The sequence below is a fragment of the Trichoplusia ni genome, chromosome 16 (assembly GCF_003590095.1).
Source record: "Trichoplusia ni isolate ovarian cell line Hi5 chromosome 16, tn1, whole genome shotgun sequence".
NCBI lineage: Eukaryota > Metazoa > Arthropoda > Insecta > Lepidoptera > Noctuidae > Trichoplusia > Trichoplusia ni.
This window is the reverse complement of record NC_039493.1, coordinates 4,432,575-4,503,056: the sequence shown is the minus strand read 5'-3', so window position 1 is coordinate 4,503,056 and position 70,482 is coordinate 4,432,575. Positions and strand designations below refer to the sequence as shown.

Genomic DNA, 70,482 nt, shown 5'->3' with positions numbered 1-70,482 from the left:
TTGTCTAGTTAAAAAATGAGAAATTTAATTTGGCCAAATTCGGTTCGCAATTTCGGTATCTAGGTAGAAATCTCTAACAACCTAAATGACCTATTAATTTTATCCATATTTAATTTAATTGCAAATGACTTGACATTAAGCCTCTTAAACATCCAATTTATTGAAGTCTTATAAAAATCCACTTTACCGAGCATAAGTACTTAGAAGTTATACTTAATAAATATAGGTTTACATTTTTCATAGGTACCCTACGGGAATGAAGTAATGTCGACATTTAGACCTCTATTTTTAATTTGTCTATTTTTGTGAGGATATCTTTCTTTTTGCGATCTGTCTAAGCTAGACCAGTTAAATCACTTTTGTTTACAAAGGTATAAAAACTAAGGTACATCCCTTTACACTTACTTATTTTTGAGATTTTGTTTTGTGTCAGCAAAATTATTTGTCAATTTAACCAAGAGTAACACTCTCTCAGGTTGATGTCATTTAGTTAGACGCAAATTTTTGCCTTTATCTAAACAGTAAAAATTGACAAAGATAAACTGCGTTAGTTTAGAGGGGACTTGTGACGTAACGTCTTAGCAAATCTAAGTTCCATTTGTTCGATTCCATTATTATGTAAACTGAAGCATGGATTTAAAAAAAAATGTCTTCATCTCTATTCTATTAACATTTATATTTGCTCTAACTCATATTTCGAAAAACTATCAAAAAAATAAACGCGAAACAAACGTAGAGTCACGCCCTATTCGTTAAAGATAACCAAACAGTCACAGGTTGGCAAAGATTAACTACGTTTGAAGTTAGAGTTTATTTCTTAGAGTTCTAGTGCACACAAAGAGCTCGGGACAAACTAATCCAAGTCTCAAAGTTGAGAGACCTGTTGGAGTTAGGAAAGCGTTAAAAGACTCCCGTAGTAAGCGGCTGATGGCTATGGATTGTAGGGTTCAAAAAGATCTTCTTCTATCTGAAACGATCTCTTTTCTGAACCAATCAGATAGTTTTGTCATGAGGTTTGTTTAGATAGTCACATTTGGAACTGAAGTTGAAAGGTCTCAAAAATTATGAATGAATCCAACGGTTTACTCTCGCGTGTCAGTTCGACTCTCGACCCCGCCGCTTCAGGTCGGGCAATCTCGATAAATACGAGTGAGTAAACGAAGAAACATCATTTAATATATAATCTGTCTCACGATAGTTACTATAAAAATAAGGTACCAAAAAACAGGTATTTGACTAGTAACGACGGTAAGTAACAAAAGTCTAACAAAAAATTTGGTATTTCATGGCGTTTATTTGAAATAGGATAGGCGGAATTTTCCCAATCATTTTTCAGCTTCAATGACAATATTTTGATCTGCTTTGGTTTATGGTGCGAATGTGTTCAACCCACGCTGAGGGGAATACCGAATACACTATGAACATTAGACTTACAATAAGAAAACGGTGAGGTGCGAGTCGGACACGCGATACTCAGGTTCCTTACCTACATTATAGGCTACAGAAAAAATAATTTGTGTGTTAGAAGCCCTTAAAATCAATTCGTTACCTACCAAACCACGTGACTTTATTTCCATTCATTGATTGAAGCATATTCACTGACAATGATTGTTAAAGGGTCCAATTATCTTATTCTGTTATCTGTACAGGAATGCCAAGACCCCTTGAAATTACGAAGTAAATAATTATAAAAGACTAGCAGTTTCCAGCTGACCCGCCTGAACATAAATTCGAGATAAAATATCTTTCCTATTTAGTGGTTTCTTAGGTTTACGCGAATGTTAGATAGACATTGAAATGAAAGTCTGGATTTTATCGCGGTTTAATTTTAGAGATGGACTGAGAAGTCGTTCGTCTTGACAGACGTCAGTCTGCCCGTGACCATGATACCTTCAAAGGTGTCGAAATGTTGGGAACTAAAATCTAAAATTAAACCGCGATAAAATCCGTAAAAGTAGTTTCACTTCATCTTTCCTATTTGTTAATCCTCGTTACAAACTATATGTGTACCAAGTTTCGTCTTAACCCGTTCATTGGTTTTTGCGTGAAAGAGGAACAAACATCCATACATACAAACTTTCGCGTTTATATAGTAGGACAGGATCTAAAACATTCTGCAGCAATACAAAGTTAATTAAAACTACAGCTTCTTATTGATTACTTTAATCTCTTAAGTACAAGAAAAGCCAAGTTTATAATTGAAAGAAAACCAGTATTAAAATGTAATTTCGATTTCAAAATTGAAACAAAACAGTTTCTTACGTGATTTTAAATCTATACCAATATGTAAAGCTGATAAGTTTGTTTGTTTGAACGCGCTAATCTCAGGAACTACTGGTCCAAATTGAAAAACCATTGGCTATAAACCATTACGCTGCGACTAATAGGAGCGAAGCTACAATGGAAATGTGAAAAAAGAGGGTAGGTGTAAATCATAACTTATATCTTTTACGACGAAGTCGCGGGCAACAGCTAGTTAAGTTATATTAGGTTAGGTATTGACATAATAAATAATGCACTGTTAATTGTGATACAACATTGATTTGTTGTTTTAGCTTCAATTTAATATCATATATACATATTTAAGCTAATTTATTTAATTAATTTGAAATTTTTAAATGTGCAAACTGTAGGTATTATTTTTGAATATATTTTACGTAGAAGTTTACACTTACGAGTAGGTACCTATATGTGGAATTGAAATGTCAAAATGGAAATTGTAATTAAGTACAGGATTTTTGAAAAGTATTTCAAAACTGATATAATGCGTCCGTCTTATTTTCAAAATTATCTTGTTTGTTCCATATACTCATTGCCATCACATGCCAAATCTAACAAGAAAATCTAAGTTTTTCTGTAATATTATTTTCGTTCACCTTAAATCTCAACTTTTACTAATAATAAGGTATTTAAGATCCACATTAGAATCTCAGCAATGAAATACTGCTAAAGCATTTATTACTGCAGAAACACTCTTTGGATTGCCAATTAAGCGGCTGGCAGCTGTTGGCACAAAACTATTTAATTAACAAGGTGTTTGCGAAAGGGTTATAAAAGAGATAAGTTCATTAATACATGAAACATGGAAATTACTCACGGTATGCTTAATGAAAGCTTTTATAAATGGATAATGTCATTAATTTAATTTTTCCACATTTTTATACACTCACTTTTCTTGTTTGTTCGTTGTCGTTGTCGTCGTTCCGATTGGTTTTTGAGGCACTTTCCGATAAGTCAGCAGGCTAAAATTTTCATTTACCTTCAAACCCGATGAAAATGCAATTTGCAACTATAAAAAGGCCTGAACCGATTTTGATAACATTAAAATGGAGTGACATTTAAAAACGTGGGCTTTATAGATTTTTGAAATCTATTCATTAATTTTTGTAATTAGCTTGGTAAATATTTTTAAAGGAATTTATATTTTTTTTCAGACTTAGAACAATCATTTTTGGATAACAATAATACTTGTTATGTACGGGGATTTTACCAGGGCCACATGCTATGCTATTTATTGCGTATTAAACCATAGAACGTTGAAAAACAAAGTTGTCATCCCTATTAGTAAATTAAATAGTAATCGAAATCATGGCAAATGCTATGCTATTTATTTAAATATAGGACGTTGAAAAACAAAGTGTTCATCCCTAAAAGTAGTGGTCATTTATCTGTAGCCCGTAAAAGCTCGTTACAGTTTGTGCATTTTATACCCTTGTCTACTCTATCTAAGATGCTAGCAAGACCACTTTTTTACCTTCTAAATTGTTTTATCCGCAAAAATGAGATTTAAGCGCAAAATATGGAGCGATTTTTTTACTGATCTTTGAGCAAATACCCGAAACATTATGAGTAAATACAATTTTCAATTAACAAAATACTTTAATTCATTATTATGTATAATCGTCTCGTCCGCCCATGTTTTTACAGTTACTTTAAACAATACGAACATTTTTGTATCATTGTTTTAACTGTATAAGTATTCGATTCATTAAAATTGTTTAATGTTTAATTATTTAACATTTCCATGGAATGTATGTATGTTTATTAATGCAATTAAATTACAGAATTGAAATTCAATGTTACCCAGGTATTTCCTACTAGCTCTTGGGCGTTATTTTATCTGCATTTTTAAATAAATCTTTTTGGATTCCGTATTCATAAAGTAACAACAAAACTTTTTAAATAAGGCTCCACCGCGCTGTCTGCTTGTTTGGAAGTTCGTATGTGACCAGGCTGTATCTCATAAACTGTAGACAGACAGGTGTTTTTTTTAGTTAATGAATCTCTGTTGCTGTTATAATGACTTATAACTCTAAACAAAATCGAGGTAAAACGTTGGTTAGAAAAGACTTGATTGAATTTGATTCGTAAGCAAATTTTTTTCTTAACTATTTTTGTTTGACAAACTTGGAACCCAATTACTAAGGCCCGGCTTAGTAATTGGGTTCCATCCCTTATTTTATTTGTATGAAACCCCTAAAAAAATAACATGTAAACATGGTGACGTTGTCCTACTTACAGAATAAATAATTCATAGCATAGAACAAAAACATAACACACCATTTCAATAAAACGTGGCGACTAAAAATATCAACAGCATTGTGAGAATATCTATCAATAAAATCAAAGTTTATTACTCTGTAATAGCTAGTTCCTTTGTTTAATAACATCGGGTTTATATAACATCGCCTCCACGAACCCTAATTATAGCCAAAGGTGCATATTATTGTACAATCAAAATCAGATTTTATTACCAAGTGGTAAAGTTGAATTTCGTAATTATATACGCCTTATGGATGGAATAAACCGATGTGATATTTTCAATAGCACTTGATACGTTAGCTAATGACCGCATTATAAGTATTTGAAAAGAGTGTATTTTTATTTCCTTTTCACTAAAATTGTGTTTTTATTGTTCCCTACACACAGGATGAAAAAAGGAACCCTATTGCCATGGTTTAGCTACCTATGCGTTACTAGGCTGCATCTCATGAACCATGATAACTAAATAGTTATTTTACCGATATGGCAACAGAAAATACTAAACATAAAGATCGAGGCTAAGCAATGGCTGTCAAGGTTACAAATATGTTGGTTAAACACACTCAAATCGTACGTACAAGAACTCCGAAGAACATTCGTAGATCTCAATGTTTGTACTACGCGGGGATCGAACTCGACACATTGCGCACAGTGGGTTTGGCGTGGTGACCTTTACCACTCGGCTATTCATTCAACAATATTCACAGACTGATCACTAACGCATCTATCACCGCATCATCGTCTATTATTTAACACGCAACAATTACCATTACAGAAAACCACATTTACACCTTCATTTTGTCAGCCGTACATCAATACAAAACAGGGTTGTTACTCTCCAGAATTATTCAGATCATCCTTTGGGACCCACCCGAATCAGACCGCTTTATTATTTAATATACAGGGTGGTTAATCCTACCCTTTGGGACGGGAGGTGTCAGTTTTGTGACCCTAAATTCTAACTTCCCGTTGTTCATTTTTGGGTGACATTATGTACCTGATTTTTAACTTTTAGATGTGGATTTGGGTTCGGATGAATGTCAGGCTGTAGTGCTTAGGCTTTTATCGGTCTCCACATTGACAGCAAAACTTTTAAAAAGTTTATATATATATTCTGTATCATGGTTCAATTGAATGAATTTTGACTGTTTATTCTCGTCTTTTTGATTTTGATAAAATCTGCATTGCAAAGGAACATTTTTTTATAAAAAAAAATCAAAATTTCATAAACATTTATTTCGCTAATCACAATCAACAATAAAGACACTCAAATGTGTAAATATGACAGGTCAAGTCACGTGACCTATCGAAACAAAATGTCATCTGCTACCACGGTTTATGAGATACAGCCTTGTAACAGACATAAAGAAAAACTAAAAAAATACCAATGAATTTGAATTATTTGAATGAAATGAAAAACGCATTGTGTCCTAACAAGAGAACGTGATGGATAGATGTTCAATATGTTAATGGTTATGCAAATGACTCGTCCAAGTATTTACATAGTTTTCGGTCCATTACACAGAGTTGTACCTACCCTAATCGTTCATATCATAATACCTCCGAAACTATTATACAGCCCTATTACCAAATGTACAAAATGACGGTGCTGAAGCTGACGCGGCGGGTCGCGAGTTGAACGAGTCGCGGTTCGACTAGTGACCCGCCGCGTCAGCTACTGATTAAGGACTCGGTTGGGTCCGAAACTAGTCGGGCAATCCCGATAATACACGTGAGTAAACCATTACATCATTCAGTAATGAACCAAGTTACTTTAAAAATTAAATCTGTTTAAAAGTAATAAATTCTCATGGGAGAAATCCAATATCACTATCTTGTATACGGCAGTAGATACCTTCTTCTCTCTTACATTAGTTTAAGACTATTAAGCATTTTTATATTTTCAATAGATCAAGGTTAAATAGGGGAGTCGTACCGACGCTACCTGATGGGCTGAGATCATCTCCCACCGGATTCGGCAGGAAGAACATGAGACATCATCCCCTCAGAAGGTGGTGTGACGATCTTATAGGGTTTTTTGCAATAGGGATGATGACTGGGTATAAAAAGAAAAAATCTCATTAGTCCCTCAGTTAGATAATTGAAGACACGTATTTTTTCCTTTTTCAGAAAAACTAGAATTGACAAAGTTTAACTGCTTTAAAGTTTAGCAGAGGGGGCTTGTGACGTAACGATATGGTTAAATTTATACTCAATCATGACGTCACGCGTAAGTTTCATTCACTGTTATTTGGTCAATATATGTTAGCGGGACAAATAAAAAAAAATACGTATCCATTATTATACAAAAAAACTACAAAACGGACACTGCAAAAAAAAAATTGTCGTCATCCCTATTCTGTAAAAATGGTTCGCATGTTTCCAGAATTGCAAAGATTGTACGAAGTTGGTCGACACCTTTGCTCTGAACTCCGATGTTGCACAGACTAATAAAAAAGTATATCTTCATCTAGGTAATTTACATTAAAAAGTATAAACATAAAGTTCGATTTCAAGACGTACAGGTTACAGCTGAGGAGTGGAATTTCTACCACGAATTGAATATTAGAAATCCGTCCATTAACGACTATGAAAAAAAAGGCCTTGAATAAGGTGATCAACAGTAGCAGGTTTTTTAAAACCACAGCTTAGTATAAGACTCCTCCCTCTCCGCCATTTTTCTATGGTTATATTTTGTATGCTGTGTATTTATTACCCACTAGCCGTTGCCCGCGACTTCGTACGGGTGGTTAGAAGATATAAGTTATGATTCATACCTGCCCTGTTTTTTCCATATTTTCCTTTGTATCTCGCTCCTATTAGTCGCAGTGTGATGGTATATAGCCTAAAACCTTTCTCGATGAATGGTCTATTCAACACAAAAAGAATTTTTCAATTTGAACCAGTAGTTACTGAGATTAGCGCGTTCAAACAAACAAACTCTTCATCTTTATATATTAGTATAGATAGGGAAAATAACCAGACAATAACTCGTTATCCTTTCTCCATAATAAACATAAATAATAAAGAAAATAAGTAATTTCCAATCAAACGTTACATAAAGACCATATTCGGGTCAGCAACTACCCATTTCCTCTTCTACTTATTCCTGGTAATTTCACAAATACAGCTCTATTTATCTAACTCGACGATAAACAATATATTAACAAAATACCAGTCCAATAAGATAATATTTGCCCCAAATAAAAGATTTATAATAAATACATAAATATATTTGTACCAGTTAAGCGAAAAATTGGCCTTTTCTATTTCCTCATTATTGGATTTATAAAAACATTATCTTTCATACGAAATTTGACCTTATTGCTTGCTATTAACGTATGGATTGGTATGTAAGTGGGTGGGTAAGGAATCGGTTTAATGTTTATTAACGCGTATTAAGTAAAGGTTTTTTCTGAAGTTAGCTCATAAGGGTATGTTTGAAGAGTTTATTTAGAGAACTTTGTTGATTTTTCGTTTTGTTATGGAGTTTCTATTGTACAGTTAATAGGTCACGAATTAGACCAGGTACTGAATGAAACTTCAGGGAGTTTAATCCCTTAACAGCCGGGAAGTGTCACAAACATTTAATTATTCAAACAACAGCTTTTGCAACAGATTTTAATAGTAGGTACACATATTTTTATTTTAGTGTATGTCCCATCCGGGGCTCGCATACAACAAAACATGCACTTTTTTCTGTGTATAGTTTTAATCGATATTTTTGGGGTTCCTTAAAAACGGAATCATATTACTGGGGTTCCGCTGTCCATCCGTCTGTTCATCTGTGTCCCCGTCATTAAAGACAGTGTGTGACTTAATTTTGTAGCGTCTATAAACTATTTAAAGATTTGTATTTCGATGAATGTATTAACGATAGCTGTAATAGGGGTAATGGGGACGTGAGTTAATTGGGTAGTTTGTTACACTTTTACGGCTAAACTGAAAAATTGTTGAAGAGCGAGCTTAGAATCCAAGAAAGGACATTGATTGAGTGCTATTTATGTGGTCACAGTCACACACGAGGAGCCTGACGCTCTTTACCCGTCAGCCTCCAAACAACGCAAAAGTGATCCACCGGCCTCCAGTATTGACCGGCGGAAGCCCAGCATCGGTATATATGAAGAATTGCAACGTATTGCCATGCACTGGAACAAAAACGCTGGTGAGGTACCTACCACAGCGGTTTAAGTTTAGCTACTAAGAGACACTTCTTATCTTGCTTCCTGCTTCCACGAGGATTGCGTCACCACACCAAAAAAAAACATTTGTTAGTTCTGCCGGCAAAATCTTTACCGTACAGGCAAAACCGCTGGCACAGACTTATAATACAATTAAAAAGAAATTGTTTAATATCAGCAGTCTCAGTAAGTGGATAAGTATTTGAATTAAATAACTAATCTAGACAAAATGTTATTGCATTTTCTTTAGGAATTGAAGTTGTTATCCCGAGTTTGGAAGTTTGCCTAATTGTAATTGGGACTGTAATCCCTGTTGCTGTAGACATTGTAGACAATATGGACTATTAGGCCAATCTCAGTACTGGATGTGATTTTTTTTCTAGATAGTTTGAACACCGCAGCAGCACATACTCACTCATGAATAAATAATAAAAATATATTTGCATTCACATAAAAATACCTACAAGATAATCCCTGGAAACAATAGTACCACTGCTGGTGATTTATAAATATAAAAAATATTGTTTATGGAATCGCTTTCAAAATTTATATAGAGCCAGATATCTTTAATATTTTCCGCAAATGATTATTAATCTTATGAATAACTAGCTGCTACCCGCGACTTCGTCCCCGTGGGTAGAAGATATGAGTTTTGATTTATACCTGCTCTGTTTTTTCCATATTTTCCATTGTATCTTCGCTCCTATTAGTCGTAGCGTGATGGTTTATAGCCTAAAGCCTTACTCGATGGTCTATTCAACACAAAAATAATTTTTCAATTTGGACCAGTAGTTCCTGAGATTAGCGCGTTCAAACAAACGAACAAACTCTTCAGCTTTATATATTAGTATAGATAATTAGATATGTGTACCTCGTCACATTCGGTTCAACGGGAAATCATTTCCTAGAAAACTTTATAGATTTCATAATTATATGTGTTCGAAAACACCGAAACTATTGAGTTAATTATATGTCACTAGAAATATACTCGTAATTACCCTTTCAAAATTATACTGAATGCCATTTCACCCGCACTCACTACCTATTTTTATTATCGAACACATGTTTGTATTATGTACTTATGTAGTATTTAAGGCACTTAGATAGAACTCCTACGCGATAGTAGATGATCTATAGATCTTTTATATACGCCTACGACACAGACCTTTATAGAAGAGCAAACTCAGCTTGTAAACTTAAAGACTGACATTTTTAAGACAATTGGCTTCTATTCATATCCTTTCATATGTTCTTCCACTGAAGGATTGAAGTATTTAAAAGTTTACTTCGCCAACTAAGCATTTACGTCAATTTCCTAGCATTGACTTCAATGCCACTTCAGATCACCGCGATGAAGACATATGGATGTTCAGCTTATGTGGAGTCAACCTCCACACTATACTCCTTCGTGCTCTCTCGGCGATCCTCATGACAATGACACTCGGGCACTTCCTCCTACATGACTCTGTGCAGATTCCTTCCGCAACAGCCGTGAGGAATTGTGTCTGATTGAAGGTAAAAACAAATAAGCGCCTTGTTAGACACTCCTCAAAAAGGAGCCCTACCGCCAATATCATGATGTTCCCTAAGTTTATCTGTCTATTGAGATAATTAATATAAATCATCAAATGAAAAAGTAAAAAGCTCAAAATTAGTTAAACAAAGAGCAACATCATCATATACAACAATAACTCTAAAACAACGATGAGACAAAACATCTTTGTTAAACAGAATTATGTCGAATTTCCATGCATCGCTCGCCGCAGCCCAGACAATACGTACCTATCCCGAAATCATAACAAACCAGTAACAGTATCTTCGTGATCCAGCTACATGTCACTCATACAGAGCTTGTTAAAACTAAGGCTACGTCAGCATGTCTGTCCGGTATTACAATTTTATGTAACGATCTGACACACTGACGATATATGAGTATATCTCCACATTGTTTGATTTGTGAATTTGTATTTGTTTGATTTAAATGGGCTTTAGATTCGGTTTAGTTGTCAATTGTATTTCTGTAATTTGCTTTACATCTGAATGATGAAGAGTTTGGATTATTTATTAATCTATACTCTATCTATACTAATATATAATCTATACTAATATATAAAGCTGAAGAGTTTGTTTGTATGAACGCGCTAATCTCAGGAACTACTGATTCAAATTGAAAAATAGTTTTTGTATTGAATAGACCATTCATCGAGGAAGGTTTTAGGCTATATACCATCACGCTGCGACTAATAGGAGCGAAGATACAATGAAAAATGTGTAAAAAAACAGGGCGGGTATAAATCATAACTTATATCTTCTAACCACTCGGACGCAGTCGCGGGCAACAGCTAGTAAGCCAATAAAACTTCCGAATATTAGTTTATTCTGTGATAAAAGTTATGCCAAAATACAATAAGTCATAAAGTGGTTTGGTTCCTGGTAAAACTCAAAGATAAACAGATCTCCAGACAAAAATCTTCAAATACAACTTTCAGCATCGAATGAGGAACTCATTCGAACTCATACTTAAAACATATTTTAAGACAACATCTGCTATGTCTCATTTCATCATGCAATTTTTCCTACTAATTAGTTTCTACTTAGCATATTTTCTAATTAAACCTCTCCTGATCCTTGTACAGTGGGACTGTGGGACAGGAGACATAATTACCCACATGTCAATATATCCGCCGCGGCTACAAATCGTGCGAGACACCGCCCGTGACATCCCTCAATACGTCACTGTACATTGTGCCCGGGATTTGGGTATGCTAAACAGGGATAAACAGAAGGTTGTATGGGATATTAAAGTTTCCATAAAATTTTATATTTATACTAGCTGACCCAGCAAACGTTGTTTTGCCTAATAAATTATTTCTAGTCGTATGTATTTTTTAATGTCACATTATAAAAAATTTCGTCCACAAAATAAAATATATTTTTTTAGTGTGAAAAATAGATTTTGTTCTATTCTCAGACCTACCCAACATATATACAAAATTTCATAAAAATCGGTTGAGCCGTTTCGGAGGAGTAGGTACGGTAACTAACATCGTGACACGGGAATTTTATATATTAGAAGATAAAACAAAAATATGCACTTAATAAACAAAAAAGGTATTCATCTGGCATCGGGAATAGGGGACCCTGTTCCCGTTTAAGCAGCGTTTAGTAAGGGCTCCAGGGAGAGGTAAATCTCATTCTTGCAGCGTCAAGAACTACCGATGTCCCGCCGAAACAAGTCCTTAACGTGTGCCATCGCAGAATTTTTTTAGTTATTATTATAAAACTTTTTATATTATAAATGTCATCTCCTTCGCGATTTCTTACGTGTGGATATCGACTATCCCTGCAAAGAGTAGCCTGTGATTTGTTAGCAAGGTCCAAAAACAATTCGATTTGATACATTTTTTTTGTGAAAAAGTAATTGTGACACCAGTTAATGTTCAAACATTGTTGACAACAATTTCTAAGTTCTTTTTTTACTGAGAGGAAGATTATTTTCCTACAACTAATTGCTTTAACTTCTGGACACTTACGTAGACATCAACTTACAACATGACACTTCAAAACGGCATCTAAACCAAAATTAAAACGACTGGAACTTCTGTCACCAATTCACAACTGATTTTCAATATTGGAATATTCAGCACAAGGGGACATGTTGGAACATGTTATAGCTTTGGTCAAGCTATGTCAATTTACAGAGGCTTACCTAAAAACTATCCGTGACCTAATTCATATCATGCATGTAGTATCGCTGGTATCGAGTTCTTTAGATCCGATTTGTCGTGTCACTTTTGTTTTGTATTGCAATATTTTTTTCCCTGAAAGCTTGGACATTTTTTTTAAACAGGTCCCGCACTATGGATTTGAATCCTTGTGTCGAAGGTGGTTTTGCAAACATACAATTCACATGCACAAAGACACCCAGACTCAGAACAAGCATTTGTGGATCACACAAAGGTTCACACAAATGACGCGCACAGTGGGTTTGGCCTGGTAACCTCAACCAATCGGCTATCCTCGCAGTCAGTTTTTATTATTACGGGATATTGTAAGTCGAGAATAGTAGCGAACTAATTTTGTGCCAAAAGCATTTTTTATAAAGTAACGAGAAATCTCTGATGTTTTTTGTCCAAATCGATTTTTTTTTCAATAAAATATCGCAAAACCGTTTCCGAGAATTCATTCCCAGTTTCACGGGAGACAAAAATATATATGAAAACGTTTTTTGAAACATATTAAACATAATTTAAGTTGTATTTTACATAGTTCCTTATTCTATTTAGTTGTCGAACTACTTCTTGTATACCTAACGTCTATTTGCATCTTGTAATAGTATTAAGTTGTAGTTTATAGTTAACTAGCTGTTGCCCGCGACTTCGTCCGCGTGGTTAGAAGATATAAGTTATAATTTATCCTCCTATCCTAATTTAGCCTTCTATCTATCTTATAGGATTCAGTCAGCGTTTGCAATGTAAGCGCAAAAAATGTGTTTTTTTACGACCTCACATTAGAAACCTCAAAAATTGTAGCCTATGTGTTATTCTGATGTATAAGCTATATTGTGGTAAAGTTTCATTCAAATCCATTCAGTAGTTTTTACGTGAAAGAGTAACAAACATCCATACATCCATACTTACAAACTTTCGCCTTTATAATAGTAGTAGGATTTAAATCATTCTGAAAATGTCATGCATGCCTATAATCTGTGCCATTACCGACTCTACTACACTTTAAAAAAATAAATGTAAATGTTAAGTTTTAAGGTACTTGTATTGTTGGTGTGCTAAATAAATAAAATAAAATATATGTTCCCACAACAGATAAACTAGTAACAGAGTTAAAAAAATTGTATTGATGTAACTCAAATACTACAGAGATATTCTTTGCCCTTTTTCCGTCCTTGTTGTTGCGTCTACAAACAATCAAGTCACACGCACACCTACACTTAAAATAAGAATTCGTACATCAGACAAATCATTGTTCTACTTGGGAATCGAATTCGCGACACCTCGCCCACGGTGAGTTTCAGGTTTAAGTGACCTTTACCCCTCGTCTAGGAAAAGTATTCTAATACAAAAGTGCTATATCCGAAAATAGAACCAACATATTCATACATACTCGGATAATACAAAAAGGACCTATTTATATACCTAATCATCTCAACTATCAACAACCCAAGACCTTTTTAATCTAGGTTTAGAATTTCGAAAGGATCAAAGCCTTTAATGAGTTGACATATGGACGTAATCATTTTATGGGTGACCGTTATAAATGTACGAACACGCTAAAATTATAGTAAATAACATTTTCCATTTTTTATCGTAAAAACCGTACAGGTTTTTACGATAAAAAATGTTTTGTTTGAGTTGTTTTGTTTTGAGTTAAGGGATCAAATCTTATTTACAAAATAGGATTCGTACATTTTTCTGAAACAATTTTTTAAGCTCAAAAACTTGTTTGTTTAATGCTCACTGTACTTTATGAAAACCACTTAACCAGTTTAAAACTACTTAAATCAATACTACTTAAACCTCTTACATTCTATCCAGCTTTGAAACTGTAGCAGTTAATACACGCAACCAGCTCTAATACAATATTATTATAAGTTTCAGGTACTTTACTAGCTTCAAACTTAGCCCCATAATATTCCGGTCCATTCTCCATCAAAATCAAAGATCCGACCTAACCTCTTTTTAAACCATAGTTGCAACTCTTTCTAAGTTCAGCTTCAGCTTATAGCTTCAGCTTTAGAAGACGCGGTGTACCAAACTCCACAGAACAGTACGCGATCACGTCTTTTGTAATATATCTAAAAGGTATTGATCAAAACATCCTGTTCAATTTTATCATGAAACCAGATCAAATGCTCCCAATATTGGTAAATACCCTTCAAATCGCCCCGAGACAATTGGTTAACACAGGGGACGTCCACCAACCGGGCGTGAAGCTGTGATCCGCCAGTATCCGGTTCGAGCGACCTTTACTTAAGTTCCAGAAAGCACTGAACAGGAAAATCAATAGTGGAAATTGTAGAAACTCGTTATTTCACGTCATTTCCTTTTGCGAAGCACTTGAAGTGGTATTTAATGGGTTAACTAGGTGTGGGGCTCGTTAATCTTTGGTTAATGGCTGAAATTATTGGGGGTAAGTGAGGCTAGTATTTACAATTCCTAGATTAACCTACTTGTTTGATTTAAATATTGCATGTCTGAAAAGTACCTATATATGGGTACTAACATTTTTTGCAAACAACTTTTTCATCTACGAAAGAAATACTAATGAAAGAACGTGCATGAAGTATTTTGCAAAAATAAACCTTTACCAAACCCTCAATTGTTAGTGCATATTTACTTTATTTTGCGTTCAAAAATCTATAATTGTAGAATTGGGCTTTTAGGCTTCCCATACACGAGGCAACATAAATCTTCGATACCTTTTTGATCGGGTGAAAGCTTCAATAACTTAAATAGTCTTATAAAAACCAAAATTATTTAGTGTTTGAGATCATTGCCTTGTGTACGAATAGCCTTACTGCACCCCACATTCAGACCGTACGGACAAAGTAAAGAAAATCGAACTATGCAAATATCCTATGCGCAAAAAAGTTAATCCAAAGGAACGGAGGAAAGCTAATTCCAATATTGAAACTCGAGCATTTAAGTTTAGCCAGCTCGCTAAATCGATTCCACAGATATTCCTTCTATCCTACCAAATATCCAGGAATTAAAAATGGTCCACATTCCTTAGGTATTCTTCCTTATTTTCAGGTTATCTGCATTAGAGGTGTGGTTACATTGCTGGTTTTCTGCGCTTTGGTTAGATTTTCTGAACTAAAGCGGCAATGTATGCATAATTTTGACTTACATTTGTGCACACACTGGGAGATTTATGTGTCTGCATACATACTTGAAATAAACAGATGTTTTGGTTTGGTTATTCGCTTCAGATGATATATAAGGTACTTAGCGAAATGTTATACAAGATTATTTGATAGTTTCGTAATGATAACAGATAAAATAATATTTACAACATACCGGCCAGCTGCAAGGTTATTCACTGCCCTGAGGGCTTTGTAAAAACAGAATAAAAAACCAGATCCGAAAAAAATTACATCCATCAAACTAATTGTTACCACCGTAACTTAACCTCGATTTTCGTTTTTATTTGCCTTTAATAGCAGAAACAAATATAAGTACATCTTTGACTGCATGGTCAGTCGAGTGGTTGAGGTCACCACGCCAAATAATGGGCGCGACGTGTCGCGGGTTCGTTCTGCTTTTGTGTGGTCCACGAAGGCTTGCCTTGAGTCTAAATGTCACTGTGCATGAGACTTAAATATTTGCCATCTTTTTTTAAAAAAAAACTTCATTTGTGAGAATTCCAGCTGGTCATCTCGGTCCATCTCGTGACGGACAAACAAACAGTGCAGCCTTGGGTCCTGATTTTACCTCATTATTTTTGGTAGTAAAAAATATATTGATCATTAAATACCCAGAATATAAAACAGCTTTCAAAAAATAACTATGTCGTACGGTCAATGTATGTAGTTAAAAACATTATTAAGCTTGACAAAATAGGTCATGATAATCATAAAGTTTAGAATGTGTCTGCCAAAGGAGATTGTGAATAACACGTTTTTCCCAAGCTATGTTTGTCGGCTTCCATTTTGAAACAATACCACTGTATGTTAAACTTGATAAGTATTTCTGTTACATTAACTATTACTAAACATTAAACAGCTCACACAGATTTTAATCTGTAAATAATTTTTTCAGGAAGCTGTCATATCGTTTATATTTTCCACGTTTTTATACACTCACATTTCTTGTTTGTTTGTTTGTCGTTCAACTCAATTTGAGGCCCTTCCCAATAAGCTAGCATATTGAAATTTTCAGAGAAGCTTCAAACCCGATGACAATGCAATATACAACTATAAAAACGGCTGGCCTGATTTTGATAAAATTTGAATGGAGTGACATTTAAACAAGTGGGTTTTTAGTTTATTTTTAAATCTATTAATTATTTGTTTGTGATTATGTTTTGTATTTTTCATTGGTTTTATTTACATTTCACTATTTTGATTGAACAATTCTCTTTTTCTGTCTAAGAAGCAATACTCAAAACATTTACAACCAACTACAGTTCTCTCGCAGAGTAACACATACGTGGATATAATTTCGCCTTCACTTATAAATATTTACATCGCCCAAAAAATTAAATCAGAAAGTTTATGCTGCGAGTTGAAACAGAACTCTTGAATATGAAGCGTGGAGCGTATGATACGTGAGTAGATAAAACAACTGCCGGTGTGTGCTACTCGCAATTATTTATTTGTAAACCTCGGTTTAATTTGGGAGAGGTAGCGGTATTCAAACAAAAGGAACCTAAGCAACCATACGTGATAAAATATCAATAAGAGGGAAAGAACAACTTATGAATTATTTCGCCGGTTCTTCCAAATGGGAATATCATTTTTGAATCATGCAATTAAGAGTCACTTGTCGTTTAATCTAACGATTTACGTTTGAAAATGCGAATACTAGAAATAAAACATTTTGATTTTGAAATCCATTATTCGAAGACCTAAAAACGGTTTAAAATCTGACACCAGTTTGTATATTACCCAAATGATAAAGAAAAATAAAAAAGAACCCAAAGAAAAAGACAAAAGATGGTCGAAATACAAAAATACAAAATTTTGGGATCTTGACAAAAGAAAATCGAATCAATAACCTCTCTTCTTTAATTGCAACAGTCCTAGTGAAGGATGCTTGGGTGGGCCTCTTGTTTTCTGAATTCAGATGAAAATGTGCTATCGGGAGTACAGATAAAGTTAATGTTCAAATTTTCAAGGTTATGGGAAATTAAAGGTGACAAGGGAGTGATACCATTGCCTGGCTCTGGAATTGGTGCGCTGTGGCGTAGGACAGTCTGAATCCAAAAAAATAACCCTTTCCCAGCAGTGGTATAAACAGACAATTAAAATCTAAACGCTTGAGTTTTCTCGTTGGTACGGTGCGTGTATTGCGAATGTTCCCATTGAACGTCCTTGCCTCATTAAGATAATGAAGTAAGGCCTTCAAAACGCATAATTCGCTGTCACACGAATTCATGTTTACTTTGTTAATTCACTTAATTTTGTTCCGGGAAAAGGGTCATATGGATGTTCCTGGTTCTAACGATGTTTAGTATATTTGAGATATGCAACATTGTGTTCATTCATGACAATTATTTTCTTCCCATTTTCAAAATTAGAACTTAGTACCATAAGATCTGCATAGTTCTAGTAAATGCCTCACTACTATTAACCACCTGCTATATTTAAGTTAAACACGAGACAAAGGGTTTTAACAACAACATTTTAATTAAGACGTGCCTAACAAATACGTATAAATTGTTATCTTGTCTCTATATATTTCTTAAATTATATCATCTTCTGCTTTCGTCTAATATTACATGCTTGAAATATCCCTCTGCTGGGAAAAGGCTGCCTTACTCTTCTTTCACCTGTCTTCTTTTCTCTTCTTGACCAGTTTGGTAAGAACGAATTCAGGTTTCATTCAATTTCTTAGTCGTTGAATGCAAGAACTCTAAAAAACAATATTTATAAAAAGAAAATGCCGAGGTTTAAAAATATCTCGAAAAACGAACATCAATCGCTTTATATTTTGGACTCGCGCCGACTCCACCAGCGGAAAAAGGCAAGCTCTGAATTTGAGGTCATAAATTATGGCCGCATCCTTATCTGCGACACGTATTGTTTACTTGCACAGACCCCTTGATTTACACTTGTTAAAAATGTAATATCACGAACAGTATTTTTGGGTTTATCAGCCGGAATAATGTACAAAAACAACTGGTTTATCAACCATTTTTGCGAAAATTTCAGCTAATTTTTGATGATCATATGATGGTATTTGTAATTTTTGACGAAATACATTCAAACAAATTGTGCTTATAAATGGGATTTTTTAAATCTTACAATTTCCTGGTAATTTCTTATTATACTCGACATCATTCAAGTGCCCTTAGAAGCTTTATAATACAAAACACGTGTCAAATATTTCTATAATTGCCCGGAAGTTTTGTAAACACCCCCGTTTTATGGATTCCAAGTCCAGTTTCCGTAGTCGAGTAATGCTTGTAAACATTGACGCTATGTCGTGCTCGTCGTGTGATTAAATTAGCTTTGTGGATTTGAATGAACGCAGATTCAACTTAAGGCAGACTGGTACTATGTAATTTTCATTTTTTTTTGCATGTAAATGGGAAAAGATAAGAGAATACATCTGTCTGTCAGCCTAGAATCACCAACACACATGTGGTCAAGCACTGAAATTGTCCTTACTTCCGGATTAGGATTTAGGATTCCGTACAGGGTAAAAGAAGAATATTAGTAAGGCTCCACCACCCGTCCGTCTTCCACGAGCTGAATCTCATGAACCATGATAGTTTGACAGCTTTAATTTTAAGAAGAAGATACTAAAAATACGGATCGAACTTAAGCAACGATTGTTACGAGCAAACATATGACAAACATATTTCGATTTTTTTATTTTGTCACCCATGTCCCTAACTTGCACTTAACTGGATTTATTATTATGTGACGTGACTGAAAATTGTTACTTCAAGTCACTTTCAAGTATAGGTAGTGACAATTATCACTTAAAACACAAAACTAAATTATAACATCAACACTTGCCTAACATCACTGCACAAGTTAATCATTGTCTATTTGGTCATTAGAACCGAGATCAACTTTAACTCCAACTAGCTTCTATTGAAACCCGGTAACTCCAGTAACTGCGCTTTTAACTACTTCGGTATTGTTAATGTTTTGTTGAACCACGTGACCTGGTTCATGGTGAAAATAAAAGTTAACTGTGATAGTTTCAGAGATACGTAAACCTAGATTTAGTTGCTGATAGCTTGTTAACTTGGCTTACTTTTATTTTGTTCGTACGAGCTGTACATTACTACGGGGATCGAAAGATTAGTTGCTTCGTAACACTGCTTTGGGATTTGATTCGGAGTGAAACGTGTATTTATTTGTGCAGAAGGATTTTTTAAGTAGGATTTACTTGAGCTTTTCTTGTGTGATATTTAGTGGGCATCGTTGATTAGAATAAGATAATAAATAACAGCTGAAAATTAATCAAATCGTTCTAGTGTCAATCGGACTCGCGTTTAAAGATAAACAAATCATAATTTTGAGTACTTGTTGTTATAGCGGAAACAGAAATACATAATCTGTAAAGAAATTAAATACATCGTCTAACAATATCGGTTTGTGAGATGCAGCTTGGTAACGGGTGGATGGACGAACCCTCAATAATAGGGTTCCGTGTTTATCCTTTGGTAACCCAAAAAAATAAATGTAATGTAATGTTGTGTAAATGTCAATGTCAATAACCAAAATCAAACTGATAACCAAAATAATATGAAATAAATAATAAAAATAATAGTACAAAATGCATCTAATTCAATGGACTTAAAGTTATAGATGATACAAATCAATCAAAGATTTTAAAAGTCTTGGAGACTTATTCAGAGAACTCCAAGAAATGGCGGAATGACAGAAATTTGAAACTTGGAAATCGTAAATAGTAAGGATTTCATATCTAGGAGAAAAGTGGATGAAGCAACAAATAATTCCAGGAGGGCAATGATGGGCATGTGTATCAGGCTAACTTATTGCCTATGCATATCAGAATTATCAGAAAATTACATATTAAAACAGTTGCTGGAATTTAGACCTGCAACTATGTGCATAATAATTCAATCTTTGAAACCCTAGTTCACATAAATACTTATACCTTTGATTAGTCCTAGCTACCGTATTAGGTTAGGTAACCTGTAATGGTAGATTAGTGTGATAAATAAATGACTAAAAGCTTCAATTCATAAAAAAATAACTGAGAAAGCCTTTTTTTAATTATGCTATTTGTTTTTTACGGTATATGTAAATAATTTACGACTATAATATCAGTCACTGACAGCATACTATTATTTATATGCTATTATCATCATCATCTCAGCCTATCGCCGTCCACTGCTGAACGTAGGCCTCCCCCAAAGAGCGCCAACCATCCCGGTCCCGGGCAGCCCGCGTCCATCCGTCGATCTATCCATCTTATATGCTATGATCAAAACTAAATTATACGAAAACAATTTTGCTAAAAATCATAAAGAAATTGCTAGAAGGCAATTTTCCCTGCAAAATTGCCGAAAAACATTACACTCGTATATTTTATGGCAAATCCTAAATATATATCCTAAAAATAAGGCAAAAACAAGTTAGGGACCACATACCATCAGTATTCCGTTCAGATAGACAGCTAAGCAACGACTGCTGGAACCGAATTGGGTTATTTATTTTATTAGCTTGTCTTATTGGTGCGAGAAACGAATTTCGACCAACTCGCATTCCAAGTTTCGCAAACACTAATTTTATTTTGTACATAGTTATCGAGTACTATTTTGAGGTGTAATGATGTTTTTTGCACACTAGCTGTTGCGCGTGACTTTGTCTGCGTGGTTAAGAAGTATGAAGATATACCTTATGTTTATTTTTAATCTTAGTAACCATGGAATAGATATTACTGTACAGAATACAATTATAATTGAATACAAATAATACAGTGCATTTTTTTAAACCTCAAACGGGATTCTATCTTGCGATTCCTAGCGAACCAGTCGTTTTACCAACCAAGGTCAAGGTGATTGACAATGAGCTAAATTTTTGTCCATTGTATTGGGTCACGTTACATGGTATGTGTTATCCAGTCAGATCAGGTCAGCCAGTCTGGAAAACGGCCTACTTGAGATAGACAGTGGTTCCTTGTAAATATGGTGTTGCGTCGATGCCAGTACAACACCGTTCAAGAAAATCTAGATAAGCTTTTACTTGGTAGTCATTTATGCCTAAAAGGGTTAAGGCAGTTTCGAAAACAACAACATCAAAAATCATTTATTCATTTTCTGTTTTCGAAATTGAAAAACTTACAATCTTCACTATAACAAGAAGTAATCTATTAAAACGAAATAATAGTTTACGTCAACCTTAATTAGTTCTCGGATTAGGCTTGGCCTTAATAATTAAAATGTTATAGTTAATCTGCACTTAAGTTGTAAATTATTAACGAGCTAGGTAAGATAATTGTGAGCATTAAACCCTCCTTATGACGCCAGCATCTGGCTGTAGCTTCAGCTGATAAATTTATTATTAGATGAGTAAACGTGTATTTGTATTTCTGGTCAGTCACGTTAAGTAATTAAGATTGGTATTATTAATGGGTCTAAAAAATTAAAAATGTTACAGCGATAGTTCTCACACTGAAATCTTAAAAATGAACTATGGATACCTTTCATTTCAAGGTTCAGAAGATGACTCTCTGGGAAATGAATAAGCATGTTCTTTTTTTTTTAAACGACTCCCGCAGTAAGCAGTCATCCCTTGTGTCGTGGGGACCTCGCCTGCTGTTGTTCATGCGATTCTTTTAAGGGACTGACTCGTACAACAGATAAACTCGTAACTTTTGTGTGAAACAGATTCAATCAGTTCGAAGGCCCTAATCCCAAATAAATACGAAAAAAAGTCAATAAACCATGAGACAATGCATAAAACAGAAGACAGCTGAGAAAGAACTTTTAAATTCACAAATAAAGCTTTTAAAGTATCCAGCCAAATCTGGTTTTAATTGCCTCAGGCTGTAATTATCAGCGTCTAGACCAAATGAAACTCTATAATCGCCTTTTTAGGAAAAAAAATGGCGAACTTTTTACGCACACAAGACTTAGGAACTTGGTTTTATATTGGAGTTTAGTTTCGGCCTTTTTTCGGAATTGGTGCATGATCGGGGATTTAATAAAAGTTTTATTGAAAATGTGATTTTTTTATTTTATGTTTGTAATATTTAAGTGTATTTTTTGTGATAATATTTTAGTTTAGGTAAGTAGTGTTAATACAAAAAAAAAAACAGCAACTTTTTAATTTAGCATTCATTATTTGTTATATAACTTTCTTTTTTATAGTTTTTTTTCTTTAAAAAAACGACTCCCGCACTAAGGAATTTAATCCTTGTGTCGAGGGACGTTTCACAAACATACAATTCACATATACAAAGACTAGGCTCTTTTTAAAATACAAAATGATCACGGGCTGTACGTGTTCTGTACTAGGTAAGGCTTTTGAAATAAATAAATACCATCTTAAATTAGCATTACTTAACACCTCGGTAAACACAATCCTGCTCACCCCTTCTGCAAACAGAAGCGTAATGATATACCACGTGAAATATTGAATTACGTATTTTATATGATTCGTATTACCATACGCAAACATACGAGATATTCCATGTGTAATAAATGTAAAATGCATGCAGTGGAATGAAAATCGGGAGCTTTACAATGACAAGCCTTGACCTGTAGGTTTAACAGTTTAAATCTGCAGAACAGGAGAAAAAAATACTAGTTTTTTTCAGCTTATTTTGGATTTTGTAAGGCTTTGTCTTATCGGATTCAGAGAAATATTGGAATTTATATCTGTCTTCCACAGCCAACCCGTTTTATTGAACATGTATACTTGGTCCAAGTCATAGAATTGTTTTGACTATTTGGGCTACAGCAGCTGATAAAAGACACCAGCTATACTACACACGGTACATTGTGCATAAGCGTCTGCACGAACACGGATACATTATTTAGTCTTTTACTCTCATAGCCCGATGGGACGGCAGGTCAAAACGAAAGGAGGAGATCAGGTGCAAGACACAATTCTTTACGCATCTCTCGAAACACGGAAGCTGTGATATTAAAAAAAAACTCAGATCATTCGAACAGTCGGTGCGTGACTGGAGATAGACCTCAGGATCTTTCACTTGACTGTCCCATGGTTTTGACACTAGTCTATAATATTATTTTACACACACAGCTCTAAAATTATTATATTTCTATCGCTGTAGGTTTTCCGTAGAGAGTCAGTTTGCCAGAGTTGTTAACTAAAGGATCCTTAAAGGCCAAAGTAATATTATCGGGTCCATCGGCTAAATATACTTACTATATTTCTGTCAAATGGTAGAGACAGATCGGGACACATAAAAACATATCCTATTCATGCCTGATAACGTACAAAATTACTCCTACATCCAAATATCATATCATATTACATCCTACACAAATTATAACATATTTCTGTTCAATATTTAAGGAGATAAAACCTACGCTTATAACATTGAATCCAATTTATATCGAGAAAAATATAAACAAGTATATTTCTTTGCCCGACAAAAAATGCTTTCTCAACAAAAATTCGTCTTTATCAGTACAAATTTCCCAGTTCACTAGCTCAGAAATCATTTTCGAATAGAATCAAAAGATTGCTTTCCGAAACTTGTTTTAGCTTAGAAAATCGAAGGATTCCATCACATAAATATATCCTGTGTATTTTACCCATTTTCATGTTATATGTATCCAAGCGGTTTTCTATATTAAAATAATATAATATTCCACAGCTTTCTAAATACACAAATAATATAGATAAAATTACATAAAATCATACAAAAAATTAACCTGGATAAGAATAGAACGCACGACCTCTGGAATCAGGGTCAGTAGTCACTAGCCCAACAGGCCAGTCAACAGCAAACATTAAAGAACAATAAGAACATTAGGACGGAGAAAAAAACTAAAGTCGAAATTTGAATTGGAAATAAGACTAATAATATGGATAAAAGATATCGCTTTCCATTAATTGCTGGAATTGGTTTTTCACCGTTGTAATTAAATAAATAAATAAATAAATTCCATACCAAATTATTTTTAAGCTCTCAGAAGTCGACATTCCAGAAACAAACTCATGGGTCATAGCTTCTTTTATCTTATTTCTTTGAAATCTTTGTAGTTCCAAAAAAGAGGAAGGGAAGAGTGCAGAAATTTCCAGGGAAACTTCTGAACATCACAAATAGGATTAAAAGCAGCCTTAATCAGTCGCATAGAGGAAGGACTGAAACAAAAATCAAGAATACATTTTGGACCTAAATAAATACCACTAGGTATATAACCATGTGAATAAGCTGTCTATTAGACCGCGTAGGACAAATCGTTTTAGCCTTGAATTTAAACAAGCACTTACAAGTGAAGATACTATAGAATATCTTCAAACATTTTATGTAATACCGAAACAGCGAACTTTATCCTAGATCGACGTGTAGGTAGTAATCTTGAAGGTGGACTTGGTGTACTGAGTACGGAGCCTTTTAGTGAGTGGTTTCCACAGAAAATGTATTTGAAGTAGTTTCAACGGATATTTGGATCTTGGCGCGACTTATATTGGTTTCGGCCTTTCGGCAATATTAATTTGGTCTCGATGATTAAATGTGTGTAATATCGTAATTTGAAAGTCTTTACTAGATTTCTTTTTTGGAAAATTCTGTGAAGATACGAGCTGTGATGTAATTTGAATATTTAGGTGTTATAGTCTGACGTTTCAAATATGCTGGTTGTTAAATTATTGTGACTCTCGTGAAGTGGATTTGTAATTATTTATTTATTAACGTAAGGAAATCTTAGTTTCAGAATACAAGAAAGCGAGTTTCAATATCTGCATCCAGTGGGATCTGTTCGATTCGATATTTATAAAAGCCAGTTAAAAATATAATTCAACGATATTATTTGCGTCAAAGATCACAAGACCATGCTCCGGATAACGAGAAATATCTTTGTATTCACTTCTGACAAATCTACTCTAACGTTTATTGAGAAAAATATTTTTCTTCGTTTCGGTTTTATATGGTTTAATATAAAACCCGACCTCACTTCTCCGAATAAAGGCGTTCTCTGATGCGATCGAGGACTCAAAAGAAAAACTAACTACAATAAATTCAAACGATACCAAAAACTGGTTTCGGCCGAAACCGAAACCAATAGGGATGATGACATTTTTTTTCAGAGTCGCTTTTGTAGTTTTATGTAACAATCGTTTTTTTTTATAATTTGCCCGCAAACATGAATTGGTCAAATAATAGTGAATAAAACTTACGCGTGACGTCACAATCATGTGATGATGTATAGGCCCCTTCTCCTGAACTTTAACACAGTTAATCTATGTCAATTTTAGTTTTTCAGAAAGAAGAAGAAAAAATAAGATTGATTTTTGCTTTTTATATCCAGTCGTCATCCTTAATCTATGTAAGCGACATCATTGACCGTTTCCTGCTTTGAAAAAGTGAGAAAATAGACTTTGAACTGAAATGATCCCCGTGGCATGTAAATATAGAGTTTCTTCTATCGCTTCCGTTGCGAAAACAAAATTGGTTATAAACCTACACCCCTTTGTGTGTTGTAAAACTATGTTCAGTGGTTTGGTATTCGTGGAGACCCTCGTTTTTATTTAGACGATTTCAGTTGGGTAAACGTGAAATCATTAGGGTGGAAGAATTTTACTGTTTTTTTTTTTGGAAAAACGAAATTTGGTTCTGAAATTTCGTGTATTGAAAGCTTTAAGCCAAGCTGAACGTATATGGGTTCCCAAATTAATGGTTTTGCTTTGACAAAAAAAAATGTATTCTGGTTTGTACTTTCAATCCCTGATGCAAATAGTGTTGTAATTTTTTCGCTTACGTGTATTTGTATATGATGACATCTTAACTTAGAAATAAATAGATGTAATATGTTGATATACATATTAACGGTTGACTTGGTGAATGGCGCTGTCCAATATAATCTGACCTACAAGAAGTGATACTTAGTAGCCTTATTTTAATAAATGAGTTTCAATTTTGATTTTGGTTTTTTGGTCAACGTGACATGATAAAGATTCTTCATGATAATTCTATTTTAAATTACATGTAACTGCAGGTGTTAGTTGCATTTTTAATCTAGTCTTTTTATTATTTTAGTGGAATTGCAACTACAAAACTAGACCTTAAGTAGTACATAACAAATGCGTTTTTACTCACCATCAGACGTGGCGCTGCCCTTTTTTTCTGAAATAAGAGAGAAAATATCATCATTAAGTCGCACCCACAAAAAACACAACTTATTTTTTTCTATTAAATACTTTAAGAAAAGAAAAATCTTTTCCCCTGGTAAAACAAGGATAGTATTATTGTAACAAGCGGTGTTATGGAGATTCGTAGTCGTAACCAAAACTATCGGATATCCGAGACAAAAATCTACCCGAAACCATAACCGTAACCGATGTGAACGTTTCGGATATTTTCCGATAGGAGCGCGATTTTAATAATGCCAAGCAGATATAAACATTTGAGCACAATGTGGTAACTTGTCATTGTTACATTTTCTAAATATTAATAACGGGTGTAGAGTCAAATTGGAGAGACTTGCCAAACAGTCAAACACCAAAAAGGTTTATAAAACTAAAATAAAAATCATCCTTAGAACAGATGAAAATCCAGGCGGATTTTCCGTTGGAGCATTCTTGACTATTAGTTAGTTATCAAAAAATACATATTGCTATCCAAAACTAAGCGAAATCTTCAGCTAATCTAAAATATTCCTGACATTCATTGAAATCCGTCAAAAAATACATGCGTAGTAGATAGTTAGCATCAAGATCTAAAATTTAATTTCCATATATCTTAAGTTTAGTACTTAAGCTGATTACGTCACCTACACGTCCCTACAGTCAAAGGTGCATAAACAAGCTCTCTCAAACATGCTTTATCATCGGATATCACCATCAAACAAAACAGCAAATCCTTTAGGTAACAGAAATTTATGCAAACTCAGCCCCCAACAGCACGGCATGGAGATAATATTCGGGTCTGTCCGCCGACGGACGAAGCCCGATTTGCATAATACCGCCTTTCAAACCGTTGGTAAAACCTAACTGCTAGACACATACTTGACAGCTCATTAAAGTACGTTGCTTGGGTAATATGAGTTTGGAGATTCAAACGTTTTGAATTTCGTATGAATTTTCTGTCAGTTCCAAACGTGTATGTGCAAGAACAAAAGAGGAAATAAGGATAGAATGATGAAATTAAATTTCTGGCTAACAACATACAACCGAATTCAAATAAAAACTACTAAACCGAACATTATGAAATGGTACCAAATGACAGCTATTTCAGGTTAAATAAAAAACAAACCAACAAAATCGGTTCATTCAGTCCAAAATTCAGAGGTAAAAAACATAAAAAAAACTGAAATTGAGAACCTCCTCCTTTTAAAAGTCGGTTGAAAAAGGTTTTACTCCATGGACATTGATTGGAGGTTTTCCCCTTTCCAGAGAAAGCAGAGCGTTCAAATCAGAGTGTTCAGAGCTTCATAATACAGGTCCATCAATTTTTGCAATATCTACGACTCGGCAATTTCAGATATGCGATAGTAAGCGTTCACGCATCAAATTTGAAACTAGATTTGCAATTTTGCTAAAACGATCGAGTTGGTACTTGTGTGATATATGTTTTTTTAGAATGGGCGTATAAATTGCTTCTATTCTATATACATTGGTGTTCTAACCCAAATTAAATACTGAAAAACAACACGACGGGAATTTCGTAATATTTTTCGGGTTGAATCGATTATTTATAGTGCTTCTTAGATATAATAAGTTTGAAGAAGCCGGTCTGGACACAAGTCTTTGTAAACTGGATATTAATTGTTAATTAAATTTTCATATTCAATCGATAACATTTTCAAACAAGAAAATGATGGTCCATTAGTAAACATTTCAGCAAAACAGTAGCCCAAAAAATATACTCCAAGAAAAAGCGACTTTTTAATAGGTATTCGTTGGAAGTCCATATGAACACGGCAAAGCTGCTGTTAAGAGCACTTACAGAGTAGTTTATCGACAAATCCTTCGAAGGGAGGCGCCCCGACTTTGAATACCAATGAAATAATTCATCGGCATCCAGCGAGCTGTAAATTACCCGTACATCCTCGCATGAGGTCTGAACAGACGAGGTACATGTATTAACACTGGTCTTCAGTTTGTAAGCAGTTATTTTTTGTTTTTGGGGATACGTACGTATAGAGTTATGTAGGCACCGTATTAATAAGGCTCCGCTTTCTGCCTGTCGGTCAACAGGCTGTATCAAATGAATGATGATATATAGATAAAATTTTTAAATATAATGTGTTTTATAGCCGACGCTACATCGAATTTATGCAATTATTGGTGCAGTCAGAATATTAACGGGTGAACAAATTGTTAAAAAATTGATGGTTTAGTATATAAGTCTGGGCTGATTAATTTTGATAGTAATTATCGTGAGAATGTTTAATTATTAAATGATGCAACAGTTTCGGGATCGGGATTGCCTCGTCAGCTTATGATTAAGGACTACGGTTGCGTCCGAAACTAGTCGGGCAATCCCGATAAATACGCGTGAGAAAACCCCTGCATCATTTAATAATAAGCTGATGAATTTCGCTAGTTTTCAGCGGCTTTATAATCACATCACATCACACGTCACTCCGCTATTTCTACATAAAATTGCGCTGTATAGGTGTATCTATTTTACCCATACTTTATCGAAGCCTAATAAAACCCATTTATAAATTGTAACACAATTTCTCACTAATTAATTTAAAGCAATATAAATCATGGTACATGCAACTTTGTTCGCGAGTACATTCGATACTGGGACATAACAACTTTGGAACACTGAATATTAAATTAAATACGCGACAGTTTATGAATAAAATACTGCACATTCAAAACTTTAGTTTGGTATATTTGTGAATTTAATTAATCAGTCTCTGTATTTATTTTATTTAGGCACATTTATTTGGTTTTAAATATATATTAAACTGTGTTTACCGCTGCTTTCTTCTCGATTGTGAAAAATGCGATCTATCAAAATTTAGTTTTGTTTCTATAGTCCTTATTTTAAGGGTTTAAAAGTTAATGAATAAAGAACCTTAATACTATGGCACCACTGTTTGTCGGTCTAGCACAAGGCTGTATCTCAAGAACTGTGATAGATGGACGGTAAAAATGTTCATGCATTATGTAAGCACGTCTATTGCCGCTATAATAAAAAATACATTTTTTTATTTAGTATATAACAAAAAATATTTGTGACATTTTCCCGATTGTCGCAGACTCCATCTCTTTAAGATCTACCTCACGTATTTTGACTTGAAACTCAAAATGCTCAAATTATCAACTCGGTGAGTGTTTGTCGAAGTTGTCCAATGTCCAAAAGAAGTCCAATCATTCCGAGTGTTCGATCTAGTGCACTTAATCTTACAGCACAAGACTGCAGCGAGCTAAGTAACTGCTAGTATTAGTAAAAAGCTGAATTTGTTAGATCTTCTACCTAATCTTTCTCTATTTGACAGAATGGTATTATATGGTACAAGTACAGCATTTTAATAGTGTTTAGAAAGGTTTCTTTAATTCAAAGTTACGTCATTGTCAAAGAAGTTTTTATTATTTCATTAGAAATTTTAGTTTTGTTTCAATAAATGTCCTTCATAAACAGGCAAAGAATAAATCAAAAATCTTAAGCTGTGGAAGGCAAGACGAAACAGACAATCGAATTGAGTGATTCCTTGCGTTGTGTGCAGATAAGTCATAAGACTAAATAACTTAATATGCTATAGCAGCTTGGCGAAAATTGCTAATAACTTTCTCATAAATCATTCTTCACATAAAACATTATTTCGTCTTCATAATCCAGCATACAATTAAAACATCATCAGTATTCTCCAAAAATCTCTTCAACCACTCAAGAATTCAACGGGAGATGAATCCAAAAAAATAAATAAGTAAGCAGCAACTTTTTCATCGCTCTTGTCGTTCCCGAGTGGGTCGTCTGCTCGCTGGGGGCCGTTAGAAATTCGCAGTATGTTCTCGCTGCCCGCAATGAATACTAACGCGGCCTTTGAAAGAATACCGATACAGATTAAGAGTATGTCTGCACGTCTTGTATTGATATATCAACGGCCAAGTTTTCGGGCGCACGTGCCGATGGGCCCACCGCATTCATTATCGATATAACAATATTCGCATTATTTGTAATACAATTTCTTTGTGAAGTTTCGGCTGTTGATTATGTGTCTTCGTTACAATTCAATTGTTAGATACTGTATAAGTACAAGGCTTCGTTGTCTCATAATATTTTTTTGTAGGGAGTTTTCGTAGGATAATTTCCTTAGGGTCTGTATTTTTGTGGCTTAGAGATATTTTTTGTTCAAGATTAATGTTGGCGCGATTAAATTCGTATTTCTGACGTGATTCCTCTTGAAGGGAAGTCTGGAGTGTGCTTCGTCACGACTATATTTTGTCTAAAAGTAAAAACAAAATCCTTCAGACAGGTTAAGTCAAACAAAGAGGTTATATAATAAAAATTGACAGAATGCAAACGGCCTGCGTAACAAATCATAAACTAACACAATTGACCTGAATAAATATACAGTAGGAAACAATTAAATTGATGTAGTCACTATTCCACACACTTTAAGACCAGTTTAACGACCTCTTTAGTCAAAATCCATTAAGTCGTTTCACAGAAATAACCACAGACAGATGCACTCAAAATATAGCTCAGTCTGGCAAAGTCAACTAGAAAGCACAATAGTATGTGAATTGTATATTAAACAGGAACTACGACATCCTAAAAGGGGAATATTAGTTTACTATATGTAGCCCGCGGATCCGCTCGCTTCAAATCGAAAATATTAACATCAAATCGGGAAAAAAGATCCTATGTGTCAATCCTGCTTATCTTCTATCTATAAAATTCCCGTGTCACGATGTTATTTACCGTACTCCTCCAAAACGGCTTTACTAAATATTACCAAATTTTATACGCGTATTCAGTAGGTCTGAGAATTGGCTACTATCTATTTTTCATAACCCTAAATGATAATAGTTGTCCACCCTTAATATTTTGTCTCCACAGTGATCATAGACTGTTAGGCGGTACGTAGTTCGTCGGCCAGCTAGTAAACTATATGTGTACCAAGTCGCGTCTAAATCCATGCAGTGCTTTTCACGTGAAAGAGGAAAAAACATCCATACATACAAACTTTCGCGTTTATAATATTATTATGACATTAAATACCTAACAATAAATCACAAAACAATTAACATATTATCTTAACAAAACAACACCAAATACGAATGCTAAATGAATCCAAATGGCCCACAAATTCAACCCGCGAAGTTAAAATAATCCGCGATACTTTACGATATTAACCTGGCGGGAACAATATTTTGTTGTAATTGGCAGTCGCCATTTTGCAAACAGTTTATGTATAAACTGCAGAAATGGCGGGCGATTAGGATGTTACATATTGTAATTAGAATCGGTTTATTAAGATCGGTTTTACGGGATTTTATTTAGATTGGGAGATTAAGTCAAGATGAATGGTTTTAAAGGTATTTGCATAACATTTGTCTGATCATATACAATATCAACCTAGATGTGGTTGAAATAAAGACCTACTCAAAATATTTTTTATATAAAATGTTACGCAAGAATAGAGAATAGAGTTTCTGGATTCATTTATGATGTAATGTGTTTCTGTATTTTTGCAATTTGTATCTAAAATATTGATCCTGTACATCTTTGGAATGCTTTCATTATTACGACTGATGGAAATCGTGTTTTTAATTTTTATCTTTTCTAAAGACATGTTATAAAAAGGGATATTTGTAGACACCCAACTTTCAGGTGTTAATTATTTTTGTTGACGCTCATTTTATAAATGCAAAAGTTTAAGAGTGTTTGTATGTGTGTGTATGTTTGTTACCTCATCACACCATAACGGCTCGACCGATTTCGGTATGGACGGTATGGATTTGCTGACATCTTGATTTAGCACAGGCTATTTTATCCGACTAAATAAAGGAATTCAATGTTTTGCAGTTAAACCATCCAGGCGGCAAAGCTACAAGCAACAGCTGTATATAATTGTCTTGTTTTAGAATCCCTTTGTTATAATTCCTCAGCTATCTATTAGTGATATTACGCACTGGCAGCCACATTGAGCAGAGAGTAAAGACCAATGGAGCATAAACGCAGAGCTTCAGCACAATGCACTCGCATCAATGGGATATCAGCATTCAATTAAGCGAAACGGTTATATGAAGACAATTCTCTGAATATTGGAAGTGTTGCCTCGATGATTTTTACTATTAAGTTATGGAATTTTAAACCTTAATCAAATTATATGACAGTTTGAATTTAATTTAGCAAAGAAAGTGAAATTTAGACAAGCAATACTTTCAGAACGGGCGTCTGAAACCAGATGTCTAGAATTCAGACTTTTGCGGCTTTTAAAAAGAGTTGAGAACGGACAAATTATGTAATATACTCGTAAATTAGCGAAAACCCCAAATTAATACTGTTAACTTTGAAGAAAGCAATTTTTAAACAGATTTTAAGGCTTTTTTTACGCCAATTTTTTCTTCCCCAGTGCCCAAAACATAACATTACAGGATGATGCAACTGGAAATTCTTAAATTTCTTCAAAAGCAGCAGGAACACGTCTTATTTGTCCCATCTATAATTTTCCCCACCCTACCATCAACACTCAAAAAAGACCGTAATACCACTTTCTGACTTCCGAACTAAAACCTTCTTAGTACACTTAAGCACTTCGCCCACTTCCTTACCCTGCATCTAACATACGCGCAAGAAAATAAACGTAAATAACATTTTATCCCGTCACTCTATTCCCCGTCTGATATTTACATCCTAAATAAACATCCTTAATATAATTTGGAGCTTTCTCCTTTCACAGATGCGAGCAATCTATTAAAGTTTATACCGTAGAGGTAATTCAGAAGGACCAAACTTAGAGGACAGACGCCAATAAACGTGAATTAGATACTATTTGAAAGTCTTAATGTATGTGATCTGAAAATGACGTATGTCATCAAAATCTTCCCAATGTTTGTAGGTGTATTAAGCTATGTTCGGGTATTTTAGGATTGGCTGGTAATCGTTACCGAATACTGTTTTTTAATCCATCGACTGTCTATGTAACCTATATAGCGGATTTTACTGAGTACTTAATATTTAGATTGGTAGTCTAGTAGATATGTAACGGCTGTTATAGATAAAAAGACGTCAAAACCACCAAACAACTGGGTATTTGAAGTGATCAAACATTTTTTATTTAACTTTAATCTTACTGGTCTGTTATATTGTTTCAATAGATGGAAATAAAATAAGACTTTGAATAATGAGTCTGACCACAAATACACATATTTCAATATAGATTTTTGTGACATTTGTTTTACGTCTCCCGCTCAATAATTTAATATTCATTTTAGGTATGCGTACATCCATACTATTGTAAACAAGTCTTTTGACTTTATTTTCCAGTCCTCTGAGGTTTGCATAGGGAAGGGTCAGACTATATAAAATGGCGACGACGATTTGAGTCCATTAGGAAAGGTTCCGAAGGCATCCTGGTACCGTTTCCGTTTAACGTAAGTCAACGCTCAAAGTTAGCAAGATGGTCATTAAAATGGTTCGTTGGTGAACGTTTAGCAATGTGGCTGCAAGTGGACTATTTTTTTAAAAAACGACTCCTGAACCTAAGGAAGCCGAAGGCGAGGGCGTTGAGCATGGATGTGGATGGATATAGGGGAAGAGGACGACCAAAGAAACGATGGATGGATTGTGTCAAAAACGATATAGCTGCAAAGAATGTTCCTTGTGGGATGAAGTCCGATAGAAAGGTATGGAAGAAGAAGACATGTTGCGCCGACCCCAAATAAAAATAATTAGGATAAGGGCAGGGGAATGTTGATATGACTCCTGAACTGAGGAATTTAATCGTTCTGTCGCAGGGTGTTTTACAAACATTCAAGGCATATGCACAAAGAATAAGGGTTCATGGATCTCACAGATCGGTGTGGGGAGCGTCGTGATCAGTGAATTTTGCATGGTGACTTATGGCACTCTGTTATCCGAGCAGTCAAATTGTACAATTAGGTACTAAATTGGCAGTAACTTAATATAGCCACATCTTTGTCCTGTAAAGTTATTTGGTGCCTCACTGCCAAACAAAGGTCTCCTCCATTTGACAAAAGGCTGTTCTGTCCTACGACACTTCAAATTTCCAAGGCTCTTATCAAACAATAAGAGTATTGAGTAATTAAACACACTGCATGATTAAAATAGCTGTAACTTCCAAATAATATAATTTCAAGATAAAAAAAAGCTAATAAAATAAATCCAGTCAACCTTCTAAGCTGTTTTTTGTTTCGTTCCCCAACAAATCGTACATTTACAAAAATTAAATAAAGAACAATTTTGTACGTCAAAAGGAACATAAAATTTAAATGGGAGAAACCTTTTTCATACGAATTAGTATGCAAGTGACGTGTACGGTATTTGTTGTATGAAACGAAAGGATTAAAACCTTTTGATTAACTTTTTTCATGAAATTTACTCTTAAAACGTTTAACAACAGTATTTAACCAGACGTAGGTCGTATTTAACTTGTGCATGAGAACGAAAAAATATAAAATCTCTTTAAAATCAAATCTTAAAAACGGTCCAGTCTGAGGGGAATCGCGAAACTGCGGGACCGTATAAATAGGCTAATGATAGAAATGAGAGAAAAAATTTAATCAAAATTACCCATCATATTTATGACCGTACTGAACCTTGCTTGACCTCGTTTAAGAAACTTCATCTATGAAAATTTGTTTTCTATCCGTCCGTCACCGCTATATTTAATTAGACGTAAATGATGATGATGAAGATAATGTATTTCTGCTGCAACCATAACAACAAATACCATAAATAAAGATCGAGGTTAAGCAACGATTAGTACGGCCAAATATTTGATGAACGAAAATTTTCGCTGTCATTGTCGCTCAAAAATAATGTATTTTATTAATCTATGTTACGTCTAACACCTCTAATAATATATTTACGAAGTTTTATAATGATCGATAAAGTATTTTTCGCTAAGAACAATCACAAAAAAACTTACATTCGCATTCATATTGAATGTCATTGGTACAAGCAATATTTTATCTATAACCTTTACAGTCATTACTTTCGGCACATCCCTTGTTCAAAAATAAACTTAAATGAAAGTCCGTATGTACTCATATTCTCACTTTCCATATCACTGTCAGGGTCACCCCTTCACGTCATAAATGTCACATAATTTTTAATATCAACCCGTTAATGTTCAGCCCAAACATGGACCCTCTAATCGGCGTCACGATAACCACGAAATTTTAGGGTAAGGGTCGTGTTACTATGACACAATTATTCTAATGTCTGTTATTTTGCTTTGTTATAGACAGTCGCGAATTTGTTTATTTGCCTTTGTAAATTATAGGTTGTATTTTGCTGTTGGGTTTTAGGTGAAGTTGTGATTGTGGATGGTTTTATCAAAATCTGTTGAGTTGTTTTTTAGATTGACTCACAAAAATTAACTTTTCTTATATAATAATCTTATATATAAATTACGTACTTCAAACATTTTTAAATTTGGTAGAAATTATAGTTTTTCAAATACGCTTTTCATAATAAAATATACATAAAATGTATAATGAGTGTCTAATATAAATTTGCCATCCTGTATTTTAAACTTAGCTCTCAAAACACACAATGTGTAGCATTTTTTTAAATTCATCCCATTTGAGCAGGGGGATGAAAAGGGGTTTAGTGATTAGAGGGTTGTACCCCTAGGGATCAACTTCATACAACTCCAACACGTGCAACTTATAACAAATTCAATTTTAAACTCATACCGGATATTATGAAGCTATTGTTTAATATAATTTAAAACATTATGTTTAATAATCCCTGAGTTGCAATATGTACGGAATTGTAATATAATTAAACCTTTTTTGGGAACTCGTTACGTGAATGGAAATTTAAATGACTTTGACAATAGGTTGTTATGTAATTAATGAATGAATTTACAAACCACTTGTATAAAATGATGGAAACTTTTAACTTAAGGTTTCATTTTCTATGGTAAAAAATGATCATCGATAAAAACATACTTAACCGACTTATAATGAAAAAAGTAGTGCGCCAAATGTTTATGTATAATTAGGACCAAATTACAGATATTTAACGTTAAATGAAAAAAGAATCAACAAAATCGGTTCATCGAGACCGAAGTTCTGAGATACCAAACACGAAAAAGATACAAACAAATGAAGAACCTTGTCCTTTGGAAGTCGGTTGAAAATCAGCTATGTTGCACCATATATCTAGTGAAGACTTCTAGAAGCCCATATACAAGACACATCATCATTATCACCCATTAGTGTCCCACTGCAAGGCAGAGGTTTCTCTTCTCTCTAGCAGAGGCCAGTATCTTGCGAAAGAGTCAAGCTCATCTCGCCATTTTCTTCTAGGTCTACAGGACGACATAGGACTGCTGTTCTAGAATATAAGACACTTAAAAATACAATATCTTTACTCTACGCTAAATAGTTTACATATTAACAGCATAAACCGAAAGTTTAGATCAGCGTTCTAAAAAGAAAAAAGATAACAATATATTTTGTAACGGTAAGCAGTATTGTAAATACAAAAACGTTCTCACTAGGAGTAAATTACAGTAATAAAAATGTTTTATAGCTCCTTTCTTTTTTCTTTTAGCAAAAATATAAAGTTACAGCGCATAGTTTGAAACTTCAAAACTCTACGCCAAGGGATTTGGGATAATGTGGAGTTCTCGCATGTTTATAGAGAAACAGGCTTCGAAAATATGAAAATATTTCTTTATACTTAGAGATATAAACCTAACCAATCTCATTTTAAAGAATCCGTACCGAAAAAGATGGAATCCTAGATAGGGAATAGAAGAAGGACAAAAATATTGGAAAATCAATGGGATAAGACAATTTTCTTAAAAAGAGGTTCAGCCTCTGAGAAAGGGAAGACCTTAACGGTTTAAAAAATCACACATGACTAAAAATTGGCATTAATAAATGTCGCCCATACGACCGCATCAACTGCTGAAATACAATTTGTAATATTAGTCGATACAGATGCAACGGAAACGCATGTCCAAAAATTCAACAGTCTAGCTGTCACTGTTCATGAGATACAGCCTAGTGACAGACGGATAGCGAAGATCTAGTAAGAGATTTGCGCTCTTAATTTAAGGGTACCTAACCCTAAAAAGTAATATAATCAGCCATGTTCAATGCCCGTCCTTCCAACGTCTGAGGCTAAAGCTAAATCACGGTAACGTGTGCTAATTGAATTATTCGTGGAGAGGGACAGTCCTGCCCTGCTTCCAGTAGTTTGTACAGCCAGCAACAAAAGTGTATAGTAATCATACATTCACGAAGAATGTTCTTTATCTGTCTCTTGTTTTTTTTTATCTTCTTTTGGAACTTTTTTGGATCTCGACAGTCGTTACGGGTAGTCAGAAACTGGAAAGTCTGTCAACCAGCTGACTAGAGGGTGTCGTGTTGACCAAGTGGGTTGAGGAGATCAGATAGATGGGCAGTCGCTGAGTCTTGAACTCTACTTAACTGCACCCGGTTAGACTGAAAGCTGACCCCAACATAGCAAGGAAAATGCTAGGGGATGGTCCAGACTATGCAACAGACTGGTTTTTTGTTTCTAATGTAATCTTTTTACTTGAAAGATATTTTTCTTTGTGAAATTCATGGTTCAAGACCATTGTCATCAACGGATCAACCCTTTTATAGCAGAACCAATATTTTCCTGCCATTTATAATGTTCTAGTAATTTGTAAATCTCATAGCTTTTTCTGACCAATATTTGATGCTGACAGTACTTTGAACATGTTCTGAGAAAGCTGTGTAAGGGACCTATGAGGACGAGGACAAGGATATAGGAATACATATAAACAGGAATTTGTTGTACACCTAATACTAGATATACAACATGCAAGATGGGTCGACGATATAGTTAAAGTCTCGGGTCGAGTGATCGGGTGTGGACGCGGCTGGCACAGGATCGTAGAAATTGGCACGAAAAAGGGGAGGCCTAAGGTTGACTCACCATAACAATTTTTTTAGGTACTATTGTTGTGGAATAACATTAGTAGTTGTTAAATTTCGATGCAGCGATGATATGATGTTATCAAAATAAAAAACTTTAAAGAAATTCTGTAGAGTATATTAGCATTGCTCCCATGCGAAGCCGGGGCGGGTCGCTAGTATATTATAATATACGAAAGTGAGTGAGTGGTTTTGTTTGTCTACTTGTTACCTCATCATCATTGGCCTAGCCTTTTCCCAACTATGTTGGGGTCGGCTACCAGTCAAACCGGTTTCAGCTAAGTACCAGTGTTTTACAAGGAGCCTATCTGACTGCCTATCTGACCTCCTCAACCCAGTTACCTGGGCAACACGATACGCCTTGGTAAGACAGGCCGTCAGACTTTTCAAGCTTCTGACTACCTGTAACGACTGTCAAAGATGTAGGAATAACAGCCGGGACCCACAATTTAACGTGCCTTCCGAAACACGGAGGAACTCGTTATGACAAAGATGGTCACCCATCTACGGACCAACCGCGTCCAACATAGCTTAACCTGTGATCGAATCACTTATGCGGTTATAGCTTAGCCACGAGTCTATTTGTTACCTCTTCACAGATAAAAGGCTAGAAAGACTGATTTCGATGAATCTTGGTATGGAGGTAGCTGACACTTTGGATTAATATTTGAGCTACTTTTTTCGACTTTATTAATGGAAGGTTACGTTATTGCAGCTATAACCAACGTCCAAGTAAGCGAAGAGGCTAGCTAGTATGAATCTTTGTTATTCAATTATAAACATGGTTATTATACGGCAGGCGCATACAACCTTAGACACAAACCGCTATTGTTTCATATTCTATATGGTATCCGTTTCCGTATTAAATACATAATTCTCTTGTTCTTTGGCCAATTGAAGATATTTCATTATATTTGGTTATGAATTATGTACAAATTAGTTAAAGTATTCCTAGCAATGTGTCCCTGTAGTTTCGATTAGGACAGTTTTTTTGCCTGGCCAGTTCTATCCTCTGACCAAGTTTCAAGCCTACAGGGTGGTTAAGGAATCCTATAAGTAAGACCCCCGCTATCTGTCTGTCTATCACCACTTCATGTACTGTGATGGTGTGACGGTTAACATTTTCTTAGATAATGTTTTATTGTTTCTGCTACGGTTCGTACAGTCATAAATTTAATAGAATTTGCAAATTCGTTGTAGAGGGCTTTTTAAAGCATACCTGAATATAGGCCTTGTTTTTCTACCGATGAAATCTTTATGGACTTCCCCACCCATGGAAAAGTGGGTGTCTTTTACCGGCTAAAACCACCAGACTGCTTCACTCTACGATCAAAACTACAGCGAAATTGTACTTAGGGCTCAAGATTTAGCCCTGAGCATCATGAGTACATTCATGAAACTAGGAAAAAAACTCTGTATTGAAAGCAAACCTATTGATAAACCAAAGCTTGAAAGCTCAGCGTCCATCGCAGACCTAATATTGGACCACCTCATTTGGCTCCATATAACATTGTAAACCTAGTTATAAATAGACCCACCCCACAGGGAGCGACTGAATTTAATTTAGATTTTATCAAGATTAGAACCTCTTTGACTTCGTGATCTAATATTTGAATCGAAAGTTTGTAACTGTTTAAACATTGAGGATGGTTGTAACGGCAATATGAATTTGTGTACGGATTTGCTCATGACCGTATTTCCCGGTCTTCAAACTTTTGTTGGCTTGACTACATAAAGCAATTATTTTTTATACACATTTAGGAAATGTTGAAAGTTGTTATTTTTACTGAATGACAGACAAAGTATGGGTGACGTCTTTATCCTAAACTAGCTATTGCCCGCGACTTCGTCCGCGTGATTAGAAGATATAAGTTAGGAATTTTTGAACGGAAGCCCTGGAAGATAAATAATTTTTCGTTTTTTTCCACATTTTCCATTGTATCTTCGCTCCTTTTAGTCGCAACCTGATGGTTTATAGCCTTAAACCTTCCTCGATGAATGGTCTATTCAACACAAAAAGAATGTTTCAATTTGAACCAGTAGTTCCTGAGATTAGCGCGTTCAAACAAACAAACAAACTCTTCAGCTTTATATATTAGTATAGAAGTATAGATAAGAAAAACAGTAAATTGATGACTAACTATTGACAGTAAATTGCTCAAGTAAAAAAGGAAAAGTACAGTTTGCTATATTTAAATGAATCCGGTCAAGTGCAAGTCGGTTTTGTGGCACTGGGGGTTCCAAACAAATAAGACAAAGATAATGAAATACGTAGAAAATAATGGTCGGCTATATTTTTTTAAAGTATAAAACCGCGATTTTTATTTGCAATACTAGCTGTTGCCCGCGACTTCGTCCCCGTGGGTAGAAGATATAAGTTATGATTTATACCTGCCCTGTTTTTTTTCACATTTTCCATTGTATCTTCGCTCCTATTATTCGCAGCATGATGGTTTATAGCCTAAAGCCTTCCTCGATGAATGGTCTATTCCACACAAAAATATTTATAGTTATATATATAGTAGTTCCTGAGATTAACGCGTTCAAACAAACTCTCCAGCTTTATATTTTAGTATTTAGTATAGATTATGTGTTATGACAGCGGAGCGAATTTACCTTTCGGGTACGGAAATTAACAAAAATGGCAATAAAATAATACATAAATTTAGCCCATGCAGGCATTACCAGGAAAAAATCCCCAACAATTTCCTAAATCGATATTAGTTAATTTAACCTACCTTATTATTGGTTTTATTATCTACATTAAAATTTTCATAAACGAGATTCACGATTTTCACTGTTTTTTAAGAAATAAACATGAATTGCTTTAGAAAGAACCATATAATAAATTCGACCTTGAATCACTACCATGAGGACTTTAAGCAAGGTATTAATCGTTGCGAAAAAGAGACAGCGCTATTCATTGCGGATAGCGGCGTCCTGCTTCCACACCGCGCAGACTCTTTCTGTACAGCTCGTGGTAGGCGTGTAGATATTTAATTTATCTTGTTATAAGTGCGTGAGATTTATATCATAACGTAATAAACTAGCTAGCTTTGCAAAGTAATAAACATTCAATCAGGCCGTTGAGAATTCAGGTATTTTATTTTAGACGAAAAAAAAACAGGTCAGTCGCTTAAAATTTAATATTTCACTTTTATTCTTCTTTTCGACTTGAAGGTATCAAAATGTTTCGATTAAGGAGAAACATAATTGATACATTTACAAGAATTTCTCTCCATAGTACTTTGACTGGACTCTCCTTTCTTTGAAGCAATTTTAAATAACGTCGGCGACACCTTGAACGGCCCAGCGTGGCCCATATCTCCACAGCGTGGAGATATGTTGGACTCCCGCCGATTAAAAAGACCTCAAGCCCCTATAAATACCTGACCACGTCACATAGTAAGACTTGACACAACACTACTGCCATTGCAATTATCATGGCTCACTATAAATCAATAAACAAATTTAATAGTGGATTTGTTACTTTAATTTGTTAAATTATTTTCTCGCTACTTCGAAGAAATATTACGACTCCAAACCATTCTCAATACTTTATATTCTATCCAAAACTGCAATTGCTAGTGTAATAAAATATACCAACATAATCGAAAAAAAACGACAAAATAATTTTATTTGTACTAGGCCTAAACATTTGCTTTACAACCGTACACATCTTGTAACAAGATGCATAGTTCCAAAAATCCCATCCCTTGGAGAAAACCGACATAAGTTACATAAAGTAATCAGTCAAGAATACTTCAAAAATAAATTCATTCAAAGCTTTAAAGATTTATCTACGGAACCCTTGGTTAGGCGTCACAATCTGCAATCGTCGATCAGAACCCTACGGGCGGCCGTATGACGGAACACGTTCAATCTCGCCTTATGTGTGAATAAACAAAGTCTTCGGACCTTTATCTCGAGAGCGTTCCATCCTGCTTTATGGTAACAACAGTTGTTTCACTATGATTTGTTTTGTTTTTATCTGTATGGAAGGTTTTTTTTGTCTTGGGTTTACTTTTCTTGTGATGAGGATGTTTATAAGCTGTGCCAAACGTTTGCGTTGATAATTGTAGCATATTCAGACAGCTCCTGTCAGGGATCTTTATTAAAATTTTACCACGATCAATTTACTTTTGTTAATGACAATTTTTTTATGTAATCACAAGCATCATTGGAAGCTGCATCTAGTCGTAAAAGGTTGTATTTATAATAAACCAATGCAACGGTTTACTCACGAGTATTCATTGGGATTTTCCGACTAGTTTCGGACCCAACGGGAGTCCTAAGTCATCATTTGATTGGATTCGTGAATAACATTTACATTCGAAGTAAATGTTATGTTTTTGCCGGTATCTTGATAGCATGCATAAAAGTGAATTTCCGTAACTATTTTGCAATTTCCAGTTATCAATATAATCGGATGATGTTTTAATTATACTAACAGTGTCAGGTAACTGTTTCTGCAGATTAGCATATTAATTAAACTATTAAGGATAACACGAGTATTCTTCGTAAATTGTAGAACATTTAGGATAGTAATAGCAATATTTAGGAGAATTGTTACTTGCTTAAATAGCTATGTTGCATTTATGCAGAATTTTCTTCTTTAGCTGTTTCAATTTATAAAGGAAAAGACTTTTGCTCAAAAGGTGGGGATTTGATGATAAGCTTTTTTTCTCTTTACGAAACCTAAGTGCAGGAGTCCTTAATTAAAAATTATTGGCTCCGGACTGCCCCAATACCATGACTAACTATTGATAATAGCTTTTCGAAAATTAGAAAATACAGAGATACCTCATAGAGATGTACCTACCCTTCAAAAAAAGTCACAAAGCTTACCTCTTTATCTATACTAATATATAAAGCTGAAGAGTTTGTTTGTTTGAACGCGCTAATCTCAGGAACTACTGGTTCGATTTGAAAAATTATTTTTGTGTTGAATCGACTATTTATCACGGAAGGCTATAGGCTATATAACATCACGCTGCGACTAATAGGAGCGAAGATACAATGGAAAATGTAGAAAAAACGGGAAAAATTCTAACCACGTGGACGAAGTCGCGGGCAACAGCTAGTAATACATAATAGTATAAATGAGGAACTTCACCATATTTCTACTGAACTCGCTTTTCAATCCTTACTTCAAATATTTGCACTACACTAGTACAATACTAATTAACCACCAATTAAATTAAATCTATTTACAAAACAATACCACTAACACTCGCGCCAAATAATATGAGTATTCCATTAAATATTACTAAAGTGACTTCACACGTTGAAAATGAAATTCACAAGTTTTGTTAATTACAATCGGGCAATACCCAATATGGCGGCCGTTACATAGCCAGCATCAATAAATTAGTATTTCCATCGGATCCCATTAACAAACTATGTTCAATAATATAATTTAATCATGATTTGGAAATAACAAAATTTACGATATAAAATAATAAATTTGCGGACTTGTAAATGATAAATGATTTACAATTGAGCCCTATTAGCTGTGGTCGGTCGCAAACGAGAGTATGGTTAGTAAATTATTTTGCTATACTTTATATTGAAATTGGGACGGAAATCTGTGGTCAAATTGAAACATAACATTATTTATTGTAGGACTAAATATGAGAGTCAAAGAAGCTATATTCTATTAACAAACAACTTGTCTAACGCGAGTGGGAATCGCGACTGGGTTTAAAAAGCTAACCTCAACTAAACTAAAAACTCTTAATTTTCGCAATTATATTTGAACTTCCAATGAACTTTATCCCAGCCCATACTTTATTGTAAACATCCCTACTAATATTATAAATGCGAAAGTAACTCTGTCTATCTGTCTGTCTGTTACGCTTTCACGTCGAAACCACTGAACGGATTTTAATGAAATTTGGTACATAGATAGAGTTGACCTTAAGAAAGAACATAGGATAGTTTTTATCACGGACTTTTGAAAAGTTCTCTTGGAAACGCGATACAACCGACCTCGACGCGGGCGAAGCCGCGGGCGAAAAGCTAGTAACAATATAATTCCATGGCCTATATCCCATACTTTAACATAAATATATAATATATTCAAAAGCTTAATGCTCACACAATAGCCCTTTTATTCAAAAGCAGCTACAATGAAGGTCAGGCAAGGATTAAATACACTAAATATTAATAAAAGTGACCTTTAGTTAATAAATATTGTGAGTTACAACACTTGTCTTAGGCTGGGTTTCATTAAAATTAATTAGATAACACGTTTCTAACTTAATTTGGTTAAACTTGGATGTTAGAATGTCGAGCTTATTTCGTTTACTATTTTGTTATTATTCTCTATTTAGATAATTCTTGATAAGATTTGAACTATAATATTTTGCAAGCAAATAGTTTTTCCATGAATATAGTACCAGCCTACGTCACATTACTTAACACAAGCCGTGGGATGGCATGTCCAATTGTGCTGAGCAAAAAACGTATTAAAATGACGCAACTGCTTACTTACGCATATTTATCGGGATCACCCGACTAGTTTCAGACGACAACTGGAGATAAATACGCCTGAGTAAACAGTTTCATGATTTAAATTTGAATCAAGGCAATCCTTATGGAAGTCACTGTAAACATTTTGCAAATAAAACATTTAATAATGTTTCAAAAGAAACTTACCTAAATCTTCATTCGTTTCTGTCCAGCCCACTTGACAGATTACATTATCTAACAGCACTGCAAACAGCAGCGCACGCCACGCCATTTTCCCGCCGAAATCACCAGCCATCTTGATTTTAATAGTGAACTGTCATTTTGACATAACTCACTACATTGTCTTTTGGCGTACTATGAAGGTTTTTACCTGAAACAAAAGAAAATTACATTAAAAACCGGGCAAGTGTTACCCAGAATATCAATTGCGTGAAAACGTCAGAAAGTACCTATTATGGGTGTCCAATTGGTACTTTCTTCAAACTTATGAAAAATGTGATGAATTTGCTTAACCGCGATTTTAATTTTTGACAGCGTCTCGGTGACTTAGTAATAGAAATCTTTTGTACTCTTTAAGTACAAATATTTCAGACAGTAGGGACACATTTATGATAAAAAAAATAAGATTCAATCGAGACGGATTTTAGTTAAAATCTAACTTTACCTAATCAGCCTTCGAACAATAAAACTTATTAAATGTCTCAGATATTATGCTAATTGTCAACTCTAACACAACTCCACAATAGCTAACAATATAATATGTACATGTAAGTAGTTGAAACCTGAAATCACTAAAACAAAAAAACATAAACACGTCTAAGAGCACTGTTAGAAATACACCTAAATAAAACTCCATTTCGCAAAAGACAAAACGGTCAAACTTGTATCAAGTTTTTTACATAAAGGTTAAAACATTTCGTATTTATCTCCTTGCCGGCTCTTGAACCCAATACCTATTAAAAAATAATGAGCGATGAACTATAAAATATTACTAAACTCTAGCTTTTGAGCGTCGATAAATCATTTATGTGAAATTAAACTTGTTACTGCCTTTAAAACAAATAAGTACAAAACTATTCAGTTAAGGCGCAACTTCAATAACGTTAACTTAAGTTTGAGTGCACTTCAATTATGATATTAGCTTAATAAATAGTGTAACGACTTGAAAACATTGTTTCAGATAAATTTATGAGTAAGAGGTGAAGACAAACAAACAGATTCATTTTTGGTTTGTTAGTTGGTGGTTTAAATTGGTATCTGATGAATTTACGTAGTTTTTGAAAAGATTATATATAATGTATTCAACTTTTTTTAACGCCAATGTAACTCGAATACAGCCTGAGCGATGAGCAAAGATCGTCACTCACTGGACGCCAGAGAAAGGACATCGGTGGTGTTATGATCTTGTTAGATATGCGAGGCACATGTGGCCAGAAATCGCGTATTGTGGTAGAGGTTTGGAAGAGAAAAAAGGTGACTTTTGCCCAGCTGTGAGCAGTACAGGCTCTACAAAAAAATAATTAACACACCTCACATTACATTGACAGTCTCAATTGTTTTTTGATAGAGCAATGCCCCGATAATAAAATTAAAATCTAAAAAAAACTTAAATCAGCGACACAAATCTTATTCATATCTACCAATTAAAAAAACCACACACCCTTTAACTAAAAACTTTACGATTAAAAACTTAACACGAGTTAACATATTAACCACGATTTTAACTGGAAGCCAGTGAACTTGAAACATAAATGCCGCCGAACATGCAGCATTACAACCTTCAACAAAGGTTAACTTTGCCATAAAATTAAAAATAGCGCTTTCCATGTCGCGTAAAGGTGATGTAACACTAGAGTGTTTACTTGTAACATAACAACGAACCGCTCTCTTAAATACTTTAGAGTACCAAGCACCCTTTTATGAACCAAGCCTAATTTTACGAATCAACGATCATATTTCTGTTACATTTTATGATTTCAGCGCTGTTCTGTTTGCAAATTGATATTAATACAATCTTTAACAATAAGTAACGAGTGTCGTAACACGTGTCACGTCACTTTGAACTGCTATTTAAGTACTTTAAAGTATTTTATAATGACACTAGCTGTTGCCCGCGACTTCGTCTGCGTGGTTAGTAGATATAAGTTGTGATTTATATCTGCCCTGTTTTTTCCACATTTTCCATTGTATCTTCGCTCCTATTAGTCGCAGCGTGATGGTTTATAGCCTAAAACCTTCCTCGATGAATGGTCTATTCAACACAAAAAGATATTTTCAATTTGAACCAGTAGTTCCTGAGATTAGCGCGTTCAAACAAACAAACTATTCAGCTTTATATATTAGTATAGAAGTATAGAATAGTTTGTAAAAATGACACTTTCCTAGAGAAGCACGTTAATGCTGAAGGGAGCGCTGGTGAAATTAAACGGTTTTTGAGGAAAACTGGCATGTAGGTAGCAGACACCCTGGAGTAACACGTAGGCTATTCTATCCGACTTGGCTAAAGGGGGGTAACGTGTTAGCAGCTGTAAACGATATCCGGGCTAAAACCTTTGGAAGGCCCCATTGGCGCGAATGTTACATTACAAGGGCACGCTCTAGTGTATCCCGATCTTAATAATTTGTGTAAGCGAGGGTATAAACTCGTATTTCGACTTATTGTTCGGGACTTAAGAATAATCCTTGACAAGCAAAATCCTTTATTAACTAAAGGGTGGATTGAAAAAGGCGTGCGCAAGACACCGGCATGTAACTTTCCATATCGTTCATGTGTATAGGACGGAATAACTTGCTTCAAAACAATTATAATGATACATAACAGTTAATTGACTAATAAATAATCGTAGGCAAATTATCGCTTTCTTGAGAACATATATTTACTATATTTTTATAATAACTATCGTGAGACTGATTCATTATTAAATGATGTAACGGTTTACTCACGCGTATGTATCGGGGTAGCCCGACTAGTTTCGGACCCTGGACGGAACTGACGGAACAGTTCGACTCGCGATCCCGCCGCGTCTGCTCATGATTAAGGACTCCGGTTGGGTCCGAAACTAGTCGGGCTACCCCGATAAATACGCGTGAGTAAACCGTTACATCATTTGATCATATATTTACTTATAATTTCTGTCACAGTTCTAAGGTAGCTGTGCAAAAGGTTTTTTTAGGAAACATATCCGTACGGAAGCCCGGTACTGAGGTACAGTATTCCGTCTTACCGTCCGTCACCAGGCTCTATCTTAAAACTACTATATCTAGAAAGTTTTTCGTGCATTGAAATGAAACTACTTTTACGGATTTTATCGCGGTTTAATTTAAGATTTTAGTTAAATTAAACCGCGATAAAATCCGTTAAAGTAGTTTCATTTCAATGTCTAACATTCGCGTAAATCTAAGAAACCATTAGTTTTTCGTGCATTTCTGCCGCAGCTATTACAACAAAATTAAATACTAAAAGTGAAAGTTGGGGCTCACAATTGGGAGTCACGACACTGTTTTTTAATGTTACAATATGTCTTTAAAATCAATGTGCTTTTCAGTGTGCAAATTATCTGAATCCAGTCTATAAAATAGGTCGCTCAAAAACAGGCTGTGAGTAAATTACACGCATGAATTTATCTCACAATAAAAAAAAAACACTAGAGAAAATAAAACAGTTTTGAAACTAGTTTTTTGGTGGAAGTTGTGGGTAAACCCGTCCCTTTCCTACTTAATATACTAGAGGGAGAAAGAACTAAGTTTATAGTAACATTAACAGTGGTTTACAACTGGGATTAGCTTAGTTGGCAAGCGACACGGGTGAGGAAATTTAAATTTATGGGTCCAAGGCTCTAGGTATTAGGAGGTATATTAGTAAGTATGTGTCTGTATATACTATAGTATTGTTTGATAAGCCAAAGCGTAGGTATAGGTTGTATACAGCGAGGTATTGAAGTTGTAATTATAGAAATAATAAAAAAAATATGTATTGAATTGTTGTTGATTGGACGTATAGCCGAGTGTTGTAGGTCACCACTGCGCGACGTTTCGCAAGTTCAATCCCTGCTTAGAACAAGAATAATATAAAATTCACATTTCAATTAAATTCCTTAGTGCGCAGCTTTATAATTGTTCAAGAACTTTTTATCAGAATTAGTAGGTACCTATTCTCTACTTTATATATTAGTATAGATATAGATTAGAAAGCACGTTATCCCTTAGAAAAACTTCATCAAAATCGGTTTAGTAGTTGATCAGCTACAACGTAACAGACAGACACAGCTCGACTTTTCGGTACAAACGCAGACAAAGCAGCCAAACAAAGCTAGTACGCTCACATATTACCAAAACACTGTTAAATAATATTTGCGAACGCAAATCACTCATCAAGGAACTTTGTGAGGTAAGCATCGAAACATTTAATTAATTCCACACAAGCTATTTATTCTTGTGTATGTATTAAATACAGTTACTGTTGGTTTATCATTTTCTCAGAAGTAAAATAGGCCTTGTAACCTTCAATTTGATACCGAGTAATCAAATAAGCGTCGCAAAATAGACGCCGTGATGGTCTAGCGGTTCTATGCCTAGATTTGAATGCACGAGATGCAATGTCGATAACAAAGCAGTCAAAGCACCAATGTGATTTTAGCAAAGAAATATATGTTTTCTTAATTAATATATGATACCTCTGACAATCTTTGAAGCAGAACATTGCGAGGAAACCTGGATTCCAAATATTGGAATCTGAAATCACCAACCCGCAGTGAGCTAGCATGGTTATTCATGCTTAATACGCTTCCTTATAAGGCAAGAGGCCTGTGCCCAGCGGTGTGATGTATATAGGCTGTTATTACAATGAAATTAAACCAAATTAAGGGCCTGTAGACAAGTCTGTTTCAGACCTGACCAGGCTCAGGCCTGTTTGATCCAAAAAGGTTATCTCTTAAATAACGCTTGAGTAAACCATCGCAATAAATAATTTATAGCTTGTAATTTTTTTGGGCGAGGAAATACATGCATGCATACGCAAATGCGCATTCATAGGTCGTGCAAAATTCATGGTGGCTTCAATAAAAAAACAGCATATCGCGGGCCAATACTGACAATTGAGCTTTCTCATTCTGCAGAATAGACAACCCGTTTATAACATTGCGGTTTGTTAACTTAGAAGCATCAAAAGCAACTGTTTTTATTTGAACAGAAAAAACAAGCACCAATTTAGTCCGCCAGTAAAAATAAAAAGCAAAGAGAAACCACCGACCGCCAGTTACGAAAGAAAATGTTAGCATTTACCATTGACAGCTAAATAAACTCTCTTTCCATTAGCCAAGTCTAACAGCCTTAAAAGGCTTCACAAATGAAACCATTACAATGACTTGCATAAAAACGTACAAACATGAAGTGAGCTGTAAAAACAGTTGACCCGTTTCCGTAGATTTTTGCGGAGGCCCATTCACGGTCAGATTAACTAGGGAATACAGGCCGCAATGTATGTTAATACCCCCTATCACTGCCCGACAGAGAACTGCTATTTGCATTGTATCGAAAACGCTCGGACAGGGTGCGGCCACACTGATAGCTGAATCAACGGAATAAGCGGTTTAGTTTCATTTTTTTTTGTTTGAATAAATATGGATGAGTTTTTATTCAGCGTTTGTTATTTGAAGGACGTATTTTGGTATGGAAATTGGTATTTTTTTAATTGGTGAATGGAGAGTAAGACTATTGGCAATGGAAAACTATTATCGTGTGTTTTTGTTGCGAATCATTGATTTATCAATCGCTTTGCAAGCTGGTTGTAGGTATGGGTTTGTAGGCTATTGATAAAACATGGTTTTGTAAAGTGATTTGTGCTTGTTAGAACTGCAGCATCTGGGTTAGTTTCATCATCGTCCTAGCCTTTTCCCAACTATGTTGGGGTCGGCTATCAGTCAAACTGGTTTCAGCTAAGTACCAGTGTTTTACAAAAAGCGACTACCTATCTGACCTCCTCAACCCAGTTATATGGGCAACGCGATACCCCTTAGAGTAGTTGACAGAATTTTCAAGCTTCCGAGTATCTATAACGACTGTCAAAGATTTAGAAATAACAGCCGGGACCCACAATTTAACAAGCCTTCCGAAACACGGGTTAGTTTATGTCATGAAAATAACACTATTATCGTGTTGCCCAGGTAACTGGTTGAGGAATTCAGACAAATCGCCCCTTTTAAAAACTGGTTAGTAGCTGCATCCGGTAAGATTGGAAGTTGACCCCAGCCTGGGCTAGGATGATGATGATGAGGAAAAATGCTTGCACGGAGTCTGAGTGTCTTTGCGTATGTGACTTGAAAGTTTGTAAGACTCCCGCGACCCAAGGATGAAATTTTTTCGAGCGGGTGACGTTTAAAAATAATACAATAAAGATTAGGAAAGTAATTGGGAGGTTAAATGGTTTTAACTTAAAGGAAAGAAATTCCGATAGTCTTATACAATAGCCCTAGTCGGTAGGTGACGCGGATGATGTGGATTTACTTTCACTTATCTTATTTGAAGTATATAATTAAATAGATTACATAGTTTGTAAATATTATAGCCATACTTCTCTATTGTAAGTGAATAATTTTCGTCAAACAAAAAATTCCAGTGATTTATGTGAAATTTAAAAAAACAGCATCAACATAGCGTTATTTTTCGCAGCTTTCGTTACAATTATTTGTTTGAATCATAACTTACATTCAATGATGTAGATTTAGATTAAAAATTCTTTAACAACAGACACTACATTTGTGCGTTAAAATAACGTTACGAGGGAACTAACGAACAATAAAATCCGATCAAAACAGTTTCGTGTCAATGCTGCAACATTTACTTTTATGTCATGACTATCGCTGCCCGCTCGCAGTGGGACCACACACTTATCAAGCGACCCTTTATGAGTCCATTCGTCGGGGTTAGTTCTGGTTTTGCATTTTAGCGGTTTTTTTTTCGTATTTATGGTCATCAGAAGTTTGTACGTGACAGTACCTTGTTTGTCTGCGCTCTTTTAGTTTGTAGGTCGAATTAGAGCAGTTTTTAATGTGGTGATACACACACTGTAGTAGAGTGTTTATTATAACGTTGTATGTTTAGATGAGTACGTGTATATGTGTGAATTTATGATTTTGTGATTATATTGATTTTGGTCAATGTATTTGTTCCTGATAAAAAATAGTTTGTGATTTTAGACTTGCTTGTGGCGTTTTCAATCCCAATACTTGTCCTGAGTCTGGGTGTCATTGTGCATGTTACTTGAATGTTTGTGAAGACCCCCTCGCCTCAAAGATTAAATTCCTTTGAGCCGGAGTTCTTTATTTTTTAAACCGAAACGTCACTTTACCCTTATTCCAGTAGTTCCACAACTATGTATAACCATAATTTAAGAGCTGTTGATATCGTGCTAGGCTTTTCCCTACAAGTTACGGGATAATCTAGCAATCCCTTAAATACATCAATTATCATTCCAAATCAGTGTTACCAAACAAAAATAATCCACAAACTCCAACATGGAATATCCAACGAAATGTTTGCTTTCATTTCTCCACATGGTAATACGAAAGTTATCTAAATTGCCGTTTTCAAGATGCAATTTTTACTGAAAGCGGGTGTTATTTGGCAACAGACTGTTGTAATAATACAGTTGTGAGCCAAATGGAGCAGTAGCGGCCTTGCAGATGATTTTACTACGACATGTATAAGTTATTAGGTAATAAATATTAAATTAAGGTACAGTTCTGCAATGTACAGATAATGTATGCGGACTTATTACCTATGAGGTAGTTACGGGTACTGCGGTATAATTCTTGACCGACTTCAAAAAGTTGGAGGTTGGCAATTTGTTAATTTATTTAAATTTGTAAATGGGTGATTAACAAATCAGTCACAAATAAAAAAAGCTACGAAATTGTGTCCATTTGCCAACAACAATTTCTACGAAAAAATGACAAAAATGAATTAACGGTAATTAAAACTCAATTTTGATTTATAGTATTCAATTATGAGTAAGCTTTCCCGAAATTCTTACAAAAATACATATACCCAATTATTTTTTCATAAGGAAACAAGTTAAGATAAAAGCTCCCAACGCTTAAACCTCAAATTTATATAAGTACCCTGCATGACGCATTGCTGTATTCTCGTTACTTTAAATATGTACCCAACTATAAAACTCAACCAAAGGTTATATACAATATTGTCACTTTGATATACCTAAATCATTTCTTATCAAATTCAAGTTAAATAGAGTTGGTATAAGTCTATAAGAAATGATAACCAAGATACAGGCATACCCTCGAACATTTAATCCTTGTGTCGCGGGGGGTTTCACAAACATTACAAGTCACATGCACAAAGAAACCCAGACCCAGGACAAGCATTCGCGAATCACACCAACGTTTGTCTGTTAAACTAGTTATCAAATATGTAGTTATAATTTAGCATAATATTTGAAGTTACACCAAGTGATAATGAGATGTCATTTTTCTTAGTAAATATTTGTATGGGGCAAAATATTATCTTCTACGTTATTACACACATCTTCATGAGGTTGAATACATTAATATATCCACAGACATAGTTTCTACTCTGTCTCCTAAGGCAGGAGTTTCGACACGGCTCCCAAGGGATACAGAATGACAGCTTAATGTTAGTTATTCTGGATCTACAACTCCAAGATAATGTATTAGAAATTATAATGCAACATAACATTTGAGAATTATCTGTTAAAGTGTCGGAGAGTTAAAAAATAATTGTTTAATTTTTGTTATGGCTTTTGGCTGGCCGAGAGAATATTTGTAAATTAAATTAGATCATAGTTATAATTAAATTAAACGTTGTTTTACATTGGTTTTTAGTTGTGTTTTATTTTCAGATTTTTATGAAACTATACATTCATATTTTTAACAATATATAAACAAAAATACATATATAAATATGTGGTAATTACAATACAAAGAATCATCCCTATCAAAGTGCTCAGAAGGCTTAGGCTAAGACTAAATATTCTAGATACTTCATTAAACGAAGAATATTCTACTTAATTCTCAGTGAAAACTAAACCAAAACATTCACTAATTAATAAAGTTTCACTAAATTCTGCCACACAATATCTCAATAATATTCAACATGTCTTGAATTCTAAATTACATAGTCTTAACGAATAAACGTTAGTCTGAATAGAACTTAGAGGCATCAAAACTAACTTAGAACATCAAAAACAATGAAAATTTTGTCAGACATTTAGGCGTCCTGTCTAATTTTTAGCAAGTCTGTGGAAGTTTCATTATAATTACATAATAGTTTTTAAGGTTATACAAGTCTTGATTATATTTTTAATGTCAACAACAGCGTTAGACGCTAAAATGGCAATGTGAACGTAGCTTTTATTACAAAGGGTTAAGGTTCATTTTAAATCTATTAAAACGTTATAACAAAATTAGGTCGGCTGATGGGATTTTTGAGCACATGGTTCGAAACTAATGCAGATAAGTTCCACTTTTTGAAGATGTAGATCATACTTGTAATTTTGCGTAAAAAACGTAATCTATGCGGCAAACATTATTATAAAACCTGATTCCCCGAAATCATTCCGATTCTTTCCTTCGACTGTGGGATATTTTCAGTTCAGTAGTATTCTATATTTGTATATTTTAGCGGCCCTGACTGCTACACCAGAGGTCGTGAGTTCGATTCCCACCCAGGAAAAATGTTTGTGTGATGAGCACGATCATATATTCTGTGTCTGGATGTAGTTATTTAGAAATATTTAAGTATGTTCATCGGTTGTCTAGTACCCATAATACAAGCTTTGTGTGAAATTTGTAGAATATTATAAGATTTCATATTACATTATATTTTAAACTAGCTGTTGCCCGCGACTTCGTCCGCGTGGTTAGAAGATATAAGTTATGATTTATCTACCCTATTTTTTCCACATTTTCCATTGTATCTTCCCTCCTATTAGTCGCAGCGTGATGGTTTATAGCCTCAAACCTTCCTCGATGAATGATCTATTGAACACAAAAATATTTTTTCAATTTGAACCAGTAGTTCCTGAGATTAGTACGTTCAAACAAACAAACTCTTCAGCTTTATATATTAAGTATAGATATATTATTTCAGCGACTTAGCCGACTGCCTACATAAATGTTTTACCCAAACTATCTTATATATATTCTACTATTGTTCTACGTAGGCATGTACATATATGTTAAAGGGTCTTCATTGTTAAATGCTGCTTAAGAATTTGCAATAAGAGCCAGCTCTAGGGAACAACTACATAAGTACTGTACGGTAATACATGCAAATTTCATTCGCAGTTCCGGCGACGTGGGTTCGCTTGTATGGTCCTTGGTCCTTACTCTGACTTTACAGAATACTGCTATATGCTCCGAGGAGAACTTGAATTTATAGTTTCTAATGTTTCATAGCTTTATTTTGGTTGCTTGGTAAAATTTTAGGATTGTTTATCGAAGATGGATTTATTATTATTTTTTGGGCGGATTGTACTCGATAAATTGTCGAAAATGGATGAAAATTTTACACTTTTCAAGCGGCAGAAGTGCTTTCGATGGTCAGTAAAAAAACGATTCGTTGAAAAGAATAATTTTGTTACTAAGACAAGCCTTAACATAACCGCCATTACACTTCATCCTTATTTTGTGACTTAGAGAAAACAACTGAGAAGAAAACCAAGTAAAATTTATCAAATACAAAAATTAACATAACATGAAGTTTCACACCTTTCACACAGCGCCATCTACTTGTATTACAAGTACTAGACAACTTTAAAACCTACTTATATTTTTCTTCATGACAATAGAAAGATTACACCCAGATCCAGAAAAAAATATCTTGCACATAACACAAATAGGCCAGGACAATCCTGGCTGAGAATCGAACTCAAGACCTTCAGCATACCAATCAGGACCACTAACCACTGGACCAACCGATCAACAATACAAATAAACGTATAGTTTCACATCCAAGTACCAACACAACAAAACCTCACTAATCTACAATATGATCTACAACCATTGCTTATCAACACTCAAGAGACCAGTATCATTATCCAACCCTTGTCAACTACAAAAAGAGGTTCGTTGAACCCAGTGTACGGAATTGCCAGCTGATGGATGCTAGCTATTAGTCCGAGAGATCGCCAAACATACTCGTAGGGCCAAGCATTCTTACATTTGTATAACCTGCGCTGAATAATAGACGGTGTTCCTTTGGTGAATGCTTCTAGGCATTTAGGGATGGATTTGGGCTCCTTAGTGTAAATGAGGTCGATGTCTTTTCTAAATGATGGTTGATTAATAATATGTAATGAATATTTTTAGGAGATTTATTGAGTTGCCGTGCCCATAGTTTTGAACCAGGTCTTACTTTCACCAGGCTCTATCACATAAACCATTATAGCTAGACAGTTAACATATCTCACTATGCATATTTTATTAAAATTCTTAATCGTGGTTAATCTTCGGTTGGTGCAGTTTAATATTTAATGGGTATCATAAGAATATTTGTAGAAAGCTCTCAGAGTCAAGAGCCCAATCCAAACTTTTTTTTTATTTTTAAGGGTCTGACGGCACCTCTCAAAGAAATTACACTACTGCAATAATATTACTTTGAGGTGTCAGGATGGCATGACACACTTCCTATACACACTACATACACATATTTATCTCTTTGCCCTTACATCTGTACCAGAAAAACCCACATGAAAGCTCCCGACAATATGATTAATGTACAAATTTTATTCCAACCATTTTTAATTGCTTTCCTCTCAATAGATAGCCTAACATACTTAAACAAAACTCATTAAAATAATCCGATATTGAAGAATGCTTGTAAAAATGGAAGTAACTAATCTACTGACATAAAAACTGAGGATCAAAGGACAAGTGGAAACTCTCTGAGAGGCTAGACTGTTAAGGAGAAGAAACGACCACCGCATTGCGTTCTTACCTCATCTCGGTTAAGGGGAAGCTATAGCTAGACTGAGTCCGACAGCGTTACCCCTATGACTTCAAGGTAGAATCGCATGGGTTTGTTTTTGGGCATTTATGATTGCAATATGATAGATTAAAATTTGCTGTTAAGCGGTATATATGCAAAAGTCCATGTTGAAAGTATGTACTTAAATAACATTATTAATTTTAAGACTGCCAAGTTATGAGTCGAATCCCAGTTCTTCTCTTAAATGGCATATTTAATGAACCGTACGACGTAAGTATTTTTTTTTCTTATAAACGGAGTTTACTTGAAAAAAAAATTTTCCACAGCAACGGGCCCGAAATAAGAAATCTGTTAAATTTCGTAAAAATTTTTCATCTCACTAAAAAGCTTGCAACACTTTTCTGTTTTTTTTTAATACAATAAATGTACCAAGACCCAGTTCGGCATGAGAACGGGTTCTCAATCCTATCATCTTTATGCCCTTTGTTTACGGGTACCATAGAGCTCGCATCTCTCAATTGGCACTCAGCAGTATCCAGAAACAATCTGCAATACACTTAATATTTTTTCTTTCGAGCAACATCGATGTGAATACGTTTTGAAAAAGAAAAGAATTCTCTCTGGTTTTTATGACGTCTTGTCTGTGTAATAGAGTGAAGTGGCTCTATGGTATGAGCTTAATATAGCCTCTCCGAACGATGTTTTCGAAATTGTTTCGGGATTTAAAACAAGGATTTTTTTAAATAAGTTTTGGGCATATCTGCAGATGTTTTTTTTAAGATTTAATGGCATGAGTTCACTACAATAATTATTTCGTATTTTACAAAAAAAAATAGTTCTTTGATATTAAACGTTATTATTTTTTAACCTGTTTAAAATGGAGGAATTTTAATGTTCGACTTCATTTTTTAAATATTCCGGACTACGACAGCAAAACGGAACAATATCATAGTGACACCGCTGTCTGTCCGCCTATCAACAGGCTGTATCTCAAGAACCGTAATAGCTAGATAGTATAAATTTTGTAAAAGACATATCTCTGTTGCGGAAAAACAAAAAAATAAAGATTGAGAAACGGTTGTTATGAGTACCCTCTAATCCGGCATAATTTTCTAAAGCTTATCTATACGGAACCTAATTGTCATAATTCCGATAACCACTTGACCCGGATAAGCTTATCGATGACTTTTGGTTAACAACGGATGTTAAAAACGTCCTTAAAGAGAGATCTGAAATTAAAATGTGCATGGCGCATACATATGTCCCACTTCTGGGCCATCGCCCATAGCCACAAAAGTTACAATTAAATGCATTTAATTTTTTCACAGGAGTGAAAAACATTTTTATTATAATTGCGATTTTATAAGCTGGTTCCATACAAGTATGTCCAAGCTTTCAGGACCAATTCTAGACGAGAACCAAAATAAAACAGTTGCATCAGGAAACAGTTTAAGACTCTTTGCCAACTATACTTATAAATATAATAAAAAAGACGTTTTTTTTGTGTACCATTGGATATCCCAGCAAATTATCCAATCAATAAATCTGATACTTATGTTACATATTTAATTCAGGCCCGATTTTTCAATAGTCAGATAACTTTTATCTGAGGAATAAATATGTGCGTTTGACATATTTTCTTTACAAAATCTGTCAAAACGTCAAACTTGTTCGTCAGATAAAAGTTATTTGGTCATTAAAAAAATCGGCTCTCAATGTTATAATTATTATACTTACAAAACATGATTCCAAGCGGAAAGGTCTTTTCTAAATGTGTTTATAATAATTTAATTAATTAATTAATACGACAACATGCATTTTAAACAAACACGAATATTTTTTGCAGTCAATTATGGCAACGTTTACTTAATTATGTACTCTGTCTGTTTTATACAGCTTTATAATACAACCATAGAACTTCCACTACTGGCTTTAATACAAGCCTTATTATATTTGAATAATCAAAAATATTAATTTTGAAAATTTGTTACGAGTAATTAATATTTTCCAAAAATTTCCAGTCCATTGAGCGGAAGTTCATATTTTTTCTTATATCATTTCATGCAATGAAATTATATTATTATTGAAATTAAAACTGTTTAATTTAATAACCTTAATTACTAAAGATTTTCGCGAATTAGTTATTCTTTATAAATCTGTTTCAAGATTAACCCGTAGCTTGGTAAGTTTCCACAGAACTATTTTCTTCAGTGACTCTATAAATAAGTTTCTTTGAAAAAGGCTTTCTAGAAATCACATGTACGTAATTGTACGATTGTTAGAATACAGCCTTTTTACAGTTAAATTTTACTTATTTTTTTTATCGTTAAATTATTGGTTCATTTTGTAATATCACATTTGATTGAAAACGTTTTTTTTTTAATTATTAGAAAATAAATCAAAAGTTTTAAAACAAAGTTACTAAAAAGTTTCATAGGTTTATAAACTACTTACAGTATTTTTATTAATCTGCTAACAACATCCTTTTATTATCAGGAATAAATGAACACTCTCACAAACAAAATTCGCAAACACTAAAAGTTCACACACGACGAAAATCGGGAAATTCAGGAGCAAAGCGCCCGCCTCTACCGACGACCCGTGGCGCACTGATATAAAATATACCAATCGCTTGCACCTTCATACTGTACCGTAGTATTACCCGACCAAATGAAGAACACTCCAGATTTACAACACCCGTTTTAGTCAACCGTCGATTTAATTCCACCGGCTTATACCCACATAGGTGTGTTTGAAAATGGAACTTTTCCGAGACTCGTTAGGTGGGGAGGTAAACACATATTTTTTTTTAAACTGGCCTCATATGCAAGGAAATTAGATTCAGTAATGTTTCTGTTGTGCCAGGATCATTAGTCCTGCCATTTACCAGCGACCGCAGCGATGGCCGCAAATCAGATACAACGGCCTGATTGTAGGTTCTGACGTTTTTGCTAAATGCTCGGCAGAATGAGGACTTGCCTTTGCCTTTAAGTATGGAATGAATTTTCTCATTTCTTGTGCATCTTTTATGTAAATTAAAAAAAATGTGTCGTCGATCAAATTAAGTATTTACTTTGCAATTATAACTTCATAGTCGTTTAGATTGATATTTTTGACATGGTAAATAGTGATTTATTTATAAATGAGAACATATTTTGGTAATTTTATTAGATTCAGCCTATCGTAGACATATTGATAATTTGTCTTGTACATAGTGATGACGAGTTATAAATATCGTTCTAATTGTCTCAAGCTTCTTTCAATAATAGAATAAACTTATGGTATTTAATCACCATGATTAATACCTAACTGGCTGGCGACATTTACGTCCTTCGTTCATAAATTCGAACAGTCTTTTAATAATTTTATTAGAAACACAATTTTCACAGAAGAAAAAATTACATATAAGTAGTATTGATTTTGACGATATGATTAAATGAGTAAATTCCGAGTAATTTTATAAAATATTCTTACAATAAACATAATCTATTATCTTATCATTAAAGTAAAACTGTGTAATAATTCGCAAGGAGGTACTCTACCGGCGCTTAGACAGACTAGCTCTAGTTTATGGTAAGCCCGCAAAATGGACAACTTTGCCCTATTACGGACTTCATAAACAATATCACGATATTGTTTAGTGCAGTTTTGCTACACAATGTTTTATACTCAGTTGTGGTTACCAAACTTTTTGGGGGATTGGATGCGAGGAAATTTAAATTAAATTATATTTGTAGTTGCATTGTGAAAAATGGTTTAATTTCGTACTTGCATGTTACGTTTATTAATAAATATGTTATCTTACTTTTGTTAACACTGGACTGGTTAATTAATTTTTAATGAATAAATTAAAAACTCTTAATTTTTTTGAGTTTTGACAGTTTTTAAAGTGTCAAACTCTTGTCATTGTCGATAAAGGGTGTTTTATAGTTGAGTGAAACAAACCAATCTAAGTACGTAAAGTATTCAATACTTTATGATATCAAGGTTCCTACTGGAATGTTTTAAACAATTGCAATTGTGAATGAACAGAATATAGAGCAGCATCTCTTTTTTTCCTATTTCTTTCACAAACACTCTGGCCTTCTGGACTAAAAAACCTTTAACATTTCCACTTCGGATTTTAATCATTATGTCGCGGAGGTTTCACAAACATTCAAGTCAAATACGCAAAGACACTCAGACTCAGAACACTAATTTCTGTATCACAATATAGCTTGTCCTGCGCGAGAATCACTCGATCGATTCGATCGATTTTATATCTTCACACCCAGGAGCGCAGTAACCTTAACCACTTGGTTTTACATGCTATAAAGGTTATACAGCAAAATAATATTTCAACTTATACCTATTCTGAATACTGAAATTAATATTTGAAATAGATCGGTTTACGAGTTATTTCTGTGGCAAGCTGCACCTAAATCATAATATCGACTGGAATATCATTCGAACGGCGCTCCCCGACCCGGCGTCAATAATATTTACCTTTCATATAAGTATGTGGCAATCTACCAGCCACCACCAACCCGGCTCAAATTATTTCAAAATACGTTTATTTTTATTGGTGATTGGAATTTTAAAAGGAACATTTTGAAGTTGCAATAAAAACTTAGGAAATCTACTAATAATAAATATTGAGAAGAAACAATATCTACCAACTAAAATGAAAAGAAAACAGTGAAGTGCCTCACGACAGAGTTCTTTACAAGTAGGCTTTCGGGAGAACGATCTAAACCGTTGCTTTACTTTAATTTTTATCATCATTAGTGAAAATTTTGGTACCTAAACTGTCTAGCTATGACGGTTCATAAGATACAGCTTCTGACAGAGGCAGAGATAGGAGTATCAGCTAGTAATAGGGTTCCGTTTTTACCCTTTGACTACGCACTACGTAGGTCCCAGAAGGTTATAATATAGAGTTAATAAAGTATTCCCATTGAAATGAAACTACTTTTACGGATTTTATCGCGGTTTAATTTTAGATTTTAGTTCCCGACGTTTCGAAACCTTTGCAGGTATCATGGTCACGGGCAGACTGAGATGGCGTTCGTCTTGACAGAAGATGTTGCTCGTTCTACCTTCATATTTTACTTGGGATCCAATAATAAATAAACTCAAGGCCAAACCCAAGAGCAGCGCTGCAAGACATCAAGACACAGTGAGCTCATACTGCGTAGGTCGGACCACAAATAATTAATTAAAATATGAAGGTAGAACGAGCAACATCTTCTGTCAAGACGAACGCCATCTCAGTCTGCCCGTGACCATGATACCTGCAAAGGTTTCGAAACGTCGGGAACTAAAATCTAAAATTAAACCGCGATAAAATCCGTAAAAGTAGTTTCATTTCAATGTCTAACATTCGCGTAAACCTAAGAAACCACTAAAGTATTCCCATATCATATGTGTCCACTGTCCGTAGAGTATTCGTTTACTTTTAAATCACACTTACGTCTCCAACGTCGCCACGTTGCATCAAAAAGCTCACAGCAAATAGAACGGAAAACCATTCCATAAAAAAAAGCGAAACGCTGCTCTAAATAAAACACCGTGAATATCAATGTCAAAAGGTTTTATGCATTTTCGAAACAAAAACAAAATGGCGTCAAAACGTTAGCGGTAAAATTTTACGCGCCGTTTTTCACACGAAAAAGGAATTATAGGTGTATAGTAGTCTATCAAACGCCTGTCACACGACAATTTGAAAAAAAAGTTTGGATATTGTGTTCGAAATTTAAAAATATCGAGGGTATTCGATCGGCCTTTGTGTGGCTGAATGGAACACTGAACAACTGCTATATAATAGAAAAAAAAATGATTGTTTGACTTTTTGGTTTCGTGTGTCTTTATTCTTTTAAAACCGTTTTTAATTAATGTTTCTGTTATAATAAGGCTATTTTAATCATGTTCCGTCATCATCAAAAAAGTATTATGTAGGTACCTACTAAGCGTGCAAATTTACTATTTATATGACCGCTTTAACACATGGCAAAATACGAAAATATAATTAAAAATCCATTTGGAAAGTTAACTTATTTTTACAGCATCGTGAAACACAGTTTATCCGCTGTGAAATTAATATAAAGCCATAGTTATCTCATATACAACGCATTTTGTTTTCAGCCAACCAATTTCGGTTTTACGATTTCACACTACGCCATTGTCTGGTAAATTACGCTGTAAGTTTCAGGTGACTATATCGGCCATTTTATAGATTGTTTTTTAATATTAAATGTGGAAATGTTTTACACTCCGTTGGCTACCGTTATTTACGAATTCTTTTAGGTTTTCTGGCGTCAATTTCTTGGAAAATGGAAGGTTCTTGGATTGATATTCCTTTTTGGTGTAAATATTACATTTTACTGTAACATTGAAATACACTTGGTTGATTATAGAATCGAAACTATGTTTTAATGTCTTGTGACCTCCGGGTCAATGCTGACTTCAACTATAAAAACTAAAAACTATTTAAACTAGCTAAAAGGCTACAAAAAACTATTTTTTTTTACCTCACATCTAAAAGTCATAATTTGATTAGTTTATTCTAAATAACATTCAGTTTTCGAATTTTAAATAAAATTTATTCCGTTATAAACCATCAATCGAGGAACAATTAATTTATTAAAAATAATAAAGCGCTATCTTCAAGATGCCTAACTTGTACACTGTCTATCGGTTGACTACACAAGTCCCGAGCGCCAGTGTGTCACGCCTGGACGCTATCAAAGAATTGTGTCATCCAGAGACCTGCAGAGACTGAAGTACGTGCTTCTTGCCTAATGTCTTTTATGAAGGAAAAATCTTGTTCATGTTATGAAAGTGACTGGGCATCTGCAACAATATTCAAAAGTGATACTATGATGGATATGGAATTATAGTGTCGTATATGACGCCATGAGTCTGTTGTGTGGATACGTTTGAGACTTCGGTGCCACAATAACGAGAGATGGGCATAGGCCTCGCCCAACAGTGGAAGGACAAAAAATGTGGTTGATAATGATAATGACGTCATGCAGTCTTCATGTCTATCATTCCGCAGGCTGAAAAACGAGAGATACCCGTACAAAACAAATGACAGAAATTTAGGACTTTACAAAAAGGGATGAGGTTCTCAATTCGTTCCTCAGAACTTCGGTCTGGAGGAAACGCTATTGTCGTCTGGTGAATCATTTGGCGACACAAAACGTCGCGTTTCGGCTAAAAATATATATCTTACCATCGTCTCGAGTGATGACTTTGATAAAACATGTTTTACAAGGTTGATAAAACACAAGCTAATTACCAAAATGACATAGAAACTAAAGCATTGCTATTAACATAAAATACATTGTCGCCGTTATAACGAGGGTCGTTTATTAAAAGCCCGCTCAACTTGTTACAAATTGTCCAAGTGTTCGTGTTGACTTATTTTTGAGGGCTTGACACCCGTGGTTGGTAAACTTACGGTAACTTAAACTATCGAGTTTTGTTACTATGTGCTAGTACCAGCGAATGTTTGACAATAAATAGGCTAGTCTTAAATTCTTCAAGCTACCTGTCTCTGCTTTAATCCTTAGAATGATAAAGACAGCGTTCTATTTCATTTTTCAGACTTTGAAAAATCGATCATAAAAATCATCACACCCCTTTCGTGGCGTATGGTGTAAACTGTGAAGATCTAGTCACATAGAGAGGTTTGAAATAAATAGGGCAAGACCTTTGCCCAGCAAAAGAATTTGTCACCGGCTATACATAGAAATTTTACGCTAATTCATCCTAACAAAATCTTACTACGTTTTGTCAAAGTAAACATGTTTGTTTATCCATAAAATGAGGTCCTACGACTACGCCTCAAAGTAGTATTCGTACTACTAGTATTTAAAGAGATACAACTCTATACCTTTATATTATAACTTTAACCGTGACCATAGAACCTTAACATTTTCCATTTCTTCAATAAATTTCATGTTTATCACCTCCTGATTCAATAATAAAATTTGCACTCTGCCATATGAAGGGAGGCTTATCCAGACACGAAATAAATTCCATAATATTCAATAGAAGTTAAACAAACAAGCACGAGTGATTTGGAGAACTGTGTTAATTGATTTTCAAAATGATTGACATCCTCCTACCAACTGGTTTAAACAAATGCACTTTGGCCATGTCACGTTTCCTGGAGATCAGCTGGTTCTGGAAAATGGCTCTGTGACGTATTTTCGTATAGAGTTTATACGATGCAGGTACGATTCAATATTTGTTTATCAGCCACAAAATTCCGCGTAAATTATAATGAACGATGCTGATTAACGTCACGTGTACGGTGTGGTGGCACCCCATTTGTGAGGATAAACTGGCTTCTTAATCAGGGTTTTCAGTTTGGTTTTATACTCACAGAGCAATTAGTCTTTCATGGTAATTTATTATTTTTCACGGTTCTGTATCCATAAGGTGTAAATGGAAGACTGTTCCTGAAGCTCTGCTGTCTTTCCCTCCGTTCGTCACGAGGCAGTACCTTATGAACCATAGTGAGATAGTTTAAATTTTGGAACAAATACTAAAAATAACGATCAAGGTCAAGCAAGCATTTGGCCGGGAATTTTTACTATTACACTTTCAAAAGAACTTACTATGCCGAATTTGCTAACCAAGATTGAAAAAACATTACTTCGAATCATAACCTGACGGTCTCAGCAATGAGTGTCTGTCGTGTCTTAACAGGTACTGGATTCCTCTATATGTTTCCCTTCACCGATGTAAGCAAGTAATAATTTTTCAATACGCAAATCTTTCAATTTCAAAATACATTGGTTATCATTGCTAAAGTAAATGTAACGATCGAATAACTACTCTAGTATTTAGGTACTTACCTGCTAAAAAACAAAATGCCTGACAAATTGACAAACATAACCTCAAAAGTTTGATACACAAAGAAAAACCATACCACCTGTTAAATGACAATTGTGTTTTATTGAAAATTCCATGGTTGGTCCAAAAGGCCCTCAGGCATCGCTTGGTCGGCGGCATTTGTTTCATAACGCGTGACCTGTAACCTCTGACCCTGGGGTGAAAAATGTTTGATGGCAACGTTTCTTCTATATGTGATCGACAGCCTTCCGGGGAAAAAGGACCAAGTATGTCTTATTTTGGAAATGGAACGAAGGTAACTTTCTTCGATTTCTGGAAGCCATTTTGATCTTTTCAGCTGAAGTGGATTTTTGTGACGATTCTGTCAAAATGTGAAGAAAATTTAGTTTTCATAAAAAAATGTTGCTTTGTTTTGTTACATTTTTTAAAACCTTGTGTACACCTACCTGCAAAATGCTTTTATCCTGCCTTAATATAATTATTATTTTTGCTTTAACACGACGCCAGCTAACCTCAATCTAAGCAAAGCTTGTTTTTGTAGCTTTATACTAGACAACTAACAATATAACATACCAACCAACTATACATTAGGTACTACAACAGACAAATTCATCATTCATGATTTGGTCAGACTTTATACTTCATTATGTTTGTTTGTAATAAAACCTTATTCTCAATTATTTAAAGTTTAAAATCCATTGAAGTATAAAACTCAAATTCGAATGAATGAAAGTACAACTTCGTGTGATCTAAACAATTTAAACCATACGTCTACGTCATAAAATTGAAAATATATCGTTGCGTCTAAAATACAGCGATATTCATATCACCATTTGCATTCATCAAAGAATTTCAAACTTTACAGCTGAAACCACAAAGCATATTTTGCGCTGAAAGTTTTATAGATGGAATATTCGTGATCTCATCAAGCAATTTTAAACCTATCCGTCTGGTTTATATGGTATTATTTTGTTTGCATGTTTCTATAGAAACATATTCGTGGTCAGGGGTTCCATCCTGATTTCTCTACACTGTAAAACATATCAGACGTTGACTTTTACGATTGAGGGGACGCCAAACAACCGATACATACATTTATGGCTTATTTGCTGTCTATTTGTTTTACACACAAATCTATTGTGTTTATGTAGGTTTTATGCGTTTGGGTCTTTATTTATGCCATGTCGAATGCAGGTATTAAACAGACGATGTGGGGCCGGCATTGATTACCGTTTTTCTGAGTAAGGAGCAATAAATGTTATACATTTTAAAGGAAATCGGAATCTTGAAAGCTTAAATAGTGAAGTTAAATGATCTAAAATAAAATTATTAAAGATAATTAAATTAAAAAAAATGTTTTTCCACTTCATTCTCATCAAGTAATTAAATTTTAATGACGTCACTTGATATTTTTAGCTCTTAATTTCGCTATTTTTGACTGAATATTTTTCATGTAACAAATTTTGTAAGAAGAATCTTTTTGCAAATTATTAGCGTAACATCCAAGACAACATAGTACTTATATTATTACTTCTTATATTAGAACACAGTATTAGATGTATCAAAGTTCGATTACCGATTAAAACGCAAATGTCGCCAGCGTCGAAATCCTAACAACTCTAATTCCAAACCAAGCTGCATCGAGGTAAGGAAACGAAAAGAATAACATTTAAGATAAAAACATCAAAAAGAAGAAAAATCACACCTTTTCTTTTAACAAAAATCACTGACAGACACAAACAGCACGTTCATCTAAATAGGAATAATCGAATATTTATTTAAACTGGCAACTATCCGTATTCCCTTGTATAGAGACAACGAATTTTGTTTATTTTCCCCAGTCAGTTTTATTGTTGGCAACACTAAACATAGAGTGTACCGTCGGCGTAAAAAGGATATTCGTGTACATATATATTATGGATAGGATTTATAGAATTCGTGATGACGTTTACAAAAATATATATTTTGATTTTTGTGTGTGTTTGCTCATTGCCACGTTGTTTTCCAAAATAATTGGCTTGAAACTCGAATATCTATGATTGAGAGATACGATTTGTTAATTCAGTTTGCTAAAATCGTTTCTATTTTGGTTCCATAGATATTGTTTTAAAACGCATGTATTTATTTTTGCTTTTACCGTCATGTCAATGTTAACTAATATTATGGACAAACTGTGTCCGTTTGCTGTGTACTTTTAGAATGAGCTTTAATCAAGAGTTATTATAAAGATTGAATTTGTAGAAAGAAGATAACCGGCCTCCTTCCCACATCTGTGATAATCTATATTAAACATGCGTTTTTTTTTAAATTTCTGCAAAGGCCGAATATCCCGTGCTTTTGGAGTCTTTTCCGTTGCCATTCTCGTTCGATTAGATCAAAATGTTGCTCGTTTACTGCACATATCCATGAAGTTCGGCACTATTTATATAATATTGAACTACATATCCGAAACATTATAAACTTAGGTACCTACCTGAAGTCTAAAATGGAAAGTTTAAATCAGTCGCGAACACGAATCGAACTTAAATTGGGAATTGGAAAATCTTATTTATAGGGGTCGCTGGGATGTTTACGTAATTAGCCCCATAAACTTGCGAACGATATAATTTTCAAGGAGGTCCCTATTAGAGGTTCTATTATCTGGGAGGGAGGAATGGTAATAAGAGGGTTTCGAGAGCCCTCTGCATTCATGTAGAAGTTGTTTTATCTGATTAGTTCTTTTGTAAAGGATAGTCTTATCATTAGTGGTTTTTGAATTGAAAATAATCAATGTATCTGTTTAAATTGCCTGTAATATAAAACTGATATTTGTATGTAATTGTAAATACGGAAGAAACTATGTGTGCTTGAATGTTACACCTTTACAAATGAACCTCTGAATCGATTCTGATGGAATTTGGTAGGTATCGTATTTAGTATTAGAAGCTTATTAAAAGATGGGTAATTTTCGGCGGAGGCCATTGGTCACCTGAACAAGTGAGATTATACAGTATATATGAAAAACCCTGTCCGTTCCTTGAAGGACTAATATTGAAAAAGACTAGGTCCTCATATAAGATCAAAATATATTTCTTTAGAACAGCCTTAACATGACGACGAATTTTGGGAAATTTCCCTAAACTAAACTTACTTTTGGATCTATTTGTTATAATTTATTAGTTTCCAGTGCGGCCACAAGTAATCTGTAAGATATCATTTAAGTTAGTTTAATAGTCGTGTAATTTTTATATTCGCAAGTATTGCACTTCTATCCACCATATAGAAGAATATTGCTAGCTAGCCAATTCTAGCATAAAATCATAAAAAAAACGATGTAAAACTTTATTAATGGAATAAATTCAAGCGTAAAAAGGAATACACATTTTTGAGAATGACGTTATATTGCGCGGATTTAAACATGGCGTCCAGATTGGATTCGTTTTTTAAAAGTCTTGTTTGTTACTCGGTTTTGCAAATATGCATTTTTAAGTAGTATTATGGAAAAACATGTCGTAAGTTAAAACTCTTTAATCAAACAATTTGACTACTTAGAATGTCAACATTTCTTAAAACCCCATCTTCCTGTATTGTAATTCATATATACATCATCGAATAAATTAAATCAAAACATTTTTGAACTATGCTTGAAATTAAAAATCAAGTTTGTCATTTATTTACCTATGTCCAAAACAGCTGTAATTTGTAAAGCTCCAATTATTTTTAGCAAGCTTATCTAGGATAACAAGTTCCCTATTCAAGTCAACATTTTTAAACCACCTTCCCTTTAATTAAATCTCTTTATTTAACGAGTAACGACCTCTGCTAACCCTACAGCAGTTGGTCGATATTGTTAGCGAGCGAAACGTAAATATTTACGTTCTATTAATACACAGCTGGCTTATTGTTACTCCAGACCGCGGTAGCGCTGCGATCTATTTAATTATAAGCTTTTTATAGTTTCCGTGAGATCATCAATTATAGTTTTGTGTCTATATTATGAAATAAAAAGAAATCATTTATTCTGTAAGTAAGATATATCATCACTTTTACATGTCTTCTTATTTTTTTGAGAACGCTGGAGTCGACATTTCCTATCTGACTACCCTGAGAAGAAATGTCGAAACAAACTCAAGGGGTCACAGTCTCTTTTGAAGTCCAGACAATTTCAATGCGAATAGATATGCATAAACCAATGCACGGTATTTCTTTGGACTGGCCTTTTGAAGAAAGGACCAGATTGATCTGAGCAAGGAAAAAAAAAATCTCACTCAAATCGCCAGCTTGAGAAACTACAAATAACTTATACCTGCATGAAGTTTATACTTACAATAAAATAAAATAAAAGCAAAAAAGAATGAAAATTAAAAAAATATATGTACAATCGGTTTTGCTGTGCGTCTATTTTGTAACCTATTTTGTTTAAAGATCATAGTATTTTTTATGCCTACTTCTGTACTTGAACGTCAACATTATTTTTTTATTTTTAAGCATAATATCACTTTTTTTAATTTTGATTAGCTACAGACTTTAACTTTTGCG

At 34.4% G+C, this 70,482-nt stretch overlaps 1 long non-coding RNA gene across 1 annotated transcript; it reads right to left on the bottom strand.

The window, feature by feature from the left end:
* Positions 1–26,618: 26,618 nt before the first annotated feature.
* On the bottom strand, positions 26,619–59,921 carry LOC113501993. The gene is made up of 3 exons (XR_003401328.1): positions 59,572–59,921; positions 45,340–45,523; positions 26,619–26,710 (listed from the first exon to the last, which is right to left on the bottom strand). It is a non-coding gene; the product is annotated as an uncharacterized LOC113501993 (long non-coding RNA).
* Positions 59,922–70,482: the final 10,561 nt, after the last annotated feature.